This window comes from Eptesicus fuscus, chromosome 19 (genome assembly GCF_027574615.1).
Source record: "Eptesicus fuscus isolate TK198812 chromosome 19, DD_ASM_mEF_20220401, whole genome shotgun sequence".
Taxonomy (NCBI): Eukaryota; Metazoa; Chordata; class Mammalia; order Chiroptera; family Vespertilionidae; genus Eptesicus; species Eptesicus fuscus.
In genome coordinates this window covers 25,652,700-25,713,647 of record NC_072491.1, presented here as the reverse complement: position 1 = coordinate 25,713,647, position 60,948 = coordinate 25,652,700, and the positions used below count along the sequence as shown (strand labels likewise).

The following is a 60,948-nucleotide window of genomic DNA, read 5'->3' as shown; positions in this document are numbered from 1 at the left end:
TGGCAGTAAAGGGCCTCCCACAAAATGTTGCCCCGAGTGATACATTAGATGTAGGGAGGAGGGCGATTAGAGACTTGATGTTGGTAGCACCTGGAAGCTTCTAGAGTTTTCAGAAGGCTTCACACACCCCATCCATCATTCCCTATGACTAAGGAAGGACAGTTGAAATGAGTCAACCTAAGACAAGGAAAAATGGAGCCATATTAGTAGCAAGGAGCAATTTAGCAGGAGGATTAGAAATCATATTGCTTGTGAACAAATCCTCTTCTTTTTTCTTTTTAATTTCTAAAGGTCCCTTTTCCTCAAGTCAGAGAGTTAATCATCTGGGGGTCTGGGATTAAGTTGTAGGCCTAAAGGAAGGGAGCCAGGGCAGCTACCTGATACTCTTCACTGAAAATTATAGGTCAGAAACACAAAAAGATTCTGTGTGGTTCCATATGGCCTGGAACAGGTCACTGGGCCAGAAATTCCTCATATAGAGGTTGGGGGTGAAGTGTTTCTATGCTTGTGTGAACAAGAGGGACTGAGGATAGCTATGGTGATGACTGATCAAAGAACTAGGGATCCTGGATTCCAAGATGAATAATATATTGGCATTTCTAGAAAATATACGACCCTCCCACATGTCTGACTTTGGGATTGACAGATTTTCCTAGTCCTCACCAACCAACTGTCCCAATTATCTGCTGGGCCAAGTAGAGAGTGATTGGGGCTCTAGAGAGAGGGGACAGAGCAAATGCCAAGAGAACATTTTATTTGAGGCATAAACAACCACCTCCCACAAAACTAGCAATTCAAACTCTCTCTTGAGACCCATGTAAGCTGTTGGCTCAATACTATACTATATAAACAAATGTCTAAAACTGTCACCAAAGAACAGGGCGATAGAGATTCCAAACCTCAATTTAGCATTTCCCACTTGTCCTGAGTCAGAACAAATATAGCATAACTAGAAAGAAAAGGATAGATTAAAAAGAACAGCAATGGTAGTCACAGGGAATAACCAATGTGTAGCATGAGAGAAGTTACTTTTTCTTCTTGACAAACTCACAGACAAAGTACATGGTAAGATGGCACTCCGTGTCATTCCACCTGCCTGAGCTCAGCATTTCCACACAGTCCTCATGACCATAGGGGTCGCTGGGCTCTCCCTCCTTCCAGTTGCTGTAGTTCTGCAGTGGGGTGTTGTCCGTGAACACATACTGTCCCTCCCTCTCAAGGTCATTCACCCCGATGAAGACCCGGAAGAAGCCACTCTTGGCTACATAGTCCGCGATGAGTGTGTTGGCAGCTTCGTCCTTGGGCATGGCTAGCATGCCGCCCCGGATCCGGCAGTGGGTCAGGGATTCCCTGTAGCTCTTCTCTTCCTGCACGATGTAGTAGAATTTCTCATCCGTTTCCCTAATTCCTGCTATGACTTTGCAGAGAAGAATGTAATTATTTATCTCAAAAAGAGAAAAGGCAAGTATATAATATTTCTGGGTTTAAATACATTTCTTCAAAAGTCTACAATTATTTTGCAAGGCCCTATGATGATCTTGGCACTGGTTTAATATTTTCTCCCCCTTTCTCGTTTTCAAATGGAGAAAGAACTCCTACCAGTTTTCCTCCCTGCCATTCCTGTTTAACTTCCCACACGACTTTGAAGCAAGAGCTATTTTGACACAGACTTGTTACATGAACTGCGACCCAGCTCATCTCAGACTATTTTTCCCATCCTAGTGTATGCCTTTGCCAAACTTACAGTTCCATGAGCATGACCTTCTCTCTTCCAGTTCCATGCTTTTCATGCCTGGGAATTCTTCTCACTGCTCCTCTACCTGGAAAACTCTACTCATCCTTTCAATCTCAGTGTAAGTGTTTTATCTCAGAGGAGCCTTTCCCTGAGCACACACTGGGGATTCTTATCCCCTGTTCCCACTTCTTAGTACTCAACACATTCTAGTCTAGTTGTTTGTGTGTCTCTTCTACTAAATGGTGAACATCTTACAATAACCATGTCTTTGCTATTCTTTAGTCTTTGTGCTTCCAACATTGCAAAGGATGATGGAAGCTTATTAAACTGATATGGGAATAATTCAGAAGTTTTTCCACGTTGGGCCAATTCCAGGGCTGTGAACACGTACATCTTTTGAGATAGTTCATACTTCACTCCAGGTACATAAAGTAGACTGAGCTACTATGCTTCAAGACAGAACTGGGGACACAGAATCATTTCGAGCTCAGAGTGTGCTATATATGTTTTGGGGCTTGGGGACATCAACATATACTTTTTAGGGTTCATCAATTAAAATTCACAAAGAAATCTGTGACCACTCAAATGTTAAGAACTATTGCTGTATGTTGAACCTCTGAGGTCTGGTTTATTCATGAGCATCCAAGTCATGCCAGAGAATGCATCTTGTGCAGAATTATAATTAGGGTCAATAGTTAATATTGAGCATTTCCTGTGCCTGTAGTATTACAAGATGAGGATGAACACACGATGGCATCTGTGTGCTTCCAATAATGTAAACAAATATAGCTGGATTGCAATAAATGAAAGTACAACAAAATGAAACCAATTGTAACACTAAATACAATAGTTCCCGCATTCATACTGTCTAAGGGCGAAACTGCTACCTATGGACAAGAAATAGCAAAAATGACTAATATGAAAAGTTGCAAAATTTAAAGAAACACACGATGTTCCTATTAATTTGTGTGAAACATGTAATAAAATCCCTGCTCCACAGTTCATTTGCTCTGTATCTATGGGCAAAATCATCTTACTAAGTTTCATCTTCATAGCACTTATATCACAATTATTAATATTCCAAGTATTCAAGGAAATAGCTATTGTTTTTATTATTACTTTTATTTCTTTGAGATGATCGCTCTGTTTGAGTCTTGCTGTCCCTTTTTATTCTCAAAGCATGGCTTGCCAAACTCTGACCTTTTCACCATCCCCACTCTATAGAAAGTAACTTTTTCTACCTATAGTCAATGCAGTAAGTACAAATATATGTCGTGGACTTGAAGAAGTGTCCTGGAGTTGGAGTGGATAATTAGTATTTTGAGAGACCTTTAATCTGGTGACACTCTCTTAGTAGTCCTTTGCCCAACCCAAGGTATTTCCTGCTAGAAATACTGGAATTGTAATGTTGAGAAAGACTAAATCAATAAATAGCACAAAGCAAAAGAGAATATACTCACCATTCTTGACAAACTTCATAGATGTCTTGAGGCGAGCAACGCTAATGTCCAGTTGCCCAACAACTTTCCGGTATCTTCCACAATCGCAGACAGTACCTTTCAGAGGACAAAACTGTGAATTCTTATTGAAACACATGCAGATGAGTTGAAAGGAGCCACCCCTCTCTTCCCAACATTTACTATCTTTTTCTAGTCTACTATGTTTCTCTGTGAGCAGCTATACTTTTAATCTTTTATTAAAAACTAGTAGCCCTGCACACAAATCCGTGCACCAGTAGCTCTCTGCAGGGTCTGACTGCTCCGTGCCCGTGGCCCAGAGGCCCATCCGCGGCCGGGCACCGAACACTTGCCTCGTCGCCATGGCGACGAAGCAAACATTCTGCCAGGCCACTCATACTGCCTGCTTTCAGCGGCCGCCCCCCCCAGGACTGGGGGACTTCAGTGGGGCTGAGAGGACTGGGTGCCACCATCTTGTGGCTATGGGCGCCATCATATTTGTGATGGAGTGATGGTTAATTTGCATATTACCCTTTTATTAGATAGGATAAGGTTTCCAAATTACACTGACTTTAGGAATTCGAATATAGCTTTTAAAATATTGTGAATGGTTTGAAACACAGTTCAAAACCATCTTCTTAAAAAGGAGAGTAAATACGATGAGCCACTGCACACATGTTGTGGACCATTTGGCATTTTTGTGGAACACAGGATGTGACTCTCCAATTTCAGAATAAAATCTTTGCATCTTTCTGAAAACCGACTTCTAGCCAGTCTTCTATTCTATTACTGCATTGTTCACTCAGTCACACGACCCTCCAAGGGAAAGAGAAACCTTTCATGATGAAATCAAACATAAATTCTGATGATCCACTTGAAGAATAGCTTGAATGTATTGAGGACCAAATTTAAATCTCATGAAAAGATCCAATGCATTATTTCAAGAGCCAGTTGTCACATTTGTGGGTTAATTGTGATTTTAATTTCTGCCATTCATTCCCCTTTGCTCATTTACCTTTTTTCCCCGCCAATTACCTACTCATACTGTGACACAGAAAAAATTGTAAGGAAAATGATGTGAAATTCAACTGATTCTATTCTTTTCTATTTGGTGGCTGCTTCATTTAAACATTTCTGTTTGCTTTCTTGTAACGTGGTTGAAAAAGAAAAAGAAATTTATTAGACAAAGGGAAGGGGGAAACTTGTGGCTTTATTTCTCCATATTCTCAGTTAAATAAGGAATTTAAAACAGTTCTTAGAATTAGTCTTTACTATACCCCTATAGACAGAAACAACGGAAGCCCCTCCCCTCAAACAAGTATTTTCTGTCCCTGCATGTAGCTCTGGAAATGAAACTCTCAGTACTTGGAGAGAGTGTCCATGGTCATTGATGTCCTGTAATCACAGGGTCTTTCGGATAAGGCCAATTTGCTTCTGGCAAACTGCTGGCCAGTATTTGGTTGAGATGCTGGTGGAATGTCAGGCATGCTGACCAGGCCTAGTGCTGAGGCCATTGTGGATTTTCCTCTTGGTCTAGCAGAATGAGGGCTGCTTCCTGATGCGCTGGGTTGCTTCCTCGCAGCATGACGGGACGGAATGTGCCATCACCCCTTCCCCAGGGCTTGGAAAGTCACCAGCAAATAGAGAGGAAAGTTCCCTTCTTTCTTTCCTCTACCTTAAATAAAATAGGTACACTGCAAATATTTTTGTTTTTCTTTTTCATAAAAAGTAAATCTATTTTGGAGATAAATACATTTGGAATAATGCCAGAAATTAAGGAGCAAGATTAGCAAGCATACCTGCTTTGCCTTTTCCTCCAGGAATCCCGGGCAAACCCTTTTCCCCTTTGTCACCTGAGTAGAAACAATGGCCGCAGAATAATTAAAATAATGAATTGTTTCAGACAAACAATATCTTGATCAGCTAAAATCAGAGGAAACAGTTTCGAAATTAATTTGCCATATCTTCCACCAGCATTCCTTGGTTTTGTATGAATAATTTGATTTGGAGTTGGCTGCACAGGTACAACTAAGCGAACAAGTCATAACTGAATCAGATTGAATGTAGAATTCCAGTGGGATGTGTAAGAGACATTAACATTTGTGTCACCTATCCTGCAAACCTGTGTTTATAATGTGCCCTTCTGAGCAAGGCTAATACAATTCTCTGCATGTTTTTAATTTTACAAGTACCATTGTTTTGTATATCTGGATAAACTGATTAACACATTGCAGCATCTGTTTATCATGCACCAAGGTTCTTCCATATGGCTTTGCCCTTGAATTTTCAAAAACATGTATTGTGCTTTTTCAACTTATTTACTTTTTCAAATATTTACTATTTACTTACTCTATGCAAGACAGAAGGCTTGGTACTTTGAGAGGATATAAAGAGACAAAATTAAACTTTTGACTTGAAAGAGTTTACACACTTTTTGAAGAGATGTGATGTATGCAAAAATCTATAAATAAAATAGTGTCAAATAGATTATACTGAAATAGCAACCTTGATAATTTTCCCTTCTGCTTTTCTTTGTATGTCATCATTTTCTTATTCAGTCAGAGGCATCCACTCAGAGAATCAGGATTATTAAAGCGGAGAGAAAAAAAATGTTGATTTTTTTTTTTAACTTCAAAATAAGCTCTTATGGTCACATCAGACACAACCATTGAAAGCAAAAGCCTTTGATTTTCAAGAGGAAATGTTTAGCTGAAGCTCTTGAGAATGAAAAGAGAAGACCCTGATAGAAGTAAAATAGAGTTAATGCTTCAAAGGAGGTCTGGAAATAGAAGAAGGCCTTAGGAGGGATAAATACAGGGTAAAGGTCATCCAGACTAGAAAGGAGTATGTGGCTTAGCCTTGAGGGGTTTACACACTTTTTGAAGAGATGTGATGTATGCAGGGAATCAGGTATATGACCTGAGGGGCAATGTGAGGGGGGACAAAGTCAGCCTCAAGATTTTGCCTAACCTCATCCTTTCCCACCAAAAGGGGGAAGCCTTTCCAAAACCCATAGGGTGTCCCATGTTTCCTGTCCATTAGCTAATCTTGTCATCACTGTCTGTTTAGTGCTTCAAAATTTTTAAAAATACTATATACTATTTAATGTATATGTAAAAATATTGTCATTTCAATAAGTAATCAATATAAAAATATTAATGGGATATTTTACTTTTTTGGTATTAAGGCTTCATAATTTGATATCTATTTTGCACTTACAGCACATGTCAGTTTGGACTAACCATATTTCAAGTGCTCAAATAATCACATGTTGCTAGTAACCATGCATTGGACATTCTTGCTGTGTGCTCTTTATTAATAGTCCTGTACACATTGACTGTTGATCATCCAGAAAGGAACACCTGCTGGCCCCCAAGGATTTGCTGAGTTTTTCTAAATCAACCTACGTGGACACTTTTCTTTACAGTGTTGCCAGTCATGTATGAGCTCACCACACAAAAGGGCGGGGGTCTTTGAAATCCAGAATGCAGTTTAAATATGTGGGAGGACACCTCAGAACTTGTGCTTAGAATAAATGAAATATGGTGAAATCTATGACAATGGAGTGCTGATAATACCGCAAGAAAGACCTTGAACAGAGATCACATACTTTGGGAGGGAGCTAGAAGAGATAGTACTCCAAATGGAAGGATGAAGGAGGCTCTCTTGAGGAGATGGCACTGGAGCTTGGTTATGAAAACTTCAGCAGGTGGAGATGGGAGCAAGGTAGGAGGTAACATACAGCATAGGTACAATAAGGGAAAAAGCATGGGAATATGCCAATGATCTACTCACACCTAAGTTGTGTCCTGCAAATTCCTCATTCTTTACATGTAAATTGGAAAATATAAGAATAGATTTTTGAATGCATTAAAGAAAGAAAGGAAATATAGATTTGCTAAGTGCTGATCATTTGCCAAGTAGTGTTTTGGGTACTTTATAGATGTTATCATATTAAATCCAATGAACTAGGTACTATCATTATCTGTAGTCTACCACTGCAGAAATTGAGGATCCAGGAGGCACAATAAGTTGCTCAGGAACATCCAGCAATTCAATACTGAAGCCCAACCATTTCTGACTCCACAGTTCATGGGGCTTCCCAAATGAGTTAGCTAATGATTTAATGAAAGAAATAAAAAATGTTAGCAAAGTTGAAAGGGGTACCAGTCCTTAGCACCACCAAAAACAATATGGGCTTGAAAGATCATATGAATATGGTTTAATATTTTAATTATTTTAAGATTGTGTATTCTTTATATGTAAATCCCTTTCAATTTAATATGGGCTAAAAATTGACCCTAGTTCTGGGGTAAACCCAATGATGGACATAAAAGAAGCATAAACAGAATATTTGCTTTGAAAAAAAAATATTTTTAAAGGAAAACAAAGCTCATATTAGGGATAAAGGAGATGAGACATTATCACCTTCATGTATTAACAGAGTGAAATAAAGAAAATATCTGATAGGTATTTGGAGAAAGCAAAGATGGTTGTGGATCAGAGTACAGAAAGTTTCACCAAAGCAATAGCTTTTAATTAAATCTTAATAGTGTGGGAAACAGATTATTAAACTGATAATTCACTTTTTTTTTTCCCTGAGAAGATGTAAGCACTGTGATGACTTTCCTGTATTTTGATATAAATTACTTTCCTTTTTTACAGATGGAAAAGGCAAAGCAGTATGGTGGAGTGAAAGACTATAAAAGTCTGAACAACCAAGACTTGAATCTTGGCTCTGTCACTTACTAGCTAAATGTGGACAGGTTACTGCATTTTTTAAAGCTTCCATTTCTGATATTTAAAGTGGAAATAATGGTACCTAAATCTAAGATCATTAAGTAGGATAGATTAGATAATGTTATTGTATCATAGGATTATGTCTGTGCTGGGCTCGTAGAAGATGCTCAACCAATGTTAGCTTCTGTCTCCTAAATCAGAATTATGGTAAAAGTGAGTATACTAAGTACTTAGCCAGTCGATGGATGATGTGGACTTACAATGTCTATTTTGCCCAAGCACATTTTGGTTTAAAGCCATATACAAAGACTTATTTTGGTCCATGAGTGGAAACATGTTTGTAATAACTGCCTTAACATTGAAGAATTAGAGGTTTCATTTAAACAATAAAAATCATAATGCTTTCACTGTAAAAGGATATTGACCTTAAGTAAAAGCATTTGTTTGCCATGAGATTTAATTTACCTATATTAAATTATTCTTTTTTATTCATGAAATAAAATATTGACATCCAGAAAGCTACCTGTCCAAGCAAGTGACATTAAGACCAGTCCAGAAAGTTGAGATTAATCTGAGTCAGTGAAAAATTTAGAAGGGCTATTGACAAAATGAGGGCAATAAATTTCAAAGTTCGATTAAAAATGAAATTAATCCAGGTGAGCCAGAACAGTGAACCTCCATTTTTAAAAAATTTCAGGACATGCTCATAAATTTTGATGGCATATCTCTGGAGGAGAAAGAAATCTTAGTCAATGTTGAAAATTGATGTTAAGGGAAAGTGGTACTTAAAGAAATAAAGGGTAGAAAAGAGGGCTACATGATTAGAAATAATATATTTACCACTCATTTTTTTCATCCTTAATGCAGCAAACATTTAGAAAGTTTCTACTATAAAATAGGCATTAGGATAAAATGATTAAAAATAGGGTACTCACATATAGTTTATATTTATTTAAGCAAATTGACCCAATAAATTTTTTCATTCATTTGTTTGCTTTAGTTCATGGTCTGTAGGGCAAAACAGACAAGCTAATAAGCCATGACAATGGGTAAAGTGAGAGAGGAATGCAAGGTGCTGTTTATGCACCTGAGTGTGAATGCGGAATTGTCCTGAGGAAGATAAGGTCAGTTTAACTCTATCCTCCCCAGAGTTACTTTTCCAACATTTGTGAAAGTTCATCCATTTTCACACCCAGAAAATCATACTAAAATCTTGACCCTCTCTAGTCTCTGTCATCTACCACTCTTCCAAGTTATCGAGTCTTAATCTATGAAAGGATTAAGACTTGGCTCAAGGTCATGAACTCCATCTCTCTTAGTTGATACATTTAAAACTAGGATCATGCAACATCTTGAATAACTCATTGAAGAATGAAGTTCTTGAATTCTGGGGATGCTCATGGCAGTGATGTACCCTCCCCCTCCACTTCTGCCCATTCCAAGACAGTACTGGGGCTCTTGCCCTCATCTACCAGGGCTGCATCTCAGAAATCTCCATGTCCAACATCCCACTTTTTGGCTACACCTTTCCATTCCTTCAACTAGTTATTGAATGAAGCTGATACAGTCAGGAAAAGATCGATAATGAATTTTATCTGAAGCTTATACAATTTAAGGAGACCTCATTAAGAAAAATAATACCAATGCCCTGGCCAGGTAGCTCAGTTGGTTAGAGCATCATCTCAACATGTCAAGGTTGCAAGTTTGATCTCCAGTCAGGGCACATACAAGAATCAACCAATGAATGCATGAAGAAATGAAACAACAAACTCTTTCTCTCTCTTTCAAATCAATCAATAAAAATATAAAAATAATGCCAAATTACAAATAGAAAAGTGATTATAAAAACGAATGCTTATACAAAAGAAATAAAATCACTAAATTTTAAAAATAGACAAATAGCACATTATCAGTACTCTAGGATTATAACATTTTAATTAATAAATGAATTATGTGCCTCTATAATTCTTCTTTTTTATACATTATGGGCTGCATATGTTTGGCTGCATTCATGAATATCCAATTGACCTAGCACTATTTACTGAGAGGTTCATCACTTTCCACTGTAATGTCAACTTTGAATAAATCAAGTGTGGGAGTCTGTTTCTGCATGCTCTAATCCTTTCCATTGATCTGCTTTATTAAATCAACACTAGCTTCATAGTTGTAACTTTATAATAAATGTTTAAATTCAGTGATTTAAGTCATCCAGCTTTGTTTTTCTTTTTCAAGATTTTCTTTAGGTATTCTTGGTCCTTCTCATTTCCACATACATTTTATTTTATTTTTAAATTATTTTTTAAAATATGTTTTTATTGATTTCAGAGAGAGGAAGGGAGAGGGAGAGAGAGATAAAAACATCAATGATGAGAGAGAATCATTGTTCGACCGCCTCCTGCATGCCAACTGGGGATCAAACCTTGACTCCTGGTTTATGGGTTGATGCTCAACCACTTAGTCACACAGACCAGGTTTCACAAAAATTTTACATTGGCTTATTAAATTTCAAGAGAACTACTTATGGAATGGTAACTGAGATAGCATTGAATCTATAGACCTATTTAGGGAGAAATAACATCTTAACGATATTGAGTCTTCCAATCTGTGAATGTAGCTTTACTTCCATTTCCTTAGATATTCTTTAATTTCTCTCATTATCATTACAATAGAGGCCAGTTCACAAAATTCATGCAAGAGTAGGCCTTCCTTCCCCCTGGCTGCCGGCACCGGCTTCCCTCCGTCACCCAGGACCCGGGGTTCCTTCTGGCCGCCAGCAGGCACCTGGGACCCGAGCTTCCCTCACAGCCCCAGCTTCTTCTGGAAGGTCGTTTGGTCTAATTAGCATATTATGATTTTATTATTATAGATAGCATTTGTTGTGGAGAGCTTACACATCTTTTAACATTTATTCCTAGATATTTGATAACTTTGATGTTATAAATGGCACCTTTTAAATTTTATTTAAAAGTTGTTTCTGGTATGTAAAAATAAAAAATTTTTTGTATGTTAAGCTATCTAAAAACAACAACAATACAAACAGCTAATCTGTGGATTCTTTTGTATTTTCTGAGCATGCAATCATGACATCTGCAAATAATTATCCTTTTATTCCTTTATTTCCAGTTGGTATGATTCTTATCTCTTGTTTTTGCATGTTTATTCTGGCTAGAACTTCTATAATATTGATTAGAATTAGTGGTGAGGGCTATACTCATCATTCCCAATTTCAGGAGAGAAGTGTTGAGTATTTCATTATTGAGTATAATTTTTAAATAGTCTTTTATTATTGTTGATGTTGACATTTCTTTAAATATTAAGTGTGTTTCCCTCTATTCCTAGTTGGATAAGATGTTTTAAATATGATGAGAATATGCTTAGTGAAATGTTTTTTTTTTAGAATTTTCTGGAGTTATAACTGGAAATTTTCATTTTTGAAATAAAAAGGAGTGGCATTTTCCAAGGCCAACCTTCTTGGGCAGCCCAATGCAAAGTTTGAGAAACTTTCCGCTCCAGGCCCTGAGTCTCTTAGTGCTCCCTTATTAATGACCTGGTGATGATTTGAGAGGAAAAGCAGTAAGTATAGAATATATGGTTTATCTTGCAGTGGTTCCCTTCTCCTCCAGATTATGAACCCTAAAGTCCTATTCAATGGCTTTAAATATCTTTTGGACATTTCTTTTTATTCAGCTAGTCATTCTTTTAAAAAAATTATTCATAAATGTTTATTGAGCACCTACCATGTGCCAGATGAGGTGATGTGAGAGATGAGGGCAGGAAGGTGACAAGGGTAGATTTTGTGCAGAACTGTTTTGACCATGGTGCGGACTTTACTCCAAAGGAATTCCCATCCTCCTCCCGTTCCTCCCACAACACCTGTACTTTTTGTTTCCCATAACAATAAAAGCGTCATTTTGGGTAACTGCATTAATTTTTCTGTTAAGAATGACTAGCATCAGGATTAACGCAGGCAATTCTCTCATGGCCTGTAGCATAAATATGAATTTTGTTGCTATCATTAATAATCAAATTTAAGAATACTTCTATAAAGTCTTCTTCATATATATGAGCTGTTAGATTTGGAAAATTTTTCTACAGACTGGCCCTATTCATTACAAAACTTGTGTTTTCCCCACAATCCACATATTTCTTGCATTGGATGGCCTAGGACACATTCATATATGATCTAAATCTCTGCCCTCACACTTTTTCATCATGACTTTGGATAGATCTGGACAGTAAATGGTAGGCGTATTCTAGGGTACTCCTCCTTCAGAGAATTGTTAGCGGTACATGGAAGAAACTGCACACTACATAAATAAGTTCAAACTAAATATTTCTCTCACTCAAGTTCTTCTTAGCTAGCTTCCCAAATACTTGGCATCCTCTCCAAAAACCACCTAATGCAATGAGAAATATGATTAAGAGACGTTGAAGCAAAAGGAAACGGTAATCTTAGCCTGCGCATTCTCAATGGGGACAACATCGCCTCAAGGACGCAGCAGTCAGCTCTTGAGAGGAAATGAACTCTTACTCTACACATGGTCCAAGGCAAATAGATAGCCCATGGGTGGTATTAAACTTTCATCGGGGGGGGGAGGGATGGGTGGGGTAAAGGGGAATTAGTAAAAAGCTTTTAAAGGGGGCAATATGTCTAAAAAAATTGTTGGGAGGGGGGCACTAGTTTTTAAAAACTTTGAGATGTAGTATTTTAACCAGTTGAGGTTAACATCTTTTCTTTTTCAACTTTAACAAGACATGTGCACCTATTGCTAAGGATCCTCTCAGGGTCTTGGGAAGGACCCAAACATGTGTGAGGCTCTGAAGCCACAGCTTTATTAGCTTCATGGTAAACCCATGGCAGGCACCTTCTGGAGCAGGACTCATGAACTCTGAGCAGTCCATGTAGCTCTTTCTCAGCTATGAGGATTTCACCCTCGGATGAATATACTAGATCAAAATTAACCATAGCGATTTCTTTTCAGTGGCACTGCCCTCTATCCTTGCCCTCAAATACAGACCGAAGGAAATTTCTCAAAGGAATGAGTTGGAAGAGAGTAGGGAGAGAAGTACTGTGCTGCCGGATGCCAGGAGAGAGGCCACAACCTTAGCTCAGACCTCATCCATCAGCCTGCTTATAGGAACACACAGCTGGCCACTGTGAGACACATGTTGAATTGCGCAGCTGCTTGAGCATGTGTGGAGGCTGGAGGGTAACACACGGCTGCGGAATTCTATTACCCGAGGTACCGAGTTTCCCCTGACCTGTACCTTTGCACAACTATTTCTTGTATCCCCCTCAAATGCCTTCTTTCCATTTCCATAAACATCTTACTGCCCTTCAAGACACAGGTCAATTCTCCATGTCAATCTTGTCTACTCTCCCAGATGGTTCTTAGAGTAGTCATAGAGTTATTATTATAATTCTTTCAGAAAAAGTCCCATGTTCTTAAATCACCTGAGCTTCTTGCAATAAGAGTTTGAGTCTCATTTAGTTTGTATCTTCAAACAAAGTGGAACAATGCCTGTATGAATTACTAAAGATCAGAAGCAATTACAACCTGCTATGTATGTGGGGCTTTATGAGAAGATAGGAAAAGAGTACTTAGGTAATAAAGAGGAGGTTACCTCTATTTTTGTAATAGAGGTATTTGTAGTATTGAAGCAGTAATTATGTACAGAATCAGACTAAAGACAAAAGATGTTCATATGTGTACATTTCAAGTTTTTGTCCTGTTAATAGATCACTGACACGAAACTATTATTAGTCGACTCAAGAAATAAAATTATCCTGTCCTCTGCTACCTTGAGTTATATTAATAATTGTTTTCTACTACTAAACAGCCAAGATATGAATAAATAGAATACTTAAATTTAAAAAAGAGAAAGAGATCATTTTTATGTCAAAGAACCTTTCAGATATATCAAAGGTATGCTCAATTTGGTTGAAATTGCTGTTGGAGAATGGGAAGATGTGGCTTACCCTTCTTGCCAATGGGCCCAGTCTTGCCAATGTTGCCTTGGTCTCCCACATCACCCAGTTCTCCCTTAACTCCTGAAAAGCAAAGCATGTCATCTTTATATCCTAACATTTTATCTTCCCTTTCAAGATGTGGCTAATATATGATATTCACTTGAAGGAAATACCAAAAGGTGTTCTCCTACCTGTGGTATATTTGTATTAACTATTTTAATAGCATCATAATGGATGTATCAAAATTAAAATGTGGGTATGACAATCCTGAACCTGATGATATTAAGATGCTTGCTGATGCAATCTTTCTGAAAGGACTACAGCAGAAGATGTTTAATCTAAAGGCCAGATAAGGGGCGGAGTGAAGAATTCTTGCATTTTATTCTAATTCTGTGCCTTGCTAGATCAATTTCAGCTTCACTTTGGGGTTCTATTTCTTCTCTGTTTTACAACCAGATTTGACTATCTTAAGGAATGTACAACAAATGTATAGAATATTATACATATTTATAGTATAAAAGTACTTTAAATCAGAATATCTCAAGTTGAGGTCTCAAGACCTGTGGGTGTTTTCTTCTCTTGAAATGATGAAGATTTAAAGAGCAGTGGTCTCGGGCCACCACTTTGTACAGTTGGCAGGGGATATTCCCAATGCTTGAAGACACATGTCACAGTCCAGAAGCCATGTTTGGGTGAGACTTACTTTTGGTTTTGTGAGTAAAAACATTCTCTAATAGCTTTTGTATTATTATCTTCTTTCCTCCTATTCCTTCCATAGTCCACTAGATGTTTGAAAAAAGGTGAGAAAATCAAAGGATCAAACAATTTTCTTCTCCTTCTTATCTTCCTCCTTAATTTCTAGGTCAGCCAAAAAAAGTTGCTTAGGAGTGGCTTCTAAGGGGAGACACAGTTTTGAACATAGCTGTGTTTCCAAAAGTCATAGTTTCTTAGATATTCTCAAAGATTGCTGTTCCCTGGGGCTCCCAGAGCATCCCACTCTAGGCATCCCTAAGGATGAAATTTGAGAAATGGGGCTGAGTCTTGTTGACAGGTAGCTCATAAGAACTCGCTGGTGGCAACTTTACATCTGAAATACATTTCATGTATTTTTAGAGCAAAAGGCATTATGAAAGCTGCTAATTCCTAGAGCAAGTCCAGGAGAGAGAAGAGCATTCTCTAACAATTCTAACATTACAGCATCAAGTTCATACCATTTTACTTACCTTTTGGCCCCATGCGTCCCACTTTGCCGAGCTTTCCCTCCTCTCCTGGATCTCCTTTTTCACCATCGTCTCCTTGTGAAATGGAAAATGAACAAGTGAAGCAGCTCAAGAAGCAACATTAGCACATAATCCCAGGATAAGGTGAACATGGTTAGAATTCATCCTTCCACTCAGAGCTTGCCTACAACCTCCATGTGAGATGATAGAGAAAGAGATAGAGCTAGAGCTAGAGCTAGAGCTAGAGATAGAGATAGAGATAGAGAAAGATAGAGATGATAGAGCTAGAGATAGACTTGAGACCCAGGAAGAGAAGAAACTCCAAGTACCATTTCTCTTACATTTTTCTCCATGTCCAAATCTATGTTTAAAGAAATATACTACTGGTGAATCCTGGAGAAGCTTGTTTGGCCTGACAAGTCTATATTCTTGCTGGAGAATCTGGCAAACTCTGGAAACATTTATATGTATATACATTAAATATGTGCAGTAGATAGATGTATATCTCTCCCTATATAAACATATATATGTTTATATGTTATATGTATAATTATATGTTTTATATAACATGTATAATAGAAATATATAAATATTAGTTGTAAAGTAATATAAATTGTTATTTTAAAACTATAGAAATGTATTATATACGCATCAATTTATTACTCTCCGACTGCATGCTTGGAAACCCATAGGCATGGACCAGGAAGCTATGAACAGACTAGCGAAGACTGGGACAGCTGCAGAGCAGTCTGTGTGAGCAGCGACTACCTGATCACAGGTGGGTCCAGCTCCCGTACCTCACCCAGTCAAGGACTGAATGAGCGGTTTAATGAAAGGTGCCCTGGTCTGTGAATCAGGAGTTCTGGATTTTAATGTCATGGCAGTCACTGATGGGTTCAGCAGATCTTCAAAAGTTCATGATTGAGCTTATTGGCTTTGGAGTATGACAGATCTGGACTTGAAATTTGGCTTTACCATTTACTGTCTGGAGAAAGTTGGGTGCCTGACTTCCTTTTCTGGGTCTCATTTTCCTCTCGGGAAAAATGAACTGCTAACACTTATTGGAGAGGGCTCTTAAGAAATTTAAATAAGATAATATGCATAAAAGACCTGGGACCTAATCAGTGCTTAGCAGTCGTGGCTATTTTATTTTCTCCTTTATGCTTAAGTTTCCTCATCCTTAACATGGGGATAATACCTGCCCTCCTTACCTTTTAGTTATTTTAGGATCAACAAGTGAGGCATGTGAACATGCTTTGAAAACAAAGAGCACAACACACACAATATTATGACCAGCTACCTGCATTATCATCACACCAATCTCAGGACATGAGGAGTCCTGTCCATCACCAGTGGAAGGAAGTGAATAAAGGACTTCTAAAGACAACAATTAAGTTCTTGGGATTAGACGAGAGAGAGAGAGAGAGAGAGAGAGAGAGAGAGAGAGAGAGAGAGAGAGAGAGAGAGAGAGAGAGGGAAAGAGAGAGGGAGAGAGAGAGGTTGAGATGTTCATTTATTTATCCAGTAAAAGCATGGCCAGCCATCCTCTTTTTTATTTTCCTGAGAAGAAAGTTAATATGATAGACGCAAGCACAAGCAATGTAAGGAAGAGTTGAATTTCCAGGTAGCACCATTGGTCAAGTGTTGGAACATTTCACACATGAAGCTCTTGACTCTCCTGGGAAAGGCTTTCAAAATAGAATGGGCAGATGATTTGTGCGATCAGAACAGAGGGGTGAAGTGGATGGACTAAGGCATTTCTCTACAGTTCATAGTGAAAGTTTATTGAGCAATTACAATGTGTGCAAAGCACTGTGCTAATGTAATCATCATGGAAATTCCAGAGGGTGAGGATTATTATTGCCCCATTTCATGAGTGGAAAACTGAGTTGCTTGCCTACTGCCATAGAGCTTGTGAGTGGTAGAACTATGATTCAACAGCATGTAAATCTCTGCCCCTCCAGATCCCTACAGGTAAACAATTGTCCCTCTCACTCTAGGCTCCTGTGACTGCCAGCAGATTGGATTTTAGAGAACTTCTCTGTGCTAAATTTTTCTGAGAGAAAAGGGGAGAGGCAGAAAGAATGATGGTTCCCTTTTAAACAAGAAAGTTAGTGCAGCAGTAAAAACACACAGCTTATTGTCTCAATGACAGTTCACAGGGAACATACCCTTGAGGTAGTTTCGTCTAACTGAGACCTGGCTTCACCATTCACCAATGAGGGAACTTGGGAAGTCCTCGACCTTTTTGAGGCTTGTTTCACTCATTTGTCGACTGAACAAAAATAATACTTTTTTTCCCCAGAGGGTTTTTTAAAGGTCAAGTCAGAAATGTATGTTTCTCTAGGAAGCCCTTTCTAACACTTTCAGGCCAGGCTGAATTCTCTAATTATCTTCATTGTTTAAAATATCACTTTATACTGAGGGCGTCCGTTTATCTGAGCTAGCCCTATGACCTGTGGGCTGGATCCATGAATGATTTATTCTATCATCACCAGAATTTTGCACAGTATTTGGATCTGGTGCTTAATAAATACAGTTGAACTGAATATATTTTGTGAGCCATCAAATGTTTTATAAATGTAATGATAGCATTTACTGAATACCATATGCCACAAGGTTCCTAGTATTTGACATGCATCCTGTCATTTGATCTCCACAACAACCTTTCCAATGGATACTATTCTTAGCTCCATTTCACAGATGACAAAATGGGGTCAGAGAGAGGTTAAGTAATTTCCCAGGGTCACATATCTCCTAAGTAATAAAGCCGGGACTTGAATTGGAGCATTTGTTATCAAAATCCATGTTTTGAATGAACTGTGTGATTGGGAACAAATTCCTGTCTTAACATCTCTGGGTTTGGGATTGCTATTCTGTATAATGGACCGAAGATGCTCACCCAAAGGCAAGATCAAAGGCAGGTGTGTATATGAAGCACTTTGTGAATCGTAAAAGCACAGGGATGTGAATTATTGGTGCCATTATTATTTCTGATCCGTCTCCCTCTTTCATGTGAGCTCCCCTATTCATTTTCAAGCAAGTACCTAACTGGAGGCAATTAGATGAGTGACTTAGTCATCTGCTGCTCCCTGATGGCTCCTGATGGGAGACCTGGGAGGATGAGTATAGGATTACTATTCTTCTGACCTGTGTGCCCGCATCCCAGCCTAGAGGTGAGCGGGCTGCTGGCAGAGATGAAGCAAGCACACTACATGTGCCCTTGCCTTCAGCATGGGTCTGCGGTTCATTTGATCTCTGGGACTTGCTTTAATGAAAACAGAGGAGAGGTATAAGAACAAGCTTTGGAAAGGATCCCCCGCATGGCTCACAGCCGTCTGCTTTTATCCTCTTGGCAATATTTCATTGGATTAGCAGAGCAATTTAGACTTCCTTTCCTTCTTTTAAAAATAGCTACTTCCATTTTAAATGTAAGTAAAAAGCCATAAGCTAAAATGAACTAATTTCAATTTTACAGAAACGGTCTGTTTCGGCACCTCCAGGCCACCAGCGTGCTGTGATAATCTCTCCAGCAGAGCACACAGTTGACCAATTTTTCTTAGGTAGGATATTTCCCACCCCCAACAAGCAAAATGTTAAAATTAAATTCTAGTTTGAAATGAAATAGCTGAACCTAGGTCAGTACCCCCTGCTCAAAGGAAGTAATTATTAAAAGTTAGTGAATTGGCTTTAGAAATGCTAAAGAAAACTCACTGGAAGCTGTTCTTTTCCCACCATCAAAATAATCTTATGAACTGGGGTAGTGGTTCTCAACCTTCCTAATGCCACGACCCTTTAATACAGTTCTTCATGTTGTGGTGACCCCCAACCATAAAATTATTTTCATTGCTACTTCATAACTGTAATTTTGCTACTGTTATGAATCGTAATGTAAATATCTGTGTTTTCCGCTGATCTTAGGCGACCCCTGACAGTGGTTCTCAACCTGTGGGTCGCAACCCCTTTCACAGGGGTCGCCTAAGACCATCGGAAAACACAGATATTTACATTATGATTCATAACAGTAGCAAAATTATAGTTATGAAGTAGCAATGAAAATAGTTTTATGGTTGGGGGTCACCACAACATGAGGAACTGTATTAAAGGGTCGTGGCATTAGGAAGGTTGAGAACCACTGAACTGGGGAGAAGTTGCTAGCAATCCTTCCCCTGATCAGCCCTAGAACTGAATGATGTAGATAGTATGGTGTCCTTTGTTAATGAGGCTAGATTCCTGCTTAAAAGATATCCTTCCCATCCCTACTTACATTGTTTTCCATATGTGCCAACTGCTTCCTCATTGTTGGAAATGTCAATAATCATCGATTATTGCACGGCCCTCTTCTGTATACCAGATACAACCGTATGGACTTAAAGTGGACCACCTCCCAGTACTTTTCCTTCCCCAATTACAGCCTCATCTTTTCACTGAAATATTCAGGCTTCCCTGGGGCCTGCTACTGTTGTCTTGTCTCCATTCAGCAAGTTTATCAGCCTCTCTGTGCCTTCACCTGCTTCCCCATTCGTCCTGGATTCTTTCAACTCATCACTGCCTCCCAGCGCTCCCTATGGCAGGACTGTACTGAATTGGTGAAGACAGGTCTGGAGCAGGTCACTTCATTTCTCTGAGTCTCAGTTTTATTCATAAAGTTGAGAAAATGATCCTACCTCATAGGACTGGTATGGACTAAAGGAGACAATGCATGATGAGTGTTCAGCACAGGGCCTGGCACTTGCTAAACTCGACCGTTCTTGTTTCAATAGGATTACTATTGTCATCATCATCATCACCCGAAATGACATCTCTTTTAAACTTCCCTTTGTATTCAGTATCTCAATCTTTATTCTAAACTCATCACTTATTTTTTTACTTGACTTTTAAAAATATTTACTACAATATTTAATATAAACATTTTTACATACAGAAATAAATACACACCCTTACTGAGATTTAACAATTAACATGTTGTCCTTGCTTTTTATATTTATTTTTTACTGATTTTAAAAAAAGTAAATTATAGACAGTGTGACAAACCTTCCTTAAATATTTCAGCAAGTGTCTCTAAAAGGTAAGAACATTCTTCTGTGTAAACATAATATCATTTTATTAATCTTACTTTTTAAGGGACTATAGGGTTTTCTGAAGTCACCTTCATAGAATTCTGTGATCTTGTTTACCTGGAGCCTCTATTGCTGTGCTATATACAATGAAAAAGAGGTAAGCACTAAGAAAGAGAAGCAGACATTCAGAGGAGTAAACCTAGGTTCTTTGAAAACAAATCATGACAAACAATTCCATTTTCTCTTCTGAGAGGACTCCTAATGTATCAAGAGACTGCCATGACCAGAGTGGTTGGAGGAAGACAAATTTCCATTGGTCAATCATAGAAGATGGTAGTTGCTGGTAATCTGGAATGATATATTGATGAAGCCCTTGGGCTCCACTCTTAATATATCCGGAATTCAAGTCCTAATTATATCCCTTTCCAGCTTTGTGAACTCAGGTGTGCTATTTAACCTCTCAAAGTCTCGCTTTATAACTAGAAATAAGTAGAATACTTACCTATTCTAAAGTCTGCCAAATTGAGGCTGTTTCCTTACTCTGAGACACATGGTACCTTGATTTATTTTAATAGCTTTGTGGTGAAAATTGCATGTAGAAGACATCAATAACAAGGTTTCTCACTTCCTTTATTCCCTATCAAATGCATTGCTGAGTAATAGTGTTTCCTGCATTGCTCCTGCCGATTGCCTGAAGGTGGGATTCTTCAATGGCCTATATGGTCCTATACCAGAACTGGCATTGATCGCTTGGTTAATGGGAGCCAACAGGAGAAGGTGATCTGTAATTTAAAACCAGGCTTCTGTGAGTATGGATCCCTGACCCCCAGAGGCAGCAGTGGGTGTTCACTGTAGATGGATTACAGACCCGTGGTGACACTTCATCGCAGCCCTCTTTCCTCATTTGAGAACAGAAGGGACAGGTTTCTTCATATTTCTTTTAATAAAAGGATAAAAAGCAAGCACACATAAGATCTAAATGAAGAATGATTTACAGACATTCAGTTTTCCACCTTCATTGCCCTGAGGCAGCTTATCTGTGGACAAGGGAGGTCCAGTCCTGGGCCAAACGTTTTTAAGAGTAACAATAAACATACGCTTCTTATGAAGAGAAAAAAATATTTACATGTTCACAAAATATTATTTATTCTGATTCTGCAATAAGGATATTACTACAAAAAACAAACAAACAAACAAACAAAAAAACCACACACACACACACACACACAAAACACCTCAAAACAAGTTCATCTTAGACCATAGGAAACTGCATGCCTTTAGGGAGAAAGGCTGTTCCAGGAAGAGTCTTGTGCAGAAGACAGCAGCAGCTCTTAACCAGGATGCCATTTGCCAAGGACTCAGCCTTCAGAACCGCAGGCTTATGCAACTGGAATGAGTGACAGGACACTCATTCAAGCTCCCTCTGGAAGCTCCATGCAATGGACAGAACAGTTTTGTAGCCTATTATGAGCTAAATTGTGTCCTCTCCACCCAAATTCATATGTTGAAGCCCTAGCCCTCAGTACTTCAGAATGTGACTGTATTTAAAGATAAGGCCTTTAAAGAGGTGATCAAGTTAAGATGTGGCTGTTAGGGTTGTCCTAATTCAATCGGACTGGTGTCCCTATGACGAAAGCAAACTTGGACACACAAAGAGGGACACATGAGGGCTGTGTGCACACATCCCTAAAAAGGCCATGTGAGGACACAGTGAGAAGGCAACTATCTGCAAGCCAAGAGAGAGGTCTAGCTAAGAGAGACCAAATCTTCCAACTCCTTGACCTTGGACTTCTAGGCTCCACAACTGTAAGACAATACATTTTTGTTGTTTAAGCCACCCAGTTTGTACTATTTTGTTGAGGCAGTCCTAGCATACTAATTCACAGTAACACCTCTTATATTTTACACTAAGTAGTTTTCCTCTGTGCTTCAGCTTCCTATCCTGGAAAATTGAGATAGTTATACTTTTCTCATGGAGTTACCTGAAGATTAAATGATATTATGGATGGCAAAGTTCATAGGGAAATTTCTTGCATCGAGTGTGCCCTTACTGATCTACTGCATATTGAGTACATAGTGGGCATCTGTGGCTTGTGCCCACCTGGTATCTTCTACCCGTGCTGCTGGTAAAAGCATCACAATTTCCCATAGGAAACCACACTTGCTTATTCTCCACACATGTGGTTTGAACCTTGGTCACAGTAATGGGCCCAACATTGGATGTGTGACCCAATAAGAGCCAATAAGTCTCAATTTGTAGATAAGTCTTCTCAGTAAACCAAACAGTTACAACTTCAAAAAAAAATGGAGACTTGCTCTTTCTGCACGGGTGGCAGGAAGGATGGACTATTATTGAAGTATCTGAATCACTACAAAGGGCGAACCTTCATGAACATTAGTCATTATAGAGAAAAGCAGAACCAAGGGGTGAAGACTGAGTCCTGAACACATCACTTGAATCTGAAACGTGGCTCAGCTAGAGTCCCTCCCTATTATGCGAGTCTACTTCTCTCCTTGGCTTGTTTGTTTGATTAACGAGTTTAAGTTTGGTTTGTGTTTCTTTTATTTCCACTTGCAAACACAAGTTTCTTTGCTCATATAATTATTAGACACTGATTGGGAGAATAAGGGCCTTGTTATGAGATCAAAACCTCTGGAGATGATGGACATGTAAGCCTATAATTACTGTGGCAAATGCTGGAAGCGTAGCTATTGTGGGAGCATAAAAAAGGAAACACCTCACTCTACTCACCCACCCCTAAACTTTCCCTAATTCTCTCTCAGGAAGAAGTAAATGATGTCTCTTGCACTGAGCTCCACAGAATAAATTTATATCTTAAGATAAGTGAAAAAGAAAATAAGCTAAAATACAAATTTGTCATTCTATTCAGGCAAAATGTTCTCAAACGTTCATGTGGATTTTTATCTTCTATTCAACTCCATGCCCCACATAGGTTCAACTCTTGAGTCAGCTCCTCTACCTAGGAATCTCCTCAGTACAGCCTTTCCTGCTTATCTCCCTCTTCAACAGTCAGGATTAATCTCATTCTCTGAAGGGAATTCCCTTCACACTTCACAGTGTCCACCACACAGTGTCATAGGTAATGGGACAGATCAGGGGTGAGATATGATTTTTTTCTGTATCTCCAGCACTTGGCACAGGGTCTGAGATACAATAGGTGCTTCCTCAATAAAGGTTTTCAAAATAAAAGAATAATATACATAAAGACAAGTTGGGTAAATGTGAGCTTAATGACAATACAGTTAAATAAATTAGTAATTGATTGAAATGTCATTCTCAATAATGGCTGATTAATGAATTGACTTTAGTCTGCTGGGATGTCTGTGATTGCTTAGAATCTAGTAAGGCAGCGCAAGCAAATACACAAATCCCTGTTTCTACTGCTCCCTCCACCCCATATCTTTTGTTTCCTCTTCTAATTTGCCCGTGTCTACTGATATCACCGCCAAGCTCTCATCTCTCAGGCTCAATATCCAAATTGGCTTTGACTGTTTTCCTTCTTCACTCCCATATTGATTCTTAATTTTTCTCATGTCCATCTTTTCTTTTTCTACCTATCCCTACTGCCTTTATTTTACCTTTTAGAGTCCCCATACTTCTTTCCCATGCAGGTGATTCCTCAATGGTCACCATGGTGTTTTACTCACTGGTGACTTGCAGTGCCTAGAATAGGGCCTGTTCAATAGTTGTATTGGTTTCCTTGGATCTGAATTTCAGTTTTCCACACTGTCTTGCAAACTAATCTTTATAAAAACCACATTTTCATTATAAAACTGCCCCATTCAAAACATTTCAGTAGTTCCTTTGTATTTACAGCCATGTCCAAACTAATTAGTCTAGCATTTAGGCCTTCACAAATCAGTTTCAATGGAATTTTTCTGGCATTATTTTCTGACACTGACCTGCGTAACTTCTATTCCTGTCTAACTTGTTTATTCATTGTTCATTAAAATGTCTTTATATTTGTGCCTCCATGGAAAGGCTTATGATCTTCTTTTTATTTGAAATTTATCTCCTCAGAGAAATAAAACAGTAGCATAAAAAAATGTAGACTTATATGTCCATATGAGAAATGAAATTTTTTACATGATAAAAGGTGCTTCATAAACATACAGGGTGGGAAAAAGTAGGTTTATGTGAAACACAGAGTTTATGCTTGCATTATTATTTATTAATAATTGTATTATTTTCTACACAAAAAACTGTAAACCTACGTTTCTCCACCCTGTATATAGTTTATAAACAAATATATGAGAGACAAAGGAAATAATAGAACACCAAGACAAAAATGCTCAATATTCTTAATATGCAAAGAGCTTTTGCAAATTGTTTTTGAAGAAAGACAATAAATGAAATAAAAAGATGCAATACAAATATAAACAATGATAGATAAAAAATGTCTAGACTCACTATTAGTAAAAATAAAAGTATATATGTCAATGTCTTTCAGAGCTTGCCATCAGATTTAATAATAATTTTCAAGGACTAGTTGCATCCAAAGATGCTATATATATATATATATATATATATATATATATATATACACACACACACACATACACACACACACACACACACACACACACACACACAGAAAGCACTTGGTCATTGTTTTAAGTAATGTAAATGGCTAAAATGTTTCTGGAAAATAATCTGTCCATAATTACTAAAGCTAAAACCCACACCCTCTATTTTACCTTAAGAACCTATTTGATGGGAATAACTGTAAGAACAAATGTATATATGAAAATATTTGTTTAGTGTGGGAAAAAACAAACAAACATAAGAAACCTTAAAGTTTGTCATCATGAGATTGATGAAAATACAAGGAGGAATATGATGCAGCTATTAAAAATCTTGGGAAGAAGAGTGAGCTCCGTGTTACACTGTGTAAATAACGTCTCTTAGAGACTCACACACAGATGATCCTGTTTAAAGCAAAGAATAAGTAAGAATAATAAATCTATATATATAAAAGTCTAAGTGACCATTCAACTGTTTGACTGGTAGCTATGAGGCACACTGACCACCAGGGAGCAGACGCTCAATACACAGGCATAGAAACATGAAACAAACTGATGAATCTCAGAGAGAAGGGGGGAGAGCAGGAAGAGATTAATCAACGATCTTATATGCATACTAAAGGCCTGGTGCACGAAATTCGTGCATGGTGGGGGGGAGGGGTTGTCCCTCAGCCCAGAGTGCACCCTCTCCAATCTGGGACCCCTTGAGGGATGTCCAACCGCCTGTTGGACGTCCTTCTCACAATCCAGGACTGCTGGCTCCAAACTGCTCACCTGCCTCTGCCTGATTGCCCCTAACTGCTTCTGCCTGCCAGCCTGATCACCCCCTAACCACTACCCTGCCAGCCTGATTGATGCCTAACTGCTCCCTGGCAAGCCCAATTGCCCCTAACTGCCCTCCCCTGCCAGTTTGGTCGCCCCTAACTGTCCTCCCCTACAGGGCTGGTTGTGCCCAGCTGCCCTCCCCTGCTGTCCCGGTCACCCTTAACTGCCCTCCCCTGCAGGCCTGGTCCCCCCAACTGCCCTCCCCTGAGGACCTGGGTCCCCACACCAACTGTCCTCCCCTGCAGGCCTGGTCCCCCCGCAACTGCCCTCCCCAGCAGGCCTGGTTCCCCTCCAACTGATCTCCTGTGCTGGCCTGGTCTCCCCCAACTACTCTCCTCTGCTGACCTGGTCCCCCACAATATCCCACCCTTGCTGTCCTGGTCCCCAAAACAGTCCTCCCCTGCAGGCCTGGTCCCCCCCAACTGCCCTCCTCTGTTGGCCCAGTCACCCCTAACTGCCCTCCCTGCTGGCCTGATCGCCCACAACTGCCCTCCCCTGCAGGCCTGGTCCCCCCAACTGCCCTCCCCTGCAGGCCTGGGTCCCCCCGACTGTCCTCCACTGCAGGCCTGGTCCCCCCCAACTGCCCTCCACTGCAGGCCTGGTCCCCCACAACTGTCCTGCCCTGCTGTCCTGGTCCCGCCCAACTGTCCTCCCTTGCAGGCCTGGTTCCCCCCAACTGCCCTCCCTTGCAGCCTGGTCCCCCCCCCCCAACTTCCCTCCTCTGCTGGCCTGATCACCACTAACTATCCTCCCTGCTGGCCTGATCGCCCCAACTGCCCTCCCCTGCAGGCCTAGTCCCCCCCAACTACCCTCCCCTGCTGGCCTGATTGCTCCCAACTGCCCTCCCTTGCAGGCCTGGTCCCTCCCAACTTCCCTCCCCTGCTGGCCATCTTGTGGTGGCCATCTTGTGTCCACATGGGGGCAGCCATCTTGTGTCTTGGAGTGACAGTAAATTTGCATATTACTCTTTTATTAGATAGGACTAGAGGCCTGGCCTGCCGGAATCGGGCTGAATTTGTGCACCGGGCCTCCAACATCCCCTGAGGGTTCCTTGATTGCGAGAGGGCACAGGCCAGGCCGAGGAACCCCACCGGTGCATGAATCCATGCACTGGGCCTCTAGTATAGAGATAAATGTTAATGCCAAGCCATTAATGATGATTACATGGAAGATGTGGGTCTGGACAGGGAAGGGTCTTTGTGTATATTTTGTACATCTTTATAAACGTTATGTGTTACAACAAGCATGAAATACTCTTGCAATTAAAAAAATCATAAATTACATAAAGGAACTGTGGCCTTCTTTCCCCTTATAAATACTACCCATGAGTCTTGTCTGAAATTAAATTCTAAACTCTCTGAATTTATTGACAGAATTATTTCCTTGGCAATTCACCATATGGTTCCTTGTTACTGCTTCCTAACTGCTGCCTTGAAGCACTATTTAAAAATGCATTTTATGTAATTTTTTGAATTAATATAAGCTAGTTAGCATGTATGTTCTTTGTGATAAGGGCCGATATTCTGCACTTTATTTGTTCTCAAGAGTCGTTCAACACTTTACAGTTTACTCATTCATTATTTGAACAAACATTTATCAAATTTCTACTAGCTATCAAGTCCTGGTTGGGCCCTAGGGGCATAGCACCATATCTCATAAGACATGATCTAAGCTTAGAAGTTTGTGGGAAGAAAGCACAAGATCTTATAAATATCATGAGTGTTATGAAAGGAAAATTGCTGCATGTTTTGTTGGTATCTAACAAGGTGAGCCTTCAAAAAGATCAATGATGTGGGGCTGAAGAGACTATGCTTTTACTTATGTCTCCTCAGATGACAAGATAACATGTCAAATAGGAAAATAAAATGAAAGTGCTTTTTCAATATTAATGTGCTAAACAAATGCAAGAAAATGCAATCTTTAAGGAGATATATTGTGATTAATTTATCTGGAAGTAATATCACTGTCAAGAATGTAAGAGCTAATATTTATTGGGTGCTTATTATGGCCCAAGCCAGGTTATTAATGTGCATGACCATAATGTCAACCAGTCCCTTATTTGTGCCTGTTCAATTCTAGGGACCTATGAACTTCATTTGCCCTTCAACTTGTCCCTGTGCAACCTAGCCAAAATAAATAAATAAATAAGTAAATAAATAAATAAATAAATAAGTAAATAAATAAATAATAAAATACAAGTGAGGATCCTACAATCTTTCCTACTTGAATTACAAAGCACTTTCCCTTTGTATTCAAGCTTATTTGGTTTTTAAAAAAATTACTACTTTGGGCCTGCAAGTGTTTTGCAGTCATTGCATGTCTGAGTAACAGGGAAGGAAAAAAAACAAACAACTAACATTGTACTTAATGAAAAATACAACATTAAGGTTTGTTGGGCAGGTTTTCTGCTGCCTTCACATATCATTCATTATTAAGATGCATTCAGAGACAAGTCAGTAGAAACAAATGCTAGGAAAAACCCATCCATCCAGGACTAGGTGGCATGCTTCTGCAATACACTGTAGTTAGGAGCATGGGCTGTGGGATCGAAGTGCTTAGTTCAAGTCCTGGCTCCATCATTCACTGGCTGAGAGACTTTAGTAACCCACACAAATTCTTTAAGCCTCGGTTTCCTCATTAGAAAATCAGAATAGTGAAATATCTCCCTCAGGGTGTTATTGAGAGGAGCGAATGTGATATTGCCGGCAAAGGGTTGAATGGTGCCTGGAATGCAGTATACACTGGAGAAGTAGCACATTGTGACAGTATCATCCAATAGACCACCTAGAATTTCTAATCACTCAAAATTAGAGGGATAAGACACCAATGGGAAGCCAGGCCTCTTTTAGCCATTCCTTGCTTGTGCAAATTTGCAACTTCCAGGCTGATGCCTGTTTTTGCTTACAGAGATTTGTGTCCTGGCATTGAAATTTTTATAACACTCTAAAGCGGTGACATACAATATTGTCTAAAATTCCTTTTAGTAAAAAGTGGGACAAAAACATTTTAAAAAAAATAGTAGTATTGTCATTAAATATAACTGATAACTATGCCATTACTATACAACAGGGGTCCTCAAACTTTTTAAACAGGGGGCCAGTTCACTGTCCCTCAGACCGTTGGAGGGCTGGACTATAGTTTAAAAAAAACTATGAACAAATTCCTATGTACACTGCACATATCTTATTTTGAAGTAAAAAACAAACAAACAGCAAAAACACCCGCATGTGGCCCGCGGGCCGTAGTTTGAGGACGGCTGCTATACATCAATATCCCAATCCATGGACATCCTAAAACTCATTGAGAATGGAAGTGTTCTGACTGATGACTATCACAAAATAGAAAAATTATGAGTCAAGACTATATAGGTCATGTGTATAGCTTTTGTAGAGAAGAAATGCTAAGAAATATTTATAGTACCCATTTCCAACTGCCTATGGACTTTTCCATCTGAATGTCCACAGGCAGCTCAAACAAAATTTAGAGCTCATAATAACCTGCCAATTTTGCTTCTGAAAGACCCCTCTAACATCCTACCCCTTTCTCCATATCTCAGTACCCTAATTCATCTCTTGTTTTTAATTCATATCCCATCAGGACCTTCTCACATCCTTCAGTCTAGCTTCAACTCTGCCAAGAGATTTATCTGCCAGAAAACAATATTTTTTATAAAAAGAATAAAAAATATTATTAATAAATAAATAATATTTCCAATTATTTAATTCTCCTACTCAAAAACTTCTATTGGCTTCTCTGGTTTAAACTGTTATTTGGCTGGTAGGACCTGATAGAATCTCACAACTTCTAGAAAATAGCTATAAAAACTAAAAAGAAGAATAGAAAGAAGGAGGAGGGGGAGGAGAAAGAGAAGAAGGGAAAACCCAAAGTACAATGAAAACTGGATTAATAAAGTGTATCGAGTTTCTATTTACATTAAATCCATTGGAGCTAGAATAGGGAAAATAATTCTGTGCTCTACCTTATTAAAAAAATCGATCTTACTTACTAAAAAGAGGTAGGATAACAGTTCCTCTTCCATTGGACACCCCACTCTAAGACTCAGTCTATATTGACCAGAAAATTGAATCAATAACTTTGTTGCATTAATGATGGTTTTTTATATGGAAGAGTACTGGGTCCTAACCTCCCACCCTACCCATATTCTAATTCCAAAATGTAAGACAGAAAGAGATATAGGAGAACAGGCAGTAATATGCATTTTGGAAGAGTCATTTCCCACTAATAAAGCCTTATAAGCAGGTACAGGAACATGTTGGCAGCAGTAAGTGCTGGAAATGTTTGTTTTGCATACACACATCTATTCAGATATACAATATTATAGAAGCAGAAAGAGGGAGCAAGAAGAAGTTGTATATTAGTATGGTTGGGCCACATTAGAATAATAACAACATGGTATTGGCTTCTCTGATCATGAAAAGTCATATATATATGTATGTATGTATTAATCAAAACTTTGAGCCCATTTTACTTTGAAGAATAAAATGTCACCTTAGGTGTGCTCCAGCTTAGGTAAGTAGGCCATATCCCTTTCCTTTGAACACTCTATGTGAGTTTTATTCCAGTGTATCTGGCCTGTGTCTGCGGTCTAGTACTGGCTTTGCCCCACAGTCATGGGTGGCATTGTCCAGCCTTGCTCTTCAAGTGCTAGGGCAGCACTGATAAATTGTTTTGATATCTTCAGTTCCAGAGACCCTCCTCTAAGGTATTTCAAAGCCCCCAGTCTCTTTGGAGACTTTCACTTTGGTCTGGAGCATATTGTCACACTTGATACCACTCTCCATCTCCCAACTTCCCATTTGACATATAGGCCTCCTCATTTTGGTTGTCCTGTCATTTGGTCACATGGCATGTGGTCTAATGAAAGATGACATCTTTGTCAACTTCTGGCTAAGAATGTCAAAAAATTTTTTTTTTTAGATATTTGTCACCTCAGGCCAGGCAAAACAACACCATTTAAACTATTTCTGATAAGGAGTACCAGGCTCAGTTGCAGAACTACAGAAAGAAGGCAACGTTAGTAAAGAGAATGGGTGCTCTCAAGTTTGTGAGCTATTGATGAATAAAAGTTGACTTTGCAGTAGGACTAAAAATACTCAGGAAATTTCAGCAAGGAGCAGAGATAGTGGATTTCCCTGGTAGATTTCTATTTATTGACCCACCTATATAATCTATGAACCTTTCTTTTAGGATGTAAAAATAGAGGAAGCCTATGGTGACCAGTAATAGCAATGGAAGCTAATGAAAAAAAACCATAACAGCTAATCTATATGGTAAATAGGTTTTAATTTTCAAAATAAGCATTTTATATGGGTAGTATCATTATCATCATTTAAGCATTTTATATGGGTAGTATCATTATCATCATTTATATGGGTAGTATCATTATCATCATTTAATGTCCCCATCAAAAAATGGGGACATTAAAGCTTAAGATCACACAGATAGGAAGTGGTAGAACTCAAATTTGAAACCATACATTCTGTCTCCAAAGCCCATGATCTTTAGCAACATGCAAGTACCTGCTAGTATGGTCCCTAGTAGAGATTGATATATAGCCAAGATATTATGTAAAAGAGTTGGTCAGAGAGATGGCATTGATAAAGGATGCACCTTTACTAGAATGAAACAAATTTCTTTTGTCATTTCCACAAATGAGTACTTCCTGACTCATCATTGCCCACACTTTGCCCACATTTTATTCTTTCCCTCCTGACGTAACCTTGAAATGTGTTTTTGGCATCTACCCAAAAGAAAAAAAAAGGAGAGGGAAAAAAATGTTTCAGAACACCCACACACTGAAATACAAAGTTAAAAAAAGACAAGCCACTTAAAATTTTGGTCTGTCCTTATGCATAAAATACATATTAAAACTTAAAATGAATGAATCCAGTTAATTACTACAATTAATATAAAGGTTTTTCAAAAATAACTACTTACTTAACCTCTCTGATAAAGGCACCAGAAAGAAATTAGCACCTTAAATTATATCAAGGTGACCGAGTTAAAACAATTCTGCAGCATGTTTATACATTGACCTCACAGAACTTCTTTTCTAATGCTCATTTATAAAACTGAAGGAAGGATCATTTCACGCTTAATGGGAATGACGAGACATGAGGGCAATGGTATAATATGGCGGAAGGGAACAATGATTGGCTGGGGAAACTGGAACAGGAGCTCCAGTTGCAGCCCTGCCTCCAATGAGCAGCTGTGTGATGTAGATAGAACATGGTCTGTTACCTCTCTGGGCTTTAGTTTTCACAAGCCTAAAAATAACTGGGGTTAAATTAGATTATATCTGACAGTCACTTTACAGGTAGTGAGATGCCAATTTGAGTGTGAAAGTGATCCAGGTGTTTCTGGGTATTTCTGGCCATCCATATGGGGAAGTCACAAGACAGCCTGTTTGGAGGCTGAGGGGACTCCTGGGAATAACTTAAGTTGTGTCACTTGCTGGGACCCAGAGCCATCTATACTAATAAAAGGGTAATATGCAAATTGGTCATGACGCCCTCATAGTAACAACTGAACAGCAGGCTGAGTGGGGTGACAAGGCCAGCAGGGGGGTTAGTGAGGGACGACCAAACGACTGACCGGAAGGCTGCATGGGATGACCAGGCCAGCAGGGGGGGGCAGTGAGGGGCAACCAGGCCAGCAGGGGGGGGGCAGTTGGAGTGACCAGGCCAGCAGGGGAGGGCACTAAGGGGTGACCAGGCCGGCTGGGGGGGGGGCAGTTTGGGACAACCAGGCTGGCAGGCAGAGGCGGTTAGGGGTGATCAGGCTGGTAGGGGGGGGGGGCAGTTAGGGGCGATCAGGCAGGCAGGCAGGTGAGCAGTTAGGAGCCAGCGGTCCCGGATTGTGAGGGGGATGTCCAACAGCCAGTTTCGGCCTGATCAGTCGGACATCCCCAAGGGGTCCTGGATTGGAGAGGGTGCAGGCTGGGCTGAGGGGACCCCCTCCCCCCATGCATGAATTTCGTGCACCGGGCCTCTAGTAATCAATAAAATGCTGGGTGGCTAGATGGAAGTTCATTTTCCAGAGGCTAAGGGGTTTGTGGAGAAGGAAATCATTTCAGAAGATGGAAGGGTTCTCTATAATGCTTCCCTCATGACATAGCTGTGTGCACATCCTATTGTCTGGCACTTGCGTGGGTCACCTGGTCTACCCATGTACGAGCTTCATAAGGACCAATAAGAACTTTAAGCAAAAGCTAAAGTAGCTATTTCAGGTGGCCCCAGAAAGTACTGTGGGGCAGTCCACACTGCCTATGGCCCCCTCTACCTGATGAGCAGGGTTAGCGAGCTGATCAGGGCATGGATGGAGTTCCAACCTGCCACCTTCCAACTGGGTGGCCTTAGGCTAGTGACTTAATCGTTCTGAATCTCAGTTTCTTCATCTGTCAAATGGTAATCATAATGTGTGTGTTTTTCTTTGTGTCTGCTGAGGTAATTAAAATTTTTTGAGGTAATTAAATTTTAAAATGGCTGTAAAGCACTCATACAGTGCAAAGGCGAATGGCAACTATTCAATATATTGGCATTACTGCTCCTACAACTATGGTGGAGGTTGTCACTGGAATCGCGCTGAAAAGAAGAGATGATCCAAGCCCCATGAGTTCATCACAGGCCACGTGCGTGGAGGAGTCATAACAGTGACTTGTAGGAGCTGTCATGTCTTCAGATGCAGTCAATGGAAAGCCTTCCTTACCGAGGGAAGTGGCGTTGAGTTAGTGGCCAGGCTAGGCTGAGGTAGGGGCATCACCATGCTGCCCTGGTACTTGCAGAAAATTGGTGGCCACTAGTGGGAAAATTCTTTGGTCACTGAAGAAATGGTGCAGTGACAGTTCACCCCCAGGATCAGTCCTCCTTTTGGGAGCATTTGCATAAAAGGAGCAGTCCTTTCTTTGAAAATACAGGGCAAACATGGAGAGCATTAAGGAGCTGAGTGAATAGGTCAGAGCCATGAGCTAAAATGGTGAAGGATCTTAGATAATTGGGATTCATTTATGTAACCAAAAATACTTACTAAGCACCCATTATGTGTCAGGAACTATTCTAGACAGTAGGAAAGCACACTCAGCAAGATGGACAGGATCCCTGCATCCTAGAAGCTTGCATTCTAGGAATGACTATAAATGTATACATATATACACAAGAGATTTTCATTTAGTAGTAAGTCCTTTAAAATAATAAAATGTCTTGAGAACTATGGTAGAGAGTGAATGTATAGTTAGGCAGGGCCTCACTGTGCAAATGGCATTTGAGCTAAAACCTGAATGAATGAAGGCTGAACTCTGCTTGGGAACATGTTCAGTAAGATTGGGCCAAACAGAGGGAACATCAAATGCAAAGTTCCAGGGTCAGAGGTGAGAGACAAAGCAAGGATGCCCGGAGCAAACATCCTTTGAAAATTGGTTTGAAATGACCTGGAAGAAGTAGGGAGAAGCAAAATGGGTTGCAAAGGACCTTTTAGGCCATGCACATACAGATGTCATTGAAAGAAAAAGCTGCTAAACTAAAAAGCTAGCAGAAGCCAAAATAAGCAATAGGGTAAAATATCATTAGTTTCCAAACAAAATAGTGAAGTTAATTATCAAAGAGGAGGCATGTCATCACTTTCAACATGTTTTGGCATGCAGTACAATGTTGGGCCGAGAGGTTACATGTGCTCCATGTTCTTAGGTACTGCCTTATCCATTTCTTATCAAAGACACAGTGTACTATGTCTTATAACTGGATTCTAATATAAACCAGTGGATGTCATGGAATGACACTGGACCCAGAGCCAGAAGGTAGGGATAAAGTTCAAGTTGCATGACTAGCTATATCTACTTGAAAGAGCTTGGCCTCATTGATACTTTTCCTTATCTTTAAGTTTAAAGTAATTGCTACCTCAAAGGGCAATTAAACAAGATAATGTATCTTAAAGGTCATTAGAAATTGTAAAGCATCACCTCAATATTTCTTATTGGTTTTAAAATTCTTTTTAACATATTCTGTTAAAATTTTTTGTCATTGTTGTTTTTAAGTAAAACCACTAGAGGTCAGAATTTCACATAAATTGTTTAAAGAAACTACCAAAGTAGAAAAAAAAAACAACCACCAAAAACGTTTACCTACTAGGCAGAATAAAATAACAAATTTAAGGCAAAGAAATAAAAATAAAGGTAGCTTTACACAAAGAAGTTTTGATAACTGGAATAATTCTTATCTCAAAATTGTTACCCAACAGACTTACATAAGGAGAGGAAGGAAAGATAAATAGAATTTAAGTACCTACTTACGACGTCTACACAGTTTTAAGTTTACATTGATTATCTTACATTATTTTAAAAATAGGTCTATGATTAAGGTCCATTTTACAAATAAGAAGACTGAAGCATAAATAGGTGTAATAATATACTGAAGACCAAACAGATTGAATCTAGTTACGCTTGGGAAATAATGCAGTGAAATATGGTGTCTCTATATTGGACAACATATTATATGATGGGTTAACCTAACTGGTTTTGCACCTGCAATGCTAAATAATTTTTAGTTCCCAGGCTCTACAAATGAATGTAGGGAAAACTCCTTGTATTGTCTGTTTGAGTATCTACAAGTTTCTGAGCTCACTGCTGGTAAATATGAATTATGATAACTAGCCATGGGGAAGAGTATAGAATAGCTTGATCTTAGAAATAATGTACTGAGCAGAAACAACAGCCCTTTAAAATGTTTACTTGGCCATCAAACTTTGTCTTTTTGTGTTCTTTTCCCCTTCACTTTGTAGAGCTAAATATACAAATCTGCATTGTTCAGGAGTGGGGAGGGACTATCACCATGCTTACGAAAGAATCAGGTAGTGTAGATGGCAGTTGATATTTGGAGAGAAGACAATGTCTTATTTGTTGTTGTGCGCACATTCAGACGGTGCCCAGAGCAGAGGCAGGATGGTAGTGACTATGCTCATGTTGCACAGTGTGCACACATAGGCAGTGCACAAAGGAAAAAAAAAAAGAAAAAGAGCTAGCTGGGCCCTGACGCCACGAGTTTGCAATCTAATCCCCAGTTGCAAATGTAGATATAAGTTCTAGGACAAGTTCAAGTTCTTCCTTAGTTGGAAACCTTTAGCATCTCACATGATGCTTGGCACTTAGTAGGTAGTCAGTGCATTCCAGAATCATGGGATGTCTTTAATAAGAAAGGAACTTAGAATCCATTGGATGAAAAGCCCCTAGGCTCTGGAAGAATAAGAAGCAATCAAGAAACTAGAAACACCAATTAGAAAGGATATATGCATCCCTATGTTCATAGCAGCACAATTTACAATAGCTAAGATTTGGAGACAGCCTAAGTGCCCATCAGCAGATGAGTGGATTAAAAAACTGTGGTACATCTACACAATGGAATACTATGCTGCGGTAAAAAAGAAGGAGTTCTTACCATTTGCAACAGCATGGATGGAACTGGAGAGCATTATGCTAAGCGAAATAAGCCAGTCAGAGAAAGATAAATATCACATGATCTCGCTCATTTGTGGAATATAATGAACAACATAAACTGATGAACAAAAACAGATCCAGAGACAGAGGAGCATCGATCAGACCATCAAATCTCAGAGGGAAGGTAGGGGAGAGTGAGGGTAAGGGGGAGAGATCAACCAAAGGACTTGTATGCATGCATATAAGCCAAACCAATGGACACAGACAACAGGGGGGTGAGGGCATGAGTGGGGGGTTAGGGAGGGTAATGGGGTGATAAGGACACATATGTAATACCTTAATCAGTAAAGAAATTTAAAAAAATAAAGAGTTTTCTTCAGTAATACACACTTAAAAGAAAAAAGCAATAAAATTGGGTTCTTAACGGACTTGGTTCTGGAACCCAGGATTTATAAAAACTCCCAAACCTTTCTTCCCCAGGGGCACTCACTTCTTCACTCTGTCACTTTTCTGGCTTGTAATCATCTCATGATTCCCACACAGGCTCAGGAAGAGCATGACAGACCTTTCCATTGTTTAAAATCTTAATAGAGTTTCTAATGTGAGTGGAGGTGTTTTCGATTAAACAAATAAATGAGGATACACACTCTTATGGTGAACACCCTACTGGCATCTAACAAATATTAGTTACCCTCTGATCTCCCTCCTAAATCATATATCTCTTCATCGCTCATGACATTAATATATGGTATTTAATGCATATTAAGCATATTCTTGTGCCTAAAAGAATGCTTGGCACTTAGTATATATTCAATATATGTTCACTGAATTGGAATGAATAGAATTATTGAACATTATATTTTGAACATTGTTTTAACAACACGTTGTCCATTCTTCTTCCAGTTTGAAAACTGCAGTTTCTCTGCAAGAAAAACATTTTAACAGTTCTATTACTAAATGGATTCTCCTATTTGCAGGAACAGGGGAAGTGTTAATTTTCAGCATTCTCCATGATACCCTAGGAATAATACAAAGAATAATACAAAGTTTCCTATATTCTATGGAAAGTTCAGCAATAGTTTTAAGTAAACACTTTACTTCTCATCAAAACTTTCTTTTCTAAACATTTGCCCTCAGATTATTCATTAATTCACCCAAGAAATTATTAGGAAGCCCCAAGGTCTCATTGTTCCCCCTGCATTTATTTTGCGGTAGCAAAGGTTAAAACTTGGATTGCAATCTTATGAGGAAATTAATTCACTGATTAAGAAAAATGCACTTTAAGCAATACACATTTAAATAACTGACAAGCATAGGGTGATGCATTTCTAGGATTTTTTTTTTAAAGACCCTTTTTCTACTTAAAATTTTAAGCAGCTGTAATTCTTCTGCCCTATAGCCTGGAGGAACATCACATGAATTACTAATGAGAGAGCACCAATTTGTACTGCAGTGACCACTTTCAGAACCAAAGGGTCAGAGCTGAAACCAGGAAAACAGCAGCACTTTTCATCAACCAGTTGCTTGAAGCACAGTTAGACCTTGGCTCCACTTGAAAAAAACCTTGCAATGTTCTATCATCCCTCAGCCGAAGGCACTTGGCCCCAAAGACTTTGCTTTCAAATAAAGAAATGTTCATTTGTATACTACCTCCAATCTTCGACAAAACTTTTCCACTGCATTGGAACTCAGCAGCCCATTAATTTATGAAATATACAAAAGGTTTACTATTGACTTTGCTGAGCTTTTGCCTAGTGGCGTTAGCAGCACAGTATGAGAAAGGAGTTGGGCTTTAAAGGAAAGGATTCCTGAAGACTAGTATCTTGCTCGTGTGTCTTCCTCTAGAGCAGCACGGAAATGTCCCTCTGCCCTGGATCAGTTCCTTCACATCCCTCCCCTGCAGTCCCACCCCCTCCTAATATTCTCCTACCTAACCTCAAGGGAGATTTAAAAATAATAGGTCATTGGTTTTCCAAAATAGATGAAAAATGGAAGGAACTAGCGAGGGGAGAAGAGAAAGTTATTGAGAGCTAGAATGGGGCTGAGAGCTGAAGGAAGATGGAAAGTTTAGAGATGGAAAGTTTACTTTCCTTCCTTACCTTTGGGTCCTGGTGAAATGGTGTGTGTGGCACAGACTTCAGTGGTAGGATGACTCTCCATGTCCAGACCCAGACTCTGAATGTGCAAAAGAAAGAGCACGAGGAGGACGAACTGGTGCCTTTGAAGTGAGACTCCAAAGCCACCCATGGCTGTGGCTCTTCCCAAAAGGGTCGCCCAGAGGTGCCAAGTAAACAGCTTTAATTGAAATAAAATCTTCTCTTTGGGGAAGAAAGTGAAGTGTCTGGAGCACACATTCCAAAATGGCCTGCAAAGAGAATAAGACACATCCTGGGTTGTTTATCTTGTCAGTATTCCAAACGGACCCTACATCGTCCAGATTGTTTATTTTCAAGTGACAACAGTTTATTGAAAATTATCTCTGAACTAAATAATCAAGGGTGCAGGTCAGTAGAAACATTCCAAGGAACAGAGACGAGAGAGATGCCGTCTGCTCAGTACATGAGCTGACAATTTAATACCTTATCTGCAGTTAAATGTTGGGGTTCCAGACAGATTGAGCCAGAGTTTTCTTGAATGACCTCCATGTTACATAAGCAGTATGCATGGCTTTGAGTTTTTCTAAGGAAATATTTATAAACAGCAAAACTCCCACAGCTCTTCATGACTTTCTTTCTTTCTCTTGCTACAAGTAATTTTCTTGGGATTTAACCCCAAAGTAAAGAATACCAGCTTTACTGCAAGCAATTTTGGCAATAAGTATCAAGAATATTAAAAATGTTTTTATAGCCTTCGGCCTAGTTATTGCCCTTCTGGTACACTATCTTAAGAAAATATTCTGAAATTTGGACAGAGCTGTATTTGAAAAGATGTCACAAAAAGGGGAAAGGAGCATCGATTACCTAAAAATACGTAATGGTTGGAAAATCTTAGTAAATACAAACATGAGAGAATATGACATGACAATTTTATTAAAATGATGTTTGTAGCAAGTGTTTGATAAAGTGGAGAAAAAGCTAATGGTATTGTATTTATTAAAAAGCATGGTAGATATAGATAAGGAAGCTAAAGTGATAGAGGTATCTATCTATCATCTATCTATCTATCTATCTATCTATCTATCTATCTATCTATCTATCATCTATCTATCCATCCACACACTTATATGTTCCATCCACCCATAACTTGTATAAATAGCTTAGTCATAGTAAGATACTGAAAACCTAGAACCAGAATCACATATAGTAGGCAGATGCTTTACTTTCTCAATTCGTGAAGAGGCATATTAACTAAGAGTTGGGTCAATGGGGTTTTGGGCCTACTTTTCAAAGTAGGACCTTACATATCATGGGAAAGCCTAATAAGGAATTATTCTTAAGAGAGGCAACGTTCAGTCTAAGAAATATAGGTGCATTTGTTTCCTAGGGCTTCTGTAACGCAGAACCACAAACTGAGTGGCTCAAACAACAAAAATTTATCATCTCACAGAAGTTTGAGATCATGTGTTGAGTGGTGGCCCCGTGAAAGATATGTTTACACTGTAATCACTGGGCCCTGTGAACATGATTGTCTTTGCAGTTGAAATTAAACTAAGGATCTCAAGATGAAATAATCCTGGATTATCTCGGTTGGCCCTAAATCTAATGACAAGTGTCCTTACAAGTGACACCCAAAGAAGAAACACAGGGACAACAGGAGAAGGCCCTGAAGACGGACGCAGAGATGGAAGTTATGCAGCCACAAGCTAAGGAACACCTAAAGCCACCAGAAACTAGAAGAGGCAAGGATGCATCTTTCCTTGAGGCTTCAGAAGGAGTTTAGTCCTGCTGACACCTTGATTTGGTACTTCTGGCCTTCATGACTGTGAGATAATAAATGTCTGTTGTTTTAAACCATCCAAATTGTGGTAATGTGTTATGGCAGCCCTGGGAAGCTAATACACCATTCTTCTGATACTCATGCACAGTTACTGGAAGGAATGACACATCAAAAAACTTAGTGCCTGACAGAGACCGAGCAACATCTGTTCTTGTGCATTTTAATTATTATGCATCCAGCTTAGAAGATATCTGGAGGGAAATAAATACAGGATATGAAACAAGCATATCTTAAGGCAAATCTGTTTTCTAGTTAAAACAGGATAGCAACAAAATGACAACCTCACCTCCTGAAGGAATTTCCTCCTGATAAATTGAAATAACTCAACTTTGGACTTGGTTTGGTCTTGGTCCATTCACGTGCGTATCTTATTGGATTAAAGTTCTCTCATGTGAATTAATTTAACTAAATGCCATTTGTAAAAACTGGAAATTAGTAGAATGGCTTTTAAAATGACACATATTAAAAAATAAAAATAAATAAAATGACACATATTTAGAAATCAACATGATAAACATACTCATAAAATTATTTTTTTTTAAGTTTTATACTTATAAAAACATATTTTAAAAAATTAAAATGTGTTTTTTTTTAAATCCTCACTGAGGATACATAGCTGTGAGAGAGAAACATCAGTTACCTCCAGTACATGCCCCAACCAGGGATTGAACCTGTAACCTCTTGGTGCATGGGACAAGGCTCCAACCAACCAAGCCACCTGGCCAGGATAAAAATCAAATGGCTTTAACTGGCATATGAGCCTCCTGCTGTTCCCACCCCACTTCTGATTTTTACTCCCTCAAGAAAATTATTTCAATAATTTTAGTGCATCCTATTTTATCTCTTTAATATTTTTAAATAACAAATTTGTACTGATGTCCTTAATTTTAATTTTTTTTCAATTTAGATACTCATTGCCTTCTTTATATGGAAGATGGTTATTTTTTCATCCCTAGCTCTGCATCCCTCTGCTCATACATTTTCTTTCTCTTTGTAATTTAATAGTATTATCATTTTAATGTAAAATTTAATGTTTATGTTATAATGATGCTATAAAAATAATTCATAGCTGAATCGCATGTGCATTATAATTAAATTTTGTTTCTTGTACTAATTTCATTTTCAAAAGGTTAATAATTATATTGTTTTCATTTGCATAGCTTTCTATGTACAAATCCCACAATAACTACTTTGAGATTTGTCAGTTCTGTGGAAAAAGTAAAATGTTCAATTGGCTTCCATTGCTTTTCTTAGAAATACTTTTCTGAAATTTTCATGCTTCTTGCTCAAGTTGGATCTGGTATTTGTCAGGCTTGTGCAAAGTTATCTTAGGACCTGTCTTTATCTTTGTCTGGGGATCTGTTACAACTCCTTTTCCTGTATCCACATAATTTTTTTTCTTGGTTTCATCCCTCATTTTGTTGTAGTATGTCCTTCAGTAATTTTCCTGTAGTGTGTCCTTCAGTAAGAAAATAAACAGACAAGTCAAAGACTGGAAGAAAATATTTGCAAGTAATGTATCAATAAAGGACTTGTACCCAATTGAATAATAAGAATACAAATGACTAAATAAAAAGAGTGAAGCTGCAGATACATTTTTGAGGCATTGTATGTATGAAAATCTGATCATTCTACCTCCAAATTATGTAATATTTTAGCTGGATATAGAATCCCAGGTGTAAAAAGGTTCTATTTTCTTCTGGTTTCCAGTGCTGCTGTTGAGACATTCAATGTCATTCAAATTCTCTATACTTTATACAGAATATGTCTTTCCTTGTTCTGGAAGCTTTTAGGAGCCTTTCTTCATAGCTTGTGTTCTGAAATTTTTAGTAATATGTCCTTAATATTGGCTTTCTTTGCATTCACTGCATTGGATTATCTGTAGTTACTTTTCTGTTGCTTTTTCTATTCTCTGTCATTGTAGATTTTTATTTTTTTTTATCCCATTGTGTTATTTTGGTGACATTATGGAGGGATCAGAGCATAAACATGTAGAATCAGCCTGCCATATGGACTCAGATATTCCAAAGATTACGTTTTAATATAGTTTCAAAAAAACTACTGTGTGTAGATGTGTTAAGATGAGGTTCTACATGTCTACTCATTCCCCTAAATATGAGTGTTGGGGAGGGAATTCCAGGGATGGCCATGAGAAGAGATCAGAACATCCTTTCCACATAACATCAATGAAACTAGACAAAATTATTAAAAATAACCATTTCAGTGTCCTGACAATTGACCAAAGCAAACAACAAGTTTAGAAGTATTTATTCTTGAAAGATGCCATAGCTTTTTGGAAAAACAGTGAAAGTATGAGGTCTTTATGAATGAAGCCAAATCCATCCCTCTCTTCATCTTGCTAGGTGAGAATAGCAGTATTATCAGCACAAGGATGGGCACAAAATCCAGCAGCTTTGCTGCCATGCGCTGACTCAATATGGAGTGGGGTATGAAACACACCAATAAATTAATGTAAGTGACTAGTGAGCACAGAAATAAACCTTCACATTAATTGTTGACAAAGGTACCAAGTCAACTTAGTGGGGGAAATGATAGTCTTTTCAATAAATGGTGCCACTGGAAAATTGGATAGCCACATGAAAAGAAATGAACAATACCTAACACTGTATACAAAAATTAACTCAAAATGGATCAAGACTTAAACATAAAAGACAAAATTATAAAACTTATAGAAGAAAACATAAGAGAAGATCTTTGTGACCTTGGGTTAGGCCAACATTTCTTAGATATTATACCAAAGTCATAGTTTATAAAAATTTTTATAAATCATTCTACTTGAAAATGTAACACATTTGTGTTTCAAGACAATAATAACAACAACACACCATTAAGAAAATAAACAGACAAGTCACAGACTGGAATAAAATATTTGCAAGTCATGTATCAATAAAGGACTTGTACCCAATTGAATAAGAATACAAATGACTAAATAAAAAAATAACACATAAGCTAAATACTTGAACAGACACATCTAAAAAGACAATAAACAGCTAATATATGTATGAAAAAGTGCCCAAAATCACTACCCATTAAATTCCAGTGAGATACTACTACACACAGAAAAGACTGGCCATAATAAAAAATGTGACAGTACTAAGTGTTGACTAGAATGTGATAAAGTGAAACTATCATTCATTGCTAATATGGATGTAAAATGGTACAGCCACGTTGGAAAACAGTTGGCAGTTTCTTAAAAATTTAAATATAAATTTAAAATATAACCTAGTAATTCAACTCTTAGATATTTACCCAGGATAAATTACAGCATATTTTCACACAAATGCTTGTACATAAATGTTCACAACAGTATTATTCATGATAGTAAAGAATTGGAAACAATACAAATGTCCATCAAACAGTGAATGGATTTTGTCGTCTGTGCAGTGGAATATGACTCAATTATAAAAGAACAACTGCTGATATGTGAAACATGGATGATGTCTCCTCCTCTCCAAATTATGCTAAATTAAAGAAACCAGAAACAAATGACTATAGATTATATAATTCCTCTTAGGTGAAATTTCTAGAAAAGGCAAGACTTTACAGACAGAAAGGAGCCTGGGGCTGAGGGTGGAAGCAAAGATTAATTGCACATAAGCACAATGGAACTTTTGGGTGTGACAGTGGTGTTACAAAACAGGATGACATTGATGGTTGTGCAACCATACACATCCTATCTAATAAAAGAGTAATATGCAAATTGACCATCACACCAAGACACAAGATGGCCGCCCCCGTGTGGTCAAAGATGGCTGCCCCCATGTGGACACAAGATAACTGCCACAAGATGGCTGCCACAAGATGGCCTGCAGGGGAGGGCAGTTGTGGGAAGTTAGGGGTGACCAGGCTAGCAGAGAAGGGCAGTTGGGGGTGACCAGGCCAGCAGAGGAGGGCAGTTGAGGGAGACCAGGCCAGCAAGGGAGCGCAGTTGGGGGGGACCCGGGCCTGCAGGGGTCCCACGCCTTCAGGGGAAGGCAGTTGGGGGAACCAAGCCAGCAGGGGAGGGCAGTAGGGGGGGCAGGCCAGCAGGGACGGCAGTTAGGGGTGACTGGGCCAGGAGAGGAGGGCAGTTGGGGGAGACCAGGCCTTCAGGGTAGGGCAGTTGGGGGGACCAGGCTTGCATGGGAGGGCAGTTGGAGGCAATCAGGCCAGCAGGGAGGGCAGTTAGGGGTGACTGGGCCAGCAGAGGAGGGCAATTGGGGGAAACCAGGCCAGCAGGGGAGGGCAGTTGGGGAGGGAGCAGGCCTGCAGGGGAGGGCAGTTGGGGGGGGACCCAGGACTGCAGGGGAGGACCATTGTGGGGGACCAGGCCAGCAGGGGAGGACAGTTGGGGGGGACCAGGCCTGCAGGGGAGGGCAGTTGGGAGCCAGCAGTTCTGGATTGTGAGAGGGATGTCCGTCCGCCCGTTTAAGGCCCGATCGGGCCTAAACAGGCGGTCGGACATCCCTCAAGGGGTCCCTAATTGGAGAGGGTGCAGGCTGGGCTGAGGGACCAACCCCCTCCGCCCCCGTGCACGAATTTCGTGCACTGGGCCTCTAGTATACTAAAAAATCCTACTCTTTACTTCTAATTGGTTAATGGTATGGTAGGTAATTTATACCTCCATAAAACTGCATAAAAAACTAATATTAAAATTGCATTCTAAAACTCTTAGGATATTTTAATTCTCTAGTAGGGCTTATAAGCCAGGAAATCATTAGACAAACTTGATTTTGCCTCTACTTTGGAGAGCAGTCTTTGTAGATTCAGTAAGTCATTCATCTTGAGGTTGTTTCCAGTTCAGTATGTATTGGTTTAGTTCACCTAAGGAGTGTCTTGATGTGAGTTTTTTTTTTTTTTTCGTGTTGTTTTTTTTTTCTTCCAGTTAAAGCAATCAATAGAAAATTGCCAGTGAAGAAAATATATTAACACAGATACATAACTAAATGTTGTTGTTTCAAAATTTTAAGTCTAAATTAAATTACAAAATGAGTTACCTTAAAGAACAGGTATCCTCAACCTTTTTTACTGACTAAGGGATCAATACCTTCTTCTGGCCCTAATGGGGTTAGAGGCAAATTCTCAATTTTCATTGTTTTTGCTCTATGATTAATTATATATGGTAATGTCTGGAATAATATTGGATGAATTCAAATGGATAATTATAAAGGCATATAATGATGAGAGTTTCAGTTTAAATTATAGGAATGTGTGATGAAAATGCATTCATTTACCTACTCGTTCAATATCTAAATGGTGGTAACAACATCTAAAGTTGCAATAGTTCATTAGACACAATGTTTCTCTTAAGGAATTTATCATATCTTGCTGAGAAGACAGAGAAGTTTAAAAGTAGTTACCATTACTTTTTTGCCATTCTGATGGGGATCAATACCAATATCCAGTTCTTATGGGGACCTAGAGGAGAGGCACCTGGCTTAAGTTTAGCAGGTCAGCAAAGATTTCCTTTAGGGGATGTTTCCTAGCAGGGTTTTAGAAAGCCTGTTCAAATTAGCCAAATCAAGTTGAAAAGGAATAAAAGGAATATATTTCACAAAAACAGACCAGCATATACAATCTTGTTGAGAGAAAGAATGATGTGTATGGGAACTGTACGTCGTCCACTGAGGCTAGAGTTTGGAATGTGATGGGGTAGACGAGGCTTCAGCTGAAGGTAAGGGCTAGCTCCTGAAGGGTATTGCATGTGCTGCTCAGGAGTTGAAAAATATCCTAAGGGCAGTGGGAACCCATGAAGGATTTTAAGAAAGGGAGGTCACTATTAGACCTGAATAGGAATATGAGAGAAGTGTCAGGTGGAATAGAAACTCAGCAACAGTGACTTACCAACTTAATGAAATAAAAGATGTTTTCTTTGTGTTTTGTTTTTTTTTTTTTTTAGATAATAAATAATCTGGAGGAAGAAAACCGTAGCATAGTAGTACCATGTTACCACCAGGGACCAAGACTTCCACTTCCTGGCTTCACTGTATTTATATGTGGCTTTCCTCCTCATTGTCACAAAAGGGCTACAGTTTCAAACATCACACCTACATTCTAGATGAAGGAAATGGTTGTGGATAAAGGGCTAAGAAAACAAAACAGCTAAGTTAGTCACTTTTTTGAACCTCCCTGGAAAACTTCTGTGGGGAAATCTACTTACATCTCATTGGCCAGGGTTCTGTCTTCTGGGAACAGCAAGGGAGGCTGAGATAAAATGTTTTAATAGGTAAATCAGGGCTTTAGAGGTAAGAATATTAAGTAGGCAACCTGTAGTGCCTCACTAGTGTGGCCTGAACATTAGCAGAAGCGATGTTTATATATATAAAACCCTAATATGCAAATAGATCAAACGGCGGAACAACCGAACAACCAATTGCTATGACGGGCACTGATCACCAGGGGGCGCATGCAGAACATGTTGGGCGTCAGCAGCAGGCTGCACAGCACGAAACATGGCGGCATCGGCGGTAGCAGGATGGTGGAGCAGGTGAGCAGGGGCGCCAGACCAAGGCAGGGTGCCGGTCACTGTCATCGGGACAAGCCTCTGGTGGTTACTGAAAATTCTTTGCTCCCACATGCCATGGTCCCACTAGGTGCTCACACCTGCTGCTGGCGCCAGCCCTGCTTGCACCTGCTGGACCCGTTGCCGGCACCTGGCTCCAGACCCAATCGCTCGGTGCTGTCAGTGGGTGCGAGCAGCAGCTGCCGGCCCTGATTGCCCCTGAGGGCTTCTCCACCTCCCCATGCTCCTGAGGGGTGATTGGGGCAGCAGCCACCGCTTGCACCTGCTGATGGCACTGGCCTTGCTTGCACCCTCTGCTGGTGCTGGCCCCAATTGCTCCGCACTGTCAGCAGGTGCAAGCGGGAGCCAGCGCCATCAGCGTATGGGAGCAGCGGTGGTGGGAGCAGGGCTGCCAGCAGACGGGGGACTGAGGGCCACAGCAGGAAGGGCCGGGTGGGGGCACAGAGGATGGGCCGAGACCCACTGCTGTGCCCACGACAGCCTTGCGACCCACAGTTCCTTTCAAGGTGCACGAATTCATGCACTGGGCCCCTAGTGGGAATATAAGGAAGTAAATATATATATTTTTAAACAGTGAAGTAATAAAACTTGCTGATTGTTTGGGAGTGGAGGGTGAGGGAGAAGAAGGAATTAGGGTGTTTCCCAGGTTCCTTTTATGAGCACAAGGAATGCTAATTTCAGAGAAAATATGATTAACTAAATTTTAGATGTGTTAAGCTCAACATCCTTCTAGAATGTTCAAGGGGAGGTATCTGGTAGCCTGAAATAAATTTCAGCCAGAGGAACAGATTAGAAAGTCATCCACATATAGACTGTAAATAAAGCCTCTGGAATGGATGAGGTCTTGAAAGAATAAAGAGTGAAGAGTCAAGGTGTTTTTTTAAGGAAGAATCAAAAGAGTTCGGTACGTTGTCAAATCTATGCAGAGAAAGTTCACATTTTATAACTGGAAGATTCTTTGATGCTTTTGGCAGCACAAAAAAGAAATTAATACTTTATAGCACTTTTTTTTTCTTTTTGACAAGGCATTTTTATTCTTTGTAGTCAGCTCAAATACATGATCTCTTTTAAATTGCTTTATGCTCTCTAGGACAAATAGATGATTAAATTGAATATGTTTAATAGAAACTGTGTTAAACAGGAGTCGTGACTTGACATTTAAGAGGCCTGAGCCCAACTTTCAATTCCATCGCAGATGTTGCCTCTGGGAAGATTATTTGCTCGTTCTACATCTTGGCTCTCAATTTTTCAAATGAAGATTCATGCTGTGCTTGTAGAGATGGGTCTAAAAATGATTCATGGTACCTGAGATCTGGGAGACAGGCACCAGATACAGGCTGGGTTACTAAAGGACACCTTTGCCTCTCTCCTTGATATATCCAGAGGTCTGGAATGAGTATTCTGGAAGGTATTTCCTACTGCTCACTCTACTTTACCCCTTCCTCTGAGAAGCCTGAAGCAGCAGGGTTTCCACACAGACAGTAGAGTATGTGGTTGACCTTTTATCCTTGTCAGATACTCAACACAGAAGAGTTAAGGGAGACTATCAGGCATTTGTATAACTGATGGAACACAGAATACCACCCCTTCCTGGGAAAATAGTTCCTGCACTGTGGAGATAAATATTTATTCCAGCTCTGCTGGGAAGCATGTGCCATAATAAATGGTATGCTCCCTTTTTTAATGGTCTGTTTATGTTTTAGACTTCGCATCATGAAGTTGGGTCACTTCCATCATATGTAATTCTCAAAACATAGTTTCATGAAATACTTCTGAACAGATCTAAACTTAATTATCAAATAAATACGCTTTATTTTCTAAAGTTCCCAAAAAATGATTCTGAAGTTTCTACATCAGAATATGCATAGATGTTGAAGTCCCTTTTATTCATATAAATACCTTTTCTTTCAAAAGATGCAAAAGCTTACATGTTACAATGTATACAATCCTGAGAAGACGATTTTGTTTAAATAGGAGCATTCTGTTGCTGAAACTATTTTTAAACATGTTAGTTTCAGAGGCAAGAATACATCACAGAAGATGGAATCCAAAGTTTAGGGACTCCCAGAAACAATGTGGGGGGTTTCTGGATACCATGAGAATATCCACATAGTTCATGTTTTATATTAGGGTCATACCCCTGAACGCAACGCAATTTGGATTTTGTGTTTTTCTTTCATCTCAGCTCTATGGTGTTTCTGTTAAGTGGCTCCTCATTTGCCACATGCTACCTGTATGAACATCTTAAGCACATATCTGTTAACATATAAACATCCCTACATGACCTGTTTGCAATCTGTTGATACGGGAAAATTTCCCGGACGAATAATCACATTCACAAGTTTCATCCTGGAAGTAAATTATTTCCAGCCCATTGACTAAATTAAGACAGAAGGAAAGAATAGATTCCACTCTGTAAGTTCAAGTGTGTGTGTCAGCCATTCCATGAGGGGCCTTTATTTCATTTTTACTGCCTGCAATCCTGAGCAGTGGAGACTATCTGCGCTTTACAAATGGGGAATCGGCTTTGGAGAGGTTTAGCACCTTACCTAAGGCTACAGGGACAGGCAGTGGTTCAGGGTTCAAACCCTGACTGTTGGCTGCAAATCCCTGCTAAGAGCTATGGCATGCTGCCTCAAGCACCATTAGTTATACTGCGGGTCTTAAACATGCAACCCAAAAGTCAGTCCCCTGAAGGTCCTCGGGTTTCCCTGCTTTTTGAGGGTCACAGTGCTCGTTAGTACTTAAATAAAATGGTGTTGAGCCCTCATCTTGCTCACTTCCCCAGCCTAGTGCCCTCAATGACATGGCTGAGAATTCCGAAGGACTCTCCTTCTCAGCCTCGTGACCTCAGTGACCTGTGGCAGCTGTCTCTTTAAGCCTCTGCCTCTGTCCCCTGCAGCTGCAGCCTGTTTCACCACATAGAGAACCTAGTCCTTTTCTTTGATTTCCAATGCAAGGTAGCCGTATGCAACATTTTTCTGCTGAAATGCTGACGGTAACAGAGGGTGATTATTTCAAGAGCACATCAAACAACTTAGAACTAAGTCTTAGGCGTTCCTCTTCTTCCAAGATCTCTAGCCAATAACATACCAGCAATTTCCTCTTTGCTGCTTTCCCCCAGGCCTTTCCTTCCCAACATTTTTCTCTAGAAGTTTACATCTGGTCTTTTTTGGTTCCAGGTGCCCTCAATCTCCCTCTTTCTTGAGCTGCCAAAGAAGCTTCAAACTAATTTTTGTTTTGTTTTCATTTTGCAGATACTTTTGCTGTGTGCTTTCTACTAAATTTGTCCAATAACTTCTAAAATCAAATGCCTCTTTTTCCCCCATGGCCATCAGCAACACTTCTTTCATTAAATTTAAATTTAAATGTAAATATACTTATTTTTCCGTCCTCTGGAAATGGAATGGGCACAAAACCACCATCACCAGGTAAACTTGGTAGAGAGAATTAGCTTGCTCTGTTGTTTGTAATTTGTTCCCAGAGCTATTATATTAATCTGAGATTCTCACTGAGGAAATGGAGACTCGGGACTTTAAGTGACATAATAAATTTGTATAACTAATAAGTGAGTTCAGACTCTAGAAATGAAGGTCAGCAATGACAGCTGTGGTAGCTTTCAAATTAAATGAGATAATGCCTTGGATAATGGAAGGGGTTGTCATTTTTATCTATAAACAAGTCAGTGAATCCAGGACAATCCCTCAGAGAGGCTTCCCCAGTCGTAGAGAATCCTTTCACAGCAGTGAGCAGGATGTGAACTGATTCATCCACCTTTTAAGGGTCTTAGAATCAGATGGTCATTTTATTTAATTTTGCATTGTCTTAAAAGGTAAGGGCTTTATTAAAGTAAAATAAATTACCAAGCCAAAATAATTTTCCTAAGAAAAAATATCCAGGCATTTAATGAGACTGAAGTGTGTGTACATACTGTTTCTTGCAGCCTCTATCTAATGATTTATAAGATTCTCTTGGAAAGAAAAATCTCTTCACTGACCCACTTCTGAAGAAATCACGTCACTTTAAGGCTACCAGAAGATGATTTCAATAGGAAACTATGAAAATCAATTCCCTAGTTACTGTGGAAATTCCTCAAAATTATAAATGATGAGAGCTATGAAATAAAATGTTTTATTTTCAGTAATCTCATAAAAAATAAGATAGCCAAGACTTATGAGGTGATAGGAAACATTCACCTTTACAAGTTCTTTACATCTTTGAACAAGATTCCCCCAAAAAGCCAAGTTGGGCAGGCACTCATTACCAGGAGGCAGGTGTTGAGAAGTGGTTTCATGGCTAGTGATGAGGATCTGAACAATGAAGACTGGCAGTCACCTTCACAGTCTCAACTTTAGCCTTGAAACTTGTACTGCCTCTCCTGGCAAAAGCTAGTTCAACCGCACCAATAGTGTATTCTCGGAAAAATGGGGGGAAATGAATTTTAGATAAATGAATTCTCAGATTATCCATGGAGACAGAGAGTAGCGCTAGAAGTATGGTTCTTTTCCAGGTGCTATCAATGCTGAGATGACTTTTTGTTTCTTCTTTAGAGCAAATTATATAGCCTCCTCTAACTGGTTTTATTCACTGATTTTAGAGATTGAGAGGAAGGGAGAAAGAGAGAGAGAGAAACATTGAATTGTTTTTCCACTTATCTATGCATTCATTGTACTGGGGATTGAACCCACAACCTTGGCATATACGATAACTCTCTAATCAAGGCTTGAAAGAAAATTCCTTTGACTCAACAGGAATTTATGAGTACCTACTCTGTGCCACATACTTAATATAATCACTGGAGATATAACAATGAATAAGACTTAGTCTTTGAACTCTGTATCTGAGTCTGTTTCTATTTTGTTTATTAGCTTATTTTGTTCATTTGATACCACATGTAAGTGAAATCCTGTTGTCTTTTTTTTGGCTTATTTAACTTAGCATAATACTTTCCAGATACATCCATGCTGTTGAAAAAGGTAAGATTTCCTTCTCTTTTACAGCAAGTGGTATTCCATTGTGTAAATGTACCACAGTTGTTTTTTTATCCACTCATCTTGAGAATCCCATTTTGTTAAGAACTACTCAATAAAAGAGGCCAAACTTTAATAATATTATTTTACTATTCTTGTGCCTTAGTAAATAAGTATGTTAAAAATTAATATCTCTCTTTGATTGAGCACCCAAAAATTAGGGATTATTATGTGGAATGGTGGTTCTTATCCTATAGTAGATGGGTATCCTACCTAATAATAGACAAATATGCAAATTGACTGCACCTTCACTACGCCCAAGCCATGCCCACCAGCCAAGCCATGCCCACCAACCAATCAGGATGAGTATGCAAATTACCCCAACCAAGATGGCAGTTAATTTGCGTATCAAGACAGCATAGAAAGAAGCCAAGAGCTGCAGAAGGGAGCAAAGCTGCAGAGAAGCAAGCAAGCCGGGGGGAGGAGAAGGGAGGAGCAGAGGCGGGGTGGGGCAGAAGGAAGGAGAGCAGGAGGGCTGGCGGAGAAAGTGGGCGGGGTAGAGTGCAGCAAGAAACCCTATTGCAGGATTCTTCCTGCAACGGGAACGCTAACATATATATATATATATATATATATATATATATATATATATATATGGAGATAGATTACATTTGTTCAAACTCTAGAATTTACCTTGAAAACCATATTTTTTCTAACATTTATGACATAAATTTGTTTTCCTGATATTTCTCTTCTTTTAATAAGAGAAGGCTATTCAGATATACCATTTATTTGTATGATTGCTGAGAATTGTGTTTTATCCTAGTAGTTTTTAGTGTTCATTAGGCAATCATATTTTTATAGCAAAATATAGAAAACTGGAGAGTTTTAATAAAGAAATGAACAAATACCTCTTTGGGGTTTATGTTTGAAAGAGTAAATATATACTATTTTTGCACCTTTTCCAGAAAGGAAACTCTAACATTCCAACTGATGGGGAGAGGGTTGGAAAACCTGCATGTACATATTACATATATGTTAGTTCTATGAGGGGACAAAAGTGGGTCAACTACTATTAAGAGCCTGAAAATAAAAGATCAAATTGTATTTTGATTTTTAGTTTCTCTGTCTTTTCTATTTCCTGATCCCTATAATTGAATTGATGCGCTTCCTTGCTGGTGCACCAAATGAAAGAAAGACTCTCCTACCCTGATTTAGAAGGCTAATGGCTGGATTTGACAGAGCATATGTTGTAACATACTATTGGTTACTGAGTACACACAGAGGCTTGAGACAGCTGGCCATGGCCACGCTTTTGGCTTGGAGTTGTGCCCTGAACTTCCACAGTTGAAATGAGTCCATGATTTTTTGGCTGCCTGATCCACTACCCATGTGGCAAGAGAGCCAAAGTGGTAAACCAGTTTCACCAAGGCTTGGATGTACCCAAAATGTTTACCTTGTACACTGACCCATACACTTTTATTTGAAGGTGGCTGCTTCTTTGTGATAAAAATGTATTATCTCTTTTGAGATGGAAGCTATTAACATCTACTGGTATATATAGACACCCCCCCCATACATTTTTTAATAGGGTCCAGGGTAGGCATGCTTACTTACTTAGGGAAGCTAAGTCAGCATTTAAGGGCTTCCCAACATTCTTGCCTGACTTCTTGACATTCGAGTTAAATGCCAGTCATTTCATATTAAGGATGAAGTAGAAAATTCTATGGTTTTTAATATATGTTGGGGCTACTGACTAGCCCGTGAAGTCTTAGGAAGATAGTCTATGGCTCAGGATTAGGCTTAAATGAAAAGAAACTTGATTCCTAAATAAGCAACATACTTGAATCCATTTTTTAATTGTTTGCTTGCAAGAATTAAAGCAAATATCACATAAAAATCATGAAAGACTGAGATAAAAATTACAATTATTTGAAAATCAAGCTTTTTTCATATTTGAAAGAATTTTGACATCTCCAGCTTCAATTTAGAGATGGGATGTGTGGGGTCAACCATTTGAATTTTCTATTGTTTCTTTAAGAGGTACCATTAAAACGATGGATTGACCCCCATAAAATATGGGCAAAGCAACCGTTGAAATAAGATGTAGCCAGTATTTATCTGGATGATAAATTCATGTCAAGAATTCCAATTTACTGTACATCTATGGACTTATGATACCCACCATTAATCACACTCGTACTGAAAGAGCCCATTATAATCTGTACACAGCCGCCGATAAAGCAAGGAAAAAATAAAAAGAGGTTGCTATGTTGAAGGTTGCGGATTCTAAACACAGATGAGTGACACATGTTGGGTAGGATAAATCTACAAATAGCCTGGGGCCAGACATCAGACATTATTTGAAATGACAAACTTCACACTAACTAAAAGAGAAAAAGAAAAAGATCATAGCTGGAGACAGACAGTGGTGCTAAAAGTTATACAACAGCATGATTCATTTCCAGAAGAAATCAATGTCAAGATGACTTTTTTCCTCCTTCAGAGCGAATAATGAGCCTCCTATAATTAGGTAAACTTTCTCTGTCCTATCAAAACAAACCATCAAGCCACAGCCAGGCCACTGACACATCCAGCCCTCAACCAAAGCTATAGTATTTTAATCTAAGTACAATGCAAAGATGCATGAGTCAATCTACCGTAAATTTTCAGCAAATAGTATGTGTCATTGGAAATAACTTCTGCTTTTCCGAAGACTGTAGATTTATTCTGTAGGAGTTTTAGAAACAAGCAACAACAATTTTAGCTAAAGCAATTCCCTGCGTTCACTAAACCATAACTGTCTGAAACTAGTTATTTCTAGAATTACACAGAACCAAAATAGCAAACATGTAAACAGAGAGCTATGGGTTAGAATTCATCAAATGAGGGGGGAAAGGCGTTGTGAATCTTAAGATATAAAATATCACATCTGTTAACTATTTATAGATGCCCAATTTTAATGCACAATTCAAGCACTAATTAAAAAACGTTCTCCATAAATAGAAACCAATTTGCTGTGTGTGCAGAGTGAATTATACAATCAACTTTCCCTAGCATCAGTATTCTCTTCAGACACTAGGTCAAAAAACAATTGACCTTTGGACTTCTCATTAAAATTCAGCAATCCAGGCTGGAAAAATGAAGCTGGGTCTATTTATGCCATCAAATAGGATTATAGCATTTCTAATCCCATCGTTTTAGCTTTCTCTGTTGTCAACAAGAGTTGCTAGGATGTGGTCTCAGCCAATTGGGGGAAAAAGCAGGGTTGAGCTGATTGGCCATGATGCATTTTATCTATTTCAAACATACAGGCAGAGTCTTAAGTTTGCCACTGAGCTAATAAAATAAAAATGCGAGACAAGCAAGTGACATCTCTCCCAGCCAGGACACCAGGATGGAGAGACAGACTTTTATCGTTCTGACCTTATGTTGTTAGATTGTATTAATGCCGCGGGCAAATCCCAGGAGGAGAAATTCTTTGCAGTGCCTATTCCCCTTACCTTCTGAAATTTCTGAGGAAATACTTGTATCATTGAGAACTTGGGACTAATTGGTGGGGGAGAGGGGTTGGTAATACATTTTCCCGGGAAAAGATAAAATTATGGAAATGTATTAACAAGTCTATAGGAATAAAAACTTGGAGCTGGAAAGAAGCAGAGACGGTCTCATTCAATCCCTTTAATTTATAGGCGATAGAAATGATAAAACCCAGAGATAAAGAGCAACTTACCTCAGGTCACACTTTGCTAAGACAAGAATTTGAGTCTCAACTACATGTTCAGTCTTTTTAGCTACAGTATAGCTATACTTTTTCATGTACTTTCATTTTGTTGGTTAAAATCCAACAAAAATAAAAACAGAACCAAAATTCTCATTGAAGACATTTTGTAAAGCCACACATATGTGCTTGAGTCTTTCTGGCAAGGGTTAGCTCTACTGTGGCCATTGCATGTGGTCTTGTTTATTTTCAAGTACATAGTATCCCCTGGCCCCCCTTTTTAATCCCAAATTCTTAGGATAGTTTTTGTGTATTTCCTTAAGGGAAGCCAAGTTTTAGAATGTATCTTCATACTCTTTGCAAATAAAATGTGGACCTTTACATTCAACATGAAACTTGTGCTTTAATGAAGGTGACCATATAAATTATCTTCCAAACCATACATTTGTAAAAGCGGATAGGGGTGCTATTGATTATTACAACAGGTGCAAACCTGAACTGTTCTTGGCAACTAGGACATGTGATGTCCCTAGCTTTAGTGTTTCCAGAATCCATAATAGTAAAAATTCCCCCGTACACTCAGGTATTTGTTTCGATTTTTTAGTTTTCTTGATTTTTTTTAAAGGCAGCATTAGATAGTGGAAACATTAAAAGGAATAGAAAGAAAAAGATCTGATGGTCAAAGTTCTACCTTTAACTGTGGGACCTTTAGTAAATCATTGCCCTCTTTTGGACTCACTATTTGCATCTATTAGATGAGGACTAAGTCACCATTAAGTTTTCTTCCAGCTCTAATGGTCCAGAATTCCTACTCAACATGTGTATGTTGGTGTGTGCACATACATACATATACATGTACCCATATGCATTTATAAAAGAGAGGTCAATTATGAAAACATACAAAATTTCAATAAATATTAAATAAGAAAATAACCAGATTTTCAGTGTGGAATATTCCGTTGATAATGTTATCTTTGAAAAGAAAGCACAATTGGCCTTGGCCAGTGTGACTTAGTTGGTTGGGCATCGTCCGTGCACCAAAAGGTTGCCAGTTGGATTGCTGGTCAGGGCACATGCCTGGGTTTCCAGCTGGATTCCCGATAGGGAGTGGGCAGGAGGCATGCAGTCAATGTTTCACTCTCACTTTTATGTTTCTCTTTTTCCCTTTCCCTTCCTCTCTCTCTAAAAATCAATAAAAATATATTTTTTAAAAAAGGGTAGAATTGTTTACCTATATTGAAAGTCATACCAGAGACATAATGTTATAGCAACTTGGAAGGTAGTTCAGTGACAGACAGGAAATGTATTTTCATGTGTGTTTTTGGCAAAACTCTACAAGTAAGGATACTGGTGGGTTTTTTGTTATAACAGAGTCTTTTATGTGGCAAAGTCACATTAGACGCTGTCTGGTTGCTCTTGGTTACCAAGGCTTTTTCCTATTTGACTCACCTTCAATTTTTAGGCAAATTCTCTGGCTTCCTGCTATTGTTTCTGGGTGTCTGCAAGACCTTGCAATTTGTTATGTGTCTTCTGAAAGGAAAGACTTGGTGGTAGGAAAGTGTTACGTGGCCCATGTAACTTAAAAGGTGTGAAACTATTAAAAACATAAAACTTGTTGGGTAAGAAACACAAACAGAATTTATCACAAGTTCCAGATCCTTCTCTAGTTTAATAAATCTCCCATCTTAAATGATAAGCAATAAGGCTTATCTGCTTTCTGCAAATGTTACAGGCACAACTTGGGGCAGTTTTATCTTTTCATATTGCTTGTTTGAACTCTAACATTTCAAGAGTTCCTCAAGTCATCTTGCTGAGCCAGAGAGACAAATAGAAATACGGGTTTTTCTCTTCTGTTACGACTCTTTGGGCTAAATGTTAGGCACAAGATTGCTTCCTCATTTGATTACTGTGATACATTCCTAGCCAAGCTGCAGTATAAAGAAGAGTTAATAAATAGAGCTTACTAAGCTAAGAGCTTGCTAATGCACTAGCATTTTGTACACAGTCTCAGCCAATCCTCAAAATGATCCATTACATAGATGAAGGAAATGAGGTTCCGAAAGGTCAATTACTCAAAGTTTGCACAGCTAGTAAGTGGCAAAGCCACAATTCAAACCCAAATACAGTTGACTCTTGAACAACATGAGGGTTAGGGATGTCGACACTCATGCAGTCAAAAATTCGTGTATAACTTTTGACTCCCCCAAAACTAACTATAGATGGCCCTTTGCGTCCACAAATTCAACCAGTGGTGGCTCACTATTTTCATATATCCAACCACAGTTTGTGGCAGTTGGTTGAATCTGTAGATATGAAACCAGAGGATAAGAAGCACCACTTATTGGAAAAAAAACCACACATGAGTATAAGTGGACCGGTGCAGTTGAAACCTGTTTTGTCCAAGGGCCAACTGGATATGTGAAACCCAACACCCATATACATAATAACTGTAGTGTGTTATCTAGGAGTACATCCTAGAGTACCAACTCTCTTCTTCATATTTGAACAAGACTCTGACTGGCATATCCAGGTAGCATATTTGGTCCTCATAATGCTCTATGAGGGCAGCAGAAAGGGTGTGCTAGGTTCGTGTTACAGATGGCAAGTCAAGGCTCAAAGAGGGGACCCAGTGCCCAAAGGCAACAAGTAGTAGGGCCAGCAATTTAACCTGTGTCTTTGGGCTGCTTCCTAGTGCAAATTCCTGAAAACAAGAGTTATTTTTTCAAAACAAACAAAAATTAAGTAAAACTAGGAAGAAACAAAAATTTGAAGGCATAATTAATCAAATATAGATAAATAGGGAATATTTGCCATACTAATCACAAATGCTGGAGGTAGCATTTAACAAATTCTCCACCCCACCCCACCCCCCTTGCCTATCTCACATCCCAATCTGGCCAGGTTGAATTTGTGACAACCCCAATATATTTTTTTTGGTCTGGAACAATAAATTGGGTTAATATAACCCAAACCTCTCTGACTCCCTCTGTCTTCCATGCACCATCTTATATAGACTGGTCTGGTTTTCCTCCCAAATTCAAAAATCATTTCTTATAGGTCTGTCCATAGAGTGGGTGCCCACTGAAACTTTGTAAACAAAAACAGGAGGTATTTTAGCTAAGACATATAACAATCACATTTATTGAGTCCTTAATTTTTAATATATGCCAGGCATTCTTGTAAGTAATTTAGGCATACTAATATATTGAATCCTAACAGTTAGCTTATTTTAACCCAATCTCACAGGTATAGAATATGAGGCATAAAGAATTCAAGTAGTCTTCTGGAGTGATATTATACTAAGAGGCAAGTTGACAATTTGAACCCAGTTAGTGCAACTTAGAAAAACTAAGATTTCAAACTTATTAGGACTTAAGAACTCTGTTAGGCAGTACTCTTTTAGTCTCTGATCCATTTTGTAAAAATATTAAAAATGTATTTCAACAGTGTTTTACTCCTGAATTGATGTATTGGGAGAAATATATAAAAAAGACCTTCTGGTTTTCCTATTAGAATTAAATAGTAATCAATCACTTGGGGACCAGAGCAGGGAAAAAAAAATGCTGCTGTACCAGATTGTCTAATGCAAGAGCCAGCATTAGACAGCAGATAACAACATGGGCCTTGGAGCAGGTGAAGTTAGGCTTCAGACCCAGGTCCATCCCTGCCTGGGACCAAGTTCCCCAGAGTTGACCCTTAGACAAGGATTTGTGTTTCCCTGTGGCATGGTGCCAAACTAAATGTGAAGTTTCACCCAGGTTATGTCCAGGCACACAAACTACAATCTCCTATCTTTGGGATTCATTCAGTATTATTTATTCTCTGTTTACCCTGGTTTTTGTTTGTTTGGTTTTGTTTTTTGTTTTTCTGGTGGACTGTCCTTTTTATTTATTTTGTTTTATTTTTATGATTTTTAAATTGCTTTTTGGAGAGAAAGGAAGAGATAGAGAGAGAAACATCAATGTGAGAGCAAAACATTGGTCAGATACCTCTACATGCCCCCTGCAAACTGCGCCTGCAAACCGCAGGTGCCCTGACCTGGAATCAACCAGCAACCTTTCAGGGCACAGGATGATGCCCAACCAACTGAGCCACACCAGCCAGGGCAGGACTGTCCTTTTCAAACCATATCATAGTTTCACTTGCCCTGTGACTTCCAGGTTTGAGTTTGCCAAACAGGGGAGAGACACCAGTTGAAGATCAGAAAGTGAGGAGAGAGAGAAGTCAAAGTATTCCCTTCATAGTCACCCTGCAGGGCCAGAGTTTGACAGACAGAAGCCCTTCCCTGTAAGGAGAACATGGTAGAGATGAGGCTGTTGAAGTCATCAGGGACAAAGGGACGGGGCTATACTTGCCACAAACTGTGACCCCTGAGACATTAGGGTCAGAACTTGGTGATATAATTTAATGCTGTTAGTAAGATGGTTGTTTTATGTATTTAATCATTTTTGTTGTAATTTTATGTATAATAGTTACTAAGTGGTCATGTACAATTGTAAAGAACTTAAAGAAAGCTATGTGATTGTAGATGTTAGAGTGAAAAAGAGAGGGAGAGGGAGAGGGAGAGAGAAAGAGAGAGAAACATTGGAGGGGCTGATGAAATAGCAAGGCCAGACAAGGCAGGGTTTGAGAAATGAGCTCTACAATCCAAGGTGTGGGCTGGTTAGCTCATGAATAAAATATTGATGACTGATCTGCAAGACAAGTTTTCACAAATTAGTGAGAATGAGAGGTACACAGATGTTACATTACCATTTAGACATCAACATCCATTGATTTAAATACATTCCTAAAACAAGTTTAAATACCAGCTTGCATAGAGAAAGGAAGAGTGAATATACATAAATTCCTATGGTATTTTAATCAGTTGTCTATTTAGTTAAAATAGTACTACAATTAAGTTTCCACAACCCATGAATAAGAAAATTTAAAAGAAGACTGTTGATTCCCAATATACCATTTGTCTAAATTACAAGAAGCTCCTAAATCACCCATTTAAACCCACTGGTCTATTCTCCAACCAGAGCACAGTTTTTGATATCCTTAAGGGGAAGGTGATAGAGGAATGAAAGGTAATATTTTATCAAGTGTCAATGTCAGTGAATTTACTATGTATGCAATCCTATTACATTCTCCCAGCAACCTCAGAGAGGTTGAATAATGCTCAAGGTTATTAAGCTAGAAATGGCATATCTGTGCTGTGAGCCCAGGTTGTTCTCATATCAAAGCCCTAGTTTATTTTATCTTACCATGTTGCTTTTCATGCTCTCTGTTCAGCATCAGAAAAGAGTGAGAATCAACTTTCTTGCTGCATCTCCAAAGTTAAGGGTTGTGTCAAGAAGAGCCTAGAAAAGGGAAAAAGAATGTTAATATCCTAAATAAATTCAACTTCTACTTGTTGAATTTTTATTATGTGTAGATTCCAAGGTAGGGTCCAAAACTTCTGGCAGCTAGACAACCAAAGTTTATAGCTAATACAATCATTCAAAAAAAGGACAATTCAATGTGATCATTGCTTTTATGGAGTGAGTGTTAACTGGGGGTACAGAGAAAATTTCCAGGAATAATAACCTAGATTTACACAAGCAAAAGAAAAGAAGGCTCCACCAAGGATGTTCATACAATGTATAGATGCTTCAGATGATCAATTTAGGGTTTAGAAAAACATGGGGACTAAGGATTTATAGTACAACATGGTGACTATAGTTAATAATAGTATGTTGTATACTTAAAATTTGCCAAGAGAGTAGGTTTTAACCAATTTCTCTCATTCTCTCTCTCTCTCTCTCACACACACACAC

The 60,948-nt window shown here is 39.0% G+C and overlaps 1 protein-coding gene across 1 annotated transcript; it reads right to left on the bottom strand.

The window, feature by feature from the left end:
- Window positions 1-751: 751 nt before the first annotated feature.
- On the bottom strand, window positions 752-38,244 carry COLEC10 (collectin subfamily member 10). Its single transcript, XM_008143371.3, has 6 exons — window positions 38,097-38,244; window positions 15,127-15,198; window positions 13,913-13,984; window positions 4,992-5,045; window positions 3,196-3,291; window positions 752-1,417 (listed from the first exon to the last, which is right to left on the bottom strand). Exons 1-6 carry the CDS (start codon window positions 38,242-38,244, stop codon window positions 1,026-1,028), a joined length of 834 nt encoding a protein of 277 aa, XP_008141593.1. The 3' UTR covers window positions 752-1,025.
- Between the last annotated feature and the right edge of the window lie 22,704 nt (window positions 38,245-60,948).

Coding starts and splice junctions, on each gene's coding strand:
- COLEC10 (XM_008143371.3), bottom strand. CDS start 38,244: ATGGGTGGCTTTGGAGTCTCACTTCAAAGGCACCAGTTCGTCCTCCTC. Junction 15,199..38,096: donor CATTTCACCAGGACCCAAAG/GTAAGGAAGGAA, acceptor CCATTTCACAAG/GAGACGATGGTGAAAAAGGA. Junction 5,046..13,912: donor TGGGCCCATTGGCAAGAAGG/GTAAGCCACATC, acceptor GTTTCTACTCAG/GTGACAAAGGGGAAAAGGGT.